This window comes from Pyxicephalus adspersus, chromosome 12, assembly GCF_032062135.1.
Source record: "Pyxicephalus adspersus chromosome 12, UCB_Pads_2.0, whole genome shotgun sequence".
Classification (NCBI taxonomy): Eukaryota; Metazoa; Chordata; class Amphibia; order Anura; family Pyxicephalidae; genus Pyxicephalus; species Pyxicephalus adspersus.
Window position 1 is genome coordinate 37,028,842 of NC_092869.1, and position 72,089 is coordinate 37,100,930.

The following is a 72,089-nucleotide window of genomic DNA, read 5'->3' on the forward strand; positions in this document are numbered from 1 at the left end:
CATCACTTGGTATAGTGTTATGGAATATTTCTATTATTATTATAGTGATTGGTGAATATCAGCTCAGATAGTGGATAGCATCTGGTAGCAAGCAAGTTAGAAACTTTCACCAAACATTTTCCATAATTGCTGGGCCAACAGGTAATTAATTTGCTGCTTTGGGGCAATCTGGTGAGGTATTTTCTCTTAATGCCCCCCCATGATGCCCTTTCTGTACTATTCCCCTTTTCAAATTAAGTTCAGATCAAGCGCTGGTCACGTATCTCATCTTAGTAAACCTGAACTCCAGAGTCTCATGATGCTATATGTAAAAAATAATGAGTCAAAACATGTAAATCCTTAATTTCATCTGCATATTGTTTTTTAATGCTTTTTAAAGCCCCAGGAATAGAGTTGCATATAAAGTGTAATTCGACAGTCCCTTTACACCATTGCAAAGAAGGATTTGAACTACATTTTATGACTTTTGTGAAGACTGGAAATTACATTGGGTTTCCCCAATTGGAACCTTCCTAGAAACTGTGTAAGCATAATGCCTAGGCACGTAGGTGCGAGACACTGAAATTGTCTGGCGCGGTCTCAGCTAATCCAACAGCTTCTATTAGAGAGTAAAGCCAAGGCTGCATATATTAACACATGGCTGCCGCAAGGAAGCTTCCCAGGAATAAATTGTCCATTCATTACTGAGTATAATCAATAGAGGCTGATTTATAGTATTGGTTGGTAAACTATAGCGAGAATACAATAGTGATAAAAGCCTTAGAACGAACAAAGTGCAACGGTCAAATGCTAATGAAATAGGATTAATAGTAAGGGGAATTTTTACTGTCTGAATATTAAAATGCTCCTTAGGGCAGAAACATCTGTCTGCTTTCTGTGTTTTATAATAAAACTAACAACCTTTCTTATTCCATTCCCACTGCAGGTTAACAAAAAATACTTTGCATGCTAATTTGCTTTATTCTATTAAAAACAGAATGTTTAGCTATTAATTTCTTTTTTTTGTTGCTAAAACTTTTTATTGTTAGATTTGTTTAATTAAGCAAATATTAAAGTGTCCAGAAAAAGGAAGTTTGTTTTACTTAGAGGCTTAAAATGTTATGGTATGTTTGCTGCCACTGGATAAATGCCATAACAATTCTAATTGGGTAATCTATAAATATTCCAAGGAATTTAGGCAGGTAGTTGATTTTTTGTAGTTTTAGAAAAATATGTTTGCTGCAAATAGGCTAAGGTGGTTGTAAGGTCCTTGTACAGCGTCAATACTTTATCAGACGCCAATCCCCTAATCCAGTACCATACTGATTTCCATAAGAAAGGTCATATCAGTTCCAGGAGGCAGGTTATGCCTTCTCTGCACTTAACTGGGGGATGCAAAGGATGGAGTCTGGGAGGACAATAAACTCCACAGAGCTGGAAAGGCTCAAGGAATGGCTGGAAACTTCAAGACAAAATGCACAGCAAGAACATATCAAAGGTCAGAGTTAAAGGTCATATATGAAAGTCAAAAAGTCAGGTATCCAGAAACAGAGAAAGTTTAAAGTTCCAGATCAGGTAAAGGCCAGGCCAAAGAGCAGGCAATGAGAGGTCAGAAAGAACAAGGTTGGTGATGCCAAAATCAAAGTAGAAAACTCAACTTCAGCAGATAATAAGCCAATTGTTGGGAAATGCTTATCTGTCCTGCGATTCTATGCTGTGCGCCATCACAGTATAAAACACTGTTTATTCTCTCCAGCGATGTCAATTGCAGCAGCCAGGAGAACTAAGATAGCAGCAGCCCCTGCTTCCCTTTAGCCGTTCAGCCTGATGGATTTTATGGCATCCCCAGCATCCATTGTTAGGCTATGCACAGCGGAAGGGGATTCCAGAGGCTGATCAGCTCTTGACTCAGTCTTGCACCGCTATTGGCTGCTGGGACTTTATAGCCTCTCTGCTGCCAGTCACCAATGCCTGTTGTAGTGTAAAGCTGGGCTAAACTGTGCTGAAGTGTGTTTTCGTCTGATTTGCTGTTGCTGACCTTTGCCTGTTCCTGACCTATTGTTTTTATGCAGCCTTGACCGACCTTTTGCCTGTGACCCAGACTCTGCTTGTGTTTTGCCCTTGTGTACTTCGTATGGCGGTCGGATACTCTGTGTTTGACCTGTGCTCTGTATTCTGGACTTGGCTCTGTTGGAATCTTGGTACTGCTTTATCTGTGGGCCCCTGGCTTGCTGCCAATCCTTTTCCAGACACCATCCCTTGCGCAGTAAGTCTTGGGGGCAACCGAGTGCTGGGAGACGCAACCAGTCTCCCGAGGCTCCTGAGCGGGGGCTTGCTATTGGTGTAGATTGCGGTGTTATATTTGGGGACTGGTGTCTGGAGAGGACTGGTGCTGACCAGGGCCTTAGACTACTGTTAACACATGCAAGGTGGTTTTGCAAGGGTTGGCCTCTGTCTTATCAGGGATGGCAGGGTCGGCCAGCCCAAACTCTAAAGGTGGTTCTTTGGTCACAGGGTAATGGGGGGGCAAATTGACTTGATCCACACAGCATCATTGGAGAACAAGAAGACACCCTGGAAGAATGGGGGGCTGCTGTGCTAATGCTGGCCAGCCTTATACCTGGATGATGGGCAGGAGACCAAGACAAGTTAGGTTTGTGCTGATAGTTGAGATCATATATGAAGATTTTGTACAGTCTGGTCAAAAATAAGGACTCTAATATACTGCATCAGTAATTCCTATTTTCTTTTTTCTCTTCCTTGGCAATTTGGGAACATGCCTGCTGGTGATGCTGGAACACTTATTAGTCCATCCTATACTTTTAACAGCAAAATGGCCGGCTCTCCTTAAGGTTCACCCATGACCATATTATAATAGCTAGTTTTTTTCAGATGCTTCTACCCACAGTTGCCAAACCTCCCGGGGCTTGTGAGCACAGGGCATCATGTAACGTTCTTCCAGATACAGTGCTTAGGCCCAGCAACCAAGGAGAGAGGTCATTGCTCTCTGCAAACCTCCAAACAAGCCTACCCCTGGTATTTTCAGGCTGTTGTAATAGAGGTGGTGCAGGAGTGATGTGAAGGTGAGGATGAGTATATCGGGGTATAGACTTAAAATAGACTTTGTCACTTTCCTCATGAAGACGGGCTGATTTAATAACTTGACAGATCAAACAAACCTAGAATGGATTTCTTAAAAGTATCTTGCTTTAAGTTGACAAATGTCTTCAGTCATCGATTAAGTCCATTCCAGGTTTGCTGGATCACCCAGGTTCTCCCATGGTAGTCTATCTTTAATGCTTTTAATGCATTTTGGGGGGTACAGGTACAGCAAAAGATTGAATTCTGGTCTGTGTCCAAATATTATGTTAATATAAAATTATGTGTTTATATAGTAAGTTAATTTTATAGATAATAAAAGAATATCTAAATGTTTGTATGCCATATGGGGGGATATTTACAGAACCGTGAATCTGACACTCACTTAGCAGGCAAAACTTTGTGTATGCATTTTATGTATTGTAAATGATCATGATTGATTCACCATTAGTAAATGGCCACTAAAGGCAACACCTAATGTTCCATAACGATTCCTTATCTATATTCAGTCTATATTTAAACATACAATTTCTGTAGTAAAATTATAATATACTATATAGTACGTGTTATATATATATATATATATATATATATATATATATATATATATATAATAAAACAAATCTAAAACCAAACTATTTAGAATCAATCTAACTATAAATATTTAAATATTAGCACAGACACACTTGGTTATTGCAAGAATAGTATTGCTGCAATATTGTATGATATTATACAATTTCCAATTTACCCCAGGCCACGAACATATTTTTGTAGAATTCTTTCTTCCCCATTCATACTATTTATTCCCCTGATCCCTCACCCCAGTCCAGACTTTAATCCTCTAGTATTCCAGGTCATTTCTTCTACACTTATTACAATGCTAATTGTTTTGATCAACAATATATATTTGTTCAATTTTTCTTGGCAGATTAGGTTTTGCTTTTAGACTGTTTTTATTGAACATTTTTATTCATACATCTTTATTTCTGTGTTTTATGTTACTTGGTATTTTGAACATGTGATCTTATACATTTATTCCTAATTATAGGTTTTTAGTGTGGAATTTCTAGGTTTTCTAGGTTTATGTATGGAACATATGAGGCATTTAACGTAAAAGAGTCTTAAAGCCACATGTTGAATTGAGGGCCATATAAGTCAAGCATTTTTTTTTTTAGCTTTTTTATCAAATCACATTTATTTTATATTTTAAAACAAACCCAACAACACACATGGACAAGTTTAAATTGCAGTATCCAAACACTCCAGTTACAAGTACTGTGCCATAACACTTCTTCACAGACACCAAATGTTTGGGTCACTACTAAAGCCCTGGACAGATGTCAGATAGACATTAGGTTTCTTTCCCTGGAAGTGACCTTTCATGGCTTTTTCCAGGGACAGAAGCTGCTCACAATACACAGTGCTATCCTGTTCTATGAAAAGGGGAAGGGAAAGGATGAGCTAGCTGAACCCCATTGTGCTCTCCTTTATAAGAGTTAACAGTAGTCATTCCTGATTGCTCGCTCATGAGCAGACCACTCTTTACATGTCAGATTTATTAGGAAAGTACAGGGGTCATTCCTGCTGCCAGATTAATGGCTACCCCAGTATTAAAACACCACCAGTCCCAAAAAAAAAAAAAAAAACAGAACCTTTGGGTGGTGGTGGCCATTCAATCACATCTACATAAGACATTCTGATGTTCCACTAGCTAGAGCAACCAGGGTTCCTTGAGACACTTGGGTTACTGTTGAGGTTTTTAAGGTTTATAGAGGTTTCTTGAGAGGACAGCAGTGGCAGACTGACCTCCTGCTAGCACTGACCACCAATGTAAGAAGTCACTATTTCAATGTCTGTGAATGTAAGGAGTTATTTCTACATTAACTGCCATAGTAAGGGGTCACTTCTTCCAAGACCATCACATAACAATGGCCACTAATGTATAAAATCACTTCTAAACCAAGCACCAATGTAAGGGCTCCATTATACAATAACCTATCCAATATAGGGCCTGATTTAATAAAGCTCTCCAAAGCCTGAGAGAATAGACTTTCAGCAAGGAAGCTGGGCGATCAAGCAAACCTGGAATGGATTTCTTAAAAGGCTTTTTGTTAGCAAATTTTTTAAATCCTGGATCAGATCCATTCCAGGTTTGTTGCATTACCCAGCTTAACTGCTGAAGGTGTATCTTCCCAGCCTTTACCTTAAATAAATTAGGCTCGTGTAGTGTCACTTCTACACTTACCATTAGTACAAAAAAATAATTTTATACTTTTTATACTGATCATCAATATAAGGCGTTACCTTTACACTGACCACCAATGTGAGAGATCGTTTCTACCATGGACACCAATGTAAGGGGTCACTTTTACTATGACTGCAAATGTAAGGGGTCACCCCTGCCTGTGGGATCATTTGACCTTCTTCTAGATACAATGGCCCTGATTTATTAAAGCTCTCCGAAGCTGGAGAGAATACACTTTCATCGGTGAAGCTGGGTGATCCAGCAAACCTGGAATAGATCTGGTTCAGTATTAAAAACATGACTTTGAGGAAATTCATTCCAGGTTTGCTGGATCACCCAGCTTCATTAGTGAAAGTGTATCCTATCCAGCCTTGGAGAGCTTTATTAAATCAGGCCCAATGCTCAGACCCAGCAACCAATTGCTAAGCATAACAAAAGGTGGAGATTATTGCTCTCCAAGCTCCCCCAAACTAACCCACACCTGGGTTTTGATTCCTGGCTCCCATTTATTAGGATCACTTCTACATTGACCATCAGTACAAAGTGTCATTTCCATACTGTCCACCAATATAAAGGATTTCTATAATTCCCAGTTTGTATTTCTTTTTCTAGCAACTATGATCATTATTATTCTACAAGAGTACATTATATGAAATACTTTTCCTAAGGTAGTTTACATGCTCATCACCTCCGGTCCTTATGCGATACCTGTTGTCATATATACTGTCACAATTGGTCTGTGGGGAAAGTGGGCGATGTGTTCCATATTTATACTGTTACCAGTATTGTCCTGCTGATCCCCTTGCATAAAACAAAAAGGACAGCTGGTAAGTGCTGTAAAATAGTCAGTGAAGGATTTATGTTCGTGTTTACTGAGGAAGAGGCTTTCCTTAAAGCAAATGATCTTCTGTCCTAATAAATATTTTACTTCTGAATTAATTTTCATTCATCTTAAAAAGATGAAAATAGAACTCTGGGCCATTGCAAAATTCAGGTCTTGAAAAAATTTGTACATTTGTTAAAAATATTTTGTTATAAATATATCTGTATTAAAATAAGTAAGCAGTATATTGCAATAAACATATATGGTTACTGCTTTGCAGAAAGCATGCTTTGATATTCTCTAATCATACTTTTTTTGTTTAATTGGGTATTGTTTTTTATGAAGATTAGTAGTAAAAAGAAATTTATGACGGCTAAAGGCAACTTCTTAACAGGAAGCAGGTAAAACTGTCCCATTTTGGTGTGTGGATAACAAATAGGTATTGTATGGAAGAAGGGTTATGCAAAGCATGTTGCAATAGACATGGTTGAGAAAAATTACTATTGCCTGAATAGGTATGGTGACAGCAGTCTAAATACATTTGGAAGGGTATCATAGAGACATAGGTTTTGGTTCCTAAACAGAGCTGAATATGGTTCCACTGACACTGATTATGGAAAACCCGCCGTAAGGAAAGCATGGAGGTTACCATACTGAATTGTTCCTTTAAATCTGCTAAAGGGGGTTTAAAAGTATTAGTATTAAAAACTTAAAACTAAAGTATTCAGAATAAAGTCTCTACAATCATTAGAACTAACTGTTTATTCTCAGTTTAACTAACTGTTTATTCTCTATGAAGGGGAAACCCCCATTGGATTGCAAAGCAGTTGGAGCTGAGCACCGAAGCAGTGAGGAAGAGGTATTGACATCTATTCATGAACAGTTACTGAATATTGTAGTTAAGGGGCACCAACTTTTTTGTGTACTAGGCCATTTTAGGAGGTCAAGCAGGCACACTTAGCCGGACTCTCTCTCTCGAGTCCCGTGCTGATGGCTCCCCCCCCCCACCAGGTACACCCCTGAAAGGAAATCCCTCTCCTCGGCAATGCCCCGGGGAATGTCCCCTTACCCTGGCGGCTGGCGCCGGCCGCGGTAAATAGGTAAGGGAGGCATAACAAGGAGGCTCCGGACCCGCGGGTTGCCGACCCCTGCCAGCCGGGATTAGGCCGGATCAACCAGGGGGGAGTTAGGCCAGAACGGACTACTGGCTAGGCCGTATCTGGCCTAAAGGCCAGAGTTTGCTGACCCCTGTTGTAGTAAAAAGATCTGCTATACATCAAAACTTTTAACCACATTGCAACTGCTTGCTAATAAGGATGGAAAGCATTCCAACACTAAATGCAGATTGTAAAAGAACACATACCAACTGCATGATCTTCAAATGTCTAATAACAAGGATTTCAACTGTTCAAATTCATTTCAATGATAATCAGGGTTTTGGGTCAGTTGAGTACTGGGAACAGCAGTGAACCACAGTAATGCCAGTCTGAACATGACTTTAGAATCTTGACTTTCAACTTCCAGGAGAGTCAGATGACTGCATTCCCACAAAGGAAGGTTGAGTCCAGATAACAACCTGAATGTATGCAGTAGGTGATGAATGTCTAGCTACCATTGGTAAATGTCTGGACTGAATAATCAAGGTCCTGAACAAAATATCTCTGCTTATATAGCAGTTCATTACTGTTACTGTTTGATAACAATTGATCAATACAGAAAACATTGCCATCAAAAAACCCTTTCTGATTCTCTTTCTTTTGCTCTATATGTTTATAATTAGGGTTGGCAATTATCCCATTGAAAGGAAATCTACACATCTGTCTATATAACAAATGCCTCTAGTACTAGCCTCAATTTTTTGTTTCAGCTGCATTTCCACCCCATGCTCTAGTTCCCATCAGCCTCTACAGAATACAATAGTGGGGCCATGGGCTACCAAAGAAGAAATAAGAATAGTTCTGATTTTCCAGAACTGCCTTTTGGACTTTTTGGTGATGGCAATATTGCTTTCATGTTTTGACTGGGCTATCATGTGATTCTAGGAAGCAGTATCATGTATGTATAGTTCTGTTTAGGACCATCAGCTTGTACTAAAGTAACACTCACCAGGTTTTGGCTGATTCTCTCTTCAGGTGGGGCAATACCAACACACAGGCTCAATCCAAGTTCAATTCTAGGGATTTTACTTGTGAAATGCAAATAGCAGGAGGGATGGTTAGGGGTGCAGACTGTAAAAACGAGCAGCTCACGAATTTGAAGCGCACTAGAACCTCAAAGCATAAAATGTAATGGCCTGGGACTTGCTGTGGCAGTTCTGTCTCCTAAAGCTTCATTCTCAGACTGTAGGAGGATTTTCTCCCTGAGAGTCTAAAACCTAGGAGCACGGGGTAGGCCAAGGGCCCAGGCCATCAGTCTTAGCTGACTCCCTAGAGCTAGAGCTCCCTAGGTTCCTCCTATTCTCCTACTCCCCCAGCATTTATCTTTTTACAAACCACCAGCCTTATTGGGCGCCAAACCCAGTGACTAGGTGCAAAAGAAAAACCTGTAGCTTATGGTTGGTTTTACCTCTTTATTTTAGCCAGGCAACCTACCCGTCAACAGTAGAGAGAAGCCAATCACTCAACTAGGTGAGCTAAACCAATCACCTAATAAAAAAGTTCTGGAGATTCAAGAAAGTTTAAGACTGGGAGCACCCCTTACATCCTCTTTAAGGGCACTGCGACCAAAGTAACCCTCTACTACAGGAGTGTCAAACTCAAATACACAGTGGGCCAAAAATAAAAACTTGGACAAAGTTGCGGGCCAAACTTGAAACTGAAATAGCACCACTACTACAATTCTCTTCATCAAGAAAACAGTCCAGTGTGGGGGCTTAATGTTATGTTCCAGTGGCTGGAACTCCCTCTTCACTGAAACAGCACCACTACTACAATTCCCTACTTCTATAAAACAGTCCAATGCGGGGCCACGCATAGGCAGAGAGGCCGCTAGTCTATAGTCGCTAGTGATGCCGGGAAGTGGGCCAGCTGCAATTCATGTTTAGGATTCCTTTGGGGGACAAAAAAAGGACCAGATTTTTTGATTGCGGGCCAGATTTGGCCCCCGGGCCAGAGTTTGACACCCCTGCTCTACTATGTCAGAGTGTATCCCATCTATCATATAGTGGAGAAGATAATGCCATGGAAAGTGGAAAGTGTGAAATATTTGGACCACCTATTTCATCAGCTCTTTTTTTAAATTGTGTTTGGCTTCCCCATTAGTCTAATGTTTGTTAATTCAAATGATAAATTGAATATAGGACATGGTGTACATGTGATGACAATGCATTCTGATCACACAGAGGTCGTGAACTGAGAAGGTAAAGGATATTTGAATTCTTCAGTACGATAAAACAAGGGATTTTTTTCAGTGCTGAGCTGAAACGCTTCACTTATCCTGAGGTTTAATAGGTCACATTGATAGGAGCTGAAGAAACTGATCTGCTCTTGCTGACTGTCAGTTTTGCAGCATGTGAAATGGTTTTCAGTATGCCTTTGATCTCTTATTACATTTGTTCCATAAAACATGATGTCATATATTTAGCTTCTGTCCTGCAATGGGCTTCAGCTTTGCTGTCTTGCAGAAATAAATAGACTGCTCTCTTTCACTTGTCAAAGAACCCTAATACAGGAGTAATGCAAAAAAAAAATGTATTTCGTGCAGAATATTTCATTATTCTAGTACTTTATATTACATTTCCCCTAAAAAGGAATGAAGAGAATAAAAGAGAAAAAAAAGGAAGTCAATTTAAGATTGTTTCCTTTGGGAAAAGAAAGAAATTGGAATGAAGAGTGTTGTTGTAAGTATCTAGTTTTTGCCAGACAGTTTTCCCTTTTTTTGAAGAGTATGATATAAGCTCAATTTTCTGCAGAATGACCCATCAAGTAGTGGACAGCATGCAATGCCATCAAAGCTTAAAACAGATTTTTTTTTGTTGCAGGAAAGTAGAGTATGATGGGATAGAAGAGAGGTGAGAGGAGAATATGGGAAAATGGCAGGGAATGGAAAGGAAAAGGGGAAAAAGAAAGGAGGAAGGAGAGAAAAGGAAAAGTAGAGAGGAGAGGGGAGCTAAAGACAAAAGAAGAGAGAAAGTGTGATTAGAGGAGAGAAGAGAAAATAAGAGGGCGTAGAGAGGAAAAGTGGGGGAAAAACAAGGGGAAGGGGGAGGAATAAAGAGGAGTAGGATGTGGGGGGCTTAGAAAAGGAGAGGAGAAAAGTAAGCAGTAGAGAGGGCAGATAAGAGAAGGGTGAAAAGAGAAATGGGTGGCAAAGATAGCTAAGAACAAGGATAGAAAAACAGAGGGAGGTAGAAGAAGATACGGGAATTGGGAACTGAAATAAAAGTAAAGGAAACAGGTAAGTTCAGAAAGGAAGAGGAAAGGGTAATGAAAATTGCAAAGGAAAGGAGCACAAACTAATGGAAAAGATAGGAAGGAGGATAGAAATATGAACAGTTAGGAATTGAATAGAAATAAGTAGAAAGGAAGCACATATCTGATTTAATGAAATCTGTAAGAATTATTTTATATTCCATTGTGCCTGTGTCCTAAATCCCAACCTGCACATAACTATATTTATATTTAATGCCTATGTACAACTCAGATAATAAGTTTATTATTACTTAATGACTCTGGTTCCACTTTTTGTTTAAAATCAAAGCAGTAAAGAATGTCATCATCTTGTTGGTGAGCATGTTAATTATTTACGATTTTATGCTTCAGCTGAAACAATGCAAGATGCCTACGACACATACAAGAATTCTATTCATGGCCAAACAAGCAAGCAAGCTCCCTGCTGGTGAGCGGAATGTACTATTGGTATGAGATGAATCTCAACAATACCTGATGCATTGTGGGTACAAACTGAATTAGAATCACCTTAACTGTAAATAATATATTTCCCAACTCATGATACTATTTTGTTTAAGGTTCAGGAAAAGAATATGAGAATGACACATTGTGGTCAGATTTGCATAAATTGTAAGTCATCCATTGAAATGGAAATGTTGGTTTATTAATTTTTTTTTTAAGTTTTGGAAAGGACAATAATGCAAACAATTAACACATTCACCTACTATATACATTGTACCACCATTGATAATGATGTTCCTGTCTCATCTGCTTAGATATTGTAAGGTTCACCAATATATGTTCTGATCACCAAGATCAGAGCTAGCTATGATCAAGAATAGTCTCTATTTTTATCAATGTCAGGAATGGATTAACACTGCCGTCTTTACAGGGGGATGGTGGTGGTTTAGTACACTTGCTTGATGTTGATGCTCTGTAAGGGGTGAACCTATGCAAATTCCTCTGGTAGGCCTGGCTTGGAGAAGAGCCTGGGGCCAGCCCTGAGAAGAAGCTCCCGGACGGCACCCTAATCCCACTGGTATGGATGGAGGACCAGATGTTCTTGCTACTAGGACTGAGAAGCGCTAAATCCCAGGAGGAGTTGTCCCTCTGTAATAGCAACCCACAGGTACTATAAATCACTGTGGGTTTGGACCTGCACTTTGATTTTGTGTACACCAGCACTTCTTGCAACTTGTCCCTCGCTTTCATTCTGTGCTAGATGGGCAATTTTTTTTATCTTTGCCCAGTGTACTATACACTGAGCACCTATAATTCGTCACACCACTGGTCTTTTATAGTTGTCATTTGTTTGATGGAGGGTGCCCGTATCCTTATGGGCCCGACCCTGACATCAGGAGGGCTCTCGGGCCTCATGGCCAAGAGCTCTCCATTAGTGGAAGCCTCTTTTCGGAATTTAAAAAAAAAATTGTTATGATGCCAAGTGTTGGAAATCCCCTACCTTGCACAGCCTTTTATTGACTTGCTGTTTGTGAGCAGTGAGAAAAATCTCCTGTAGGACCACAGGCAGTTAAAGAACCTTAACAGAGGTTCTAATTTTTACTAAATTGAAATGCTGATCTGTCAGGTTCCAAATATTGCTTAAAAAAACCTTTGCATGGGAGGTGTTGGAAGTCTCACTTCTTTGACAGAATATGTCTCCTACATCTCTTTTGCTGACATGGTTTGATTCACTCTATGCATATGCATTAAAAACAGAAAATCATCCAAAGCCAGAAGGTTCAAACATCGTTTTGTCAGGGATAGGAACATCCTTCGGAAATCCATTGGGAAACCCATAAACGGCAATAGGCAACCACAGATAAAGTTACCAACTTTAGGACCACAAAACTATCCAAGACCATTTATAAATATTCTGGTCCTCCGCTCAGGGTTCACTTACATATCTACTACATGAAATAGAATTAGCAAAGGGTCAGAACCACCTGAAAGACCATGAGATTGACCTGAAAGAATTCCATTTCTCCCGGAGTGTGAATTTATTCTAAAAGAGAAAAAAAAATCTTCCATTATCAAGTTTTTTTTTTCAAAGCTTTGAAGGGTATGTGAAGTTCATTCCCTTTTTGCTGTGTATGTTATTATTACCCAAAGGTAGCCTTTAAGTAACAACCAGGGAATTGAAGAAAATGCAGATAGACGCAGTCACTCTAGCAATGCCAGTTTCCCATAATGCTCACTGAACAGAAAAGGAGACCAGATCCCCAACGGGTATAATCTGAGATGTTCAGGACATCTGTGTGACTGCCATTACTGCATATGTTTCAGTTCTTAGAACTCATTCCTTTCAATGTAAATCCTTGGTATATACACCAGCTGCTGCTTGCTATGCTTTCTACTATATAGATACACACATGCATCTGCGCATATAGTGCCCTGGGCTTATAAAGATAAAATAAGACCGGAGTAAGCTGAAGAAGATCTTGTGTTTCAATCAGCTTTTGCAGTAATCCTTACTGGCTGGGAGTCAGACAGGTCTGCATTGTCTTTGCCATTATAGAAACATTTTCTGGAAGTATGCTGGGCTTTGAGATATTTTTGATATATATACATATCTTGTTCCTCATAGCAATCTTTTTTTAATATTTTCAATGAAGTCTCCAAATATAACAATACACATACATTTAGGAGTTTCAACCGATTGATTACAGATTGGAATGTTACAAAACAATGCTAATCTCTGTATAATATGTTGCTTTTTCATTTTTTTTCCTGATCAATGGGAAACCCAGAAAACAGTTTGCTTACAATCAGCCGTCTGTTATTTCCCATTATATTCAGTCTGGATCCAATATTTTTTTTTGATTGGGCAAGCGCATGCGCAAGGAATGATAAAAACTTTATTGGGTTTTTACTGCTATCTCAAGGTTTGTTCGAGAGATTTGCTCTCGTTGACTATCACGGTCTCAAAGGCTTGTGAAAAATCTGGAGACAAACACCAATATAAAGCTGGGAAGGATTTGCTAGGGGGTGAGATCTGTAAATGTTTCTGAATTACCAGGCTGTGTTGTTTGTCCCATGACTCTTGGGAAAGAACAGTAAGGGCAGGTAAAGAACTACTGTGAGATTAGGGGATCCCACGCAATTCCCAGCAACTACCTTGCCAGCTTGGTCACTCGTACCACAGCGCTGGTTCCTGAAGAACCTGCATCTGCCCATTTGGCAATTGGTGGCAGTACTGGTACAATTCACTGCTGTCCCCATTCATTCTCCATGGGGTTGCTGCGGGAGAAGATTGTAGCGTTTTCCCCGAGCGAGAGGATCACTGGCATAAGGAAACGATAACAACACCACAACCTCATGGCCAGTCTAAACATAGCCTTATACTGAACTACCCTATTGCAGGAAGCAATGGCAAATTAGGTAATAAAATATTTGGCTCCCTCGATGTACAGATATAAATACATAGTATACATAGAGACAAGGTTTTAGAACATTACCATATGTTATTTCAGTATTTACACCACGCTGGTCTTTGTGTGATTTTCTATAATAAATAAAATATATATTATTTAGTTTTTTCTATTTATGGCACCCACCTGTCACAACATATACCAAAAAAAAAAGCTAAATTAAATTGTAAACATTAACAGAAAAAAAGTATAAAAATAATACAGGATAGCACTGCAATAAAGAATATGGTAAAAATATATCAATGCATTTTTTGTAGTCTCATGATATATATTCTTTCCTTCTATCTCTTCCAATAATTTTGGCAATATTGTTGCTTTACCAAAAATTGAAACAAAACACAAATAAATATGAAGTGTGCTGGATTGAGGGACGGAAAAAAATTATTTTAAAGAATAATTTATTGCAGTCTACCCCCAATCAGATAAATATAATGGCATATTTGATTAAAGAATAATATTGCCAGAATACTGTAGAGTTCAGGCTTAATCCCATTGTGGATTCTGAAACCTGTTCCATGTTCATGTTTTATGCAGAGATGCAAAGAAACCTGTGGAGACAGCCCCGGGCATTAGTAATTAAAATATAACCAGGCGCCACTTGACCTCCAGGCATATTACTGATACAACCCTTCACCTTCCAAATTGTGAAAATATTGGCACTACTTTAAAAAACACCAAAAAAAAAGAAGAAAATATGTGTATAAAGAAAAAAAGAAAGATCTGATTGTGGCCAAAAAATGTATATCCTGTTGGTTGTTTTTGGTGTGTATGCAGAAAGAAGTAAACCTAAACCTAAAAAAGTAAACTGTGCATAGATTTTTAGGAGGCCACAGTACTTTTGTTGTTCAGCTTTTATTCTTTTGTTTTCCTAACCTTTATGATACAAATAAAGCTCTAGGTGATCATCAACCATATGAATATCCAGATTAGGTATTGCCTGCCAAATTGTATGCTGGGAGATTTAAAACAGCCCCGGCCGAAGGCAGCCCCACCCAGTCTTGTTCTCTATAGCTATAAATAAAGAAGTTGTTTTTTCACCAAAAAACTTTGACGTATCAAGGTGAACACTTATCAAACATTGTGTGCTTGACTTAGCACAGTATACATTGTATGTAACTACTGCTTATACCCTGAAAAATAAAAATATTATTAGTTGACAAGAAAACAGGACCATAGCTTAAAATGTATAATGTGGTTTTAAATAAAATCTAACACAATGGGCCTGATTTATTAAAGGCTGGAGAGGATACACTTTCATCATTGAAGCTGGGTAATCCTGCAAACCTGAAATGGATCTGGTTCAAAATTCAAAACATTTGCTAACAAATAGAAAATGACTAAAGAAATCTCATCCAGGATTGCTGGATCACCCAGTTTCACTGATGAAAGTGTATCCTCTCCAGCCTTGGATAGCTTTAATAAATCAAGCCCAATGATGGATGGGGTCACCGATGTTCTTTCCTGGGACTGCCAATGGATCAACTGTTATTAAAAACATCCTCTTAATGCAATAATGTGAATATTCATTTTTCATAATTCATAATTGACAATGTGCAGACTTTTAGTTTTAAATTGTGGAATCCCATGGCTGTTTACTATCACCACTGAGAGTCCCTGGTGAATTCACATGAGATTGTCCTTTTGGTCCATTACTACATGTACGCCAATATAAGCCAAAATTTTCCATCAAAATGCCATTACAAAAAATGATCTGTTTATACTTGATCATACCAGTAGATGGCACTTTATTCTCATGTAAAAGGTGTAACATATTTACCATCAAAGTCAAGAGTTTGTTACACAGTTTACGTGAGGGCAAAGTTCCATCTACTGGTGACCAAAAACATTTACAAAAGATTATTTAGCAGCAAATGCCTTATCACAACTAACCTAAAAGTACAAAAAAAAAACATTTTACCTGTATGGGGTACATTCAGACTGAGCATATGCGATGTTACTTTATTCCCTTTTTGAAAAAAATGTTTAAAAAAAACAGAACATGGATGTATTTACATTATTTTATTGATATTTCCATTAATTATTGTTTTGAATGTTAACATTGATGGCCGCATTTTGTGCCCAGGTTTATACTCAAACCATTTGTTGTATTTTCTGGTTAAAATAAAAACCTTGGTTTAGATTTTTTATTTGTATATATTCTAGTATAAACTAAAATAATAGGTTAGGTGGAAATCTAAATTAATCACAGTTCAAGGAACTGTGTGCTAACTCTAAATTTAGCATATCAAGAAAATATATTATAGTATACACAGTGCTAGTCCTGCACTAGCATCTTAATCAGATGGTCAGTTATATCAGTGCTCCTTGGACACGTCTTTCTCCTCCATAGCTGGCACTGATCGGACTGACCAGTAGAATGGTGATGTCACTTCCTGGTATCTGGCAGTACCTACAAATCTCAAAGTGCTTTATATTGTTGCTGGCTGATGAAGAAGGACTGACTGGCAATAGAGTTCTGGTAAGGGGAGTTTGGGGACTGAAGAAAGGCCCTCTACAAAGACACTGTTACTTTTTAATGCATATGCAAAGTGGCCTTTACCCTCCTGAGCGGTACATTGTTTTTCACAAATATTTATTTTACAGTATAATATAAAAGTATGATTATAAAAAAGTTTGAAACACAAAATCATGTCAAAATAATAAATTAAATGAATTTAAAAAAATAAAAAAAATGTTATTTTTAATTTTTTAAAATAAAAAAAAATAATATACTAATATAATAAATTGTAAAATAAATGTTCATGAAAGACAATGTACTGCTTGTACACATATAAATCCACGGTATTGCATTAAATACAGTTATTTTGTATTGAATGCAGTACAAATGGATTTGAATTTTCCACCCCGCCGGCAACGTGCTCACGCACCAAGTCACCGGGAGAAGACAGACATTGCGGAGACGGACGACACGGGACGCCGGCGGATCAGGTAAGACTTAATTTACTATTACTTCCCACAGGTTTACCACTTTTAGCATCTTTTATCTATCCTGAGTCACACTCAGGGTTACCGCTCAGGAGGTTAACACCCTACTCTCACTGACCTGTACAGCTGTGGGTATTTTTCAGAAACGTATCTTCAAACTGTACAACAATGGTGCTGAAATCACATTCTTTCTGCCTTTCTGCCAACCTTTTACTTTCCACAAAGAACAGGTGCTATAAGCTATTAGAATCGGACTAAAACCCAACTTTAATTTCTGCTGTGATATTTGAGGAATAATTTCTCCACATTAACTGCAGCTACTAAGGTCAGTAATGCTTGTTCTAAGGCTATTTTTATGTTTGTTAAGAATACGTAAATCATTACACAGGTGGACTTTAAAGCTGAAATTTAACCTACCTATCTTTTTCTTTCCCTGGAAAAATACATTTTTTTCTTTAAATGCCTTATTTCAAACCAAGTGATGTCTCTAATGAGCGAGAATGCCTCTGGCATTCTCACGAAAATTTCCTCGAACTTCCAATGATTCCGCTAACTTTTGGCGAACCGATTTATAGATAGGCTGCATTTTGACCCTGGCTTCCCTTGACAACTTCCATATGTGATGATAATTGAATAAAAGGGGTGGACCAAGGACAGTAAAGTTGGGAAGGAAAGAGCTAGACGATTCTGGATGTCCTTCAGCTGGGAAATGAAGCGGGTTCTTATAACTTACACCAGCAAGTGAGCAATATTAGCACAGGGGAGAAGCCTATACATCTGTGCAAGGCGGAAGGTTAGTCTGGTGTTTGGCGGTGGGTAAGGACATTTTTTAAAGTTTATGTTCTGTTAAACAAGGATATTCCTAGCATCACGCTTAAAAATAGACATTCAGGATACCAAGATACACAATAAATGTAAGATACACTGATGATGTTTTTTTATTCAGGGAAATCCAATTCTTCCTAGTGAACACACATATACCTTCCCACCAGCCCTGCCATGTCTCCGACTTGTACAAGGCTCATTGAAAATTGATTACAGTTAAACATTTAAGTACATGCAAACCGCTGGAAAAGTGAATATTTCTTTATAAACTTTAAGGTGGTGAAAAAGCAAAACAATATACCTTTAGGTAATCAATCTGAGCTTTAGCTAAAGCTAATACAGTTCTACTTTAGCTTCATGGAAACATAGGGCAGGTAGGGAATTCATACAAATGATGTGGAAAGTGGTTGACACCTGAACATAGGGGACTATTTAAATGGAAGTTTTGGCGATTAGATTTTCTTTTCTTTTTTCCTGTTAAGGACTAAAATAATAATAAAAAAATCATAAAAACATTATGTTTTTTCACAAATACATTTTTGCATATAAATATTTCCTAATAATATTCAGAATAAGTAATTGTAGCTCCAGGCTTCTTTTCAAATATTTACCAGGCTCAATGTGGAAAATTTTGCTGACATGCAGCTAAATGAGGCAAAAGAGGAACCGGACCACCCTGCTCTATCTTGCAGTAGAGAAGGACAATTGGAAGAAAAGCATCTTTTGCTGTGCTCAAAAGCTCAGTGCTTAAGAAAACCCAGAGTGCTTTGTAAATCCGGTATCATGAGTGCATTCTGTATTCAATGTTATTTATTCAATGCTATTCTTAGGGATCACCAGAGGTTCGAACTTGGGTCGCTCGACTTGAGTCTGACTTAAGTCACCTAATAAACGACTTGTGACTCGACTTTTTTTTTCCAGGAACTTGCAACTCAATTTGCAGCAACACTGCCTTCCTCCCTGTCTTCCTTGCATTCTTTGTACACAGCTTTCTCCCATGACGGAGGACGGAGGAGGGGAGGAAGGCGGTGTTACAGAAGCCTCTCTGCCTTCCTCCCCATCCCCTTAAACTGTGAATGCAAGGAATGCAGGGAAAAGGCAATATACCAGACTAAGTACTAAATGCAAACAACTTGACAATTGGGGCAAAGTGCAAAGTGACTTGACTTGGGACTCGACTTGGAAGAGTTCTTGTTGACTTTACATTTGACTTGGGACTTGGTGTCAATGACTTGGAACTTGACTTGGACTTGAAGGGGGATTTAGTCCAACCTCTGGGGATCACTTCATGCAATTGTCCAATCTATGCAACTGCCTTCTCTGATTTCACTGCACCCTGTAAGCAGGGATAGACAGATAGATAGATAGATAGATAGATAGATAGATAGATAGATAGATAAATAGATAGATAGATAGATAGATAGATAGATAGATAGATAGATAGATAGATAAATAGATAGATAGATAGATAGATCACATAGATGGATGGTCCTTTGCCTCTCTACCTGAACTGTCCTTGGCCCATACCTTTATTTTTGTGGGTTTTATTCCTATTTAAGCTGAAATCCAATTAATGAGTGCACGAAAATCGATCTTTGGGTTGGTAATGAGCATAGCTTCTAATGAACCTCTGAAGGAAGTAAAGTAAATAGGGATGTAGCTAACGAGGACCACCTATAGATACAAGCCATTGGTATGATTATGATTAGCATGAGCATTGGAGGACAGTGGGAGAAAAAACAAGGTTTTCCTGTATTACAATGAAGCTACGACTATAGTAGAGATACATGTAGTATCTATTGAGAAGGAATTCTCATATAAGGTAAATATTGAAATGCAAATTATATATTTGAGAACAACAAAATGTCCTGTTTCTATATACTTGTATATATTCTTCAATAAATATGTAAAAGTATAGTCAACCCAAAGCTAGTAATGCATGGCTGAAACAATTGACCACAGACATCTTATAAAGCTCTAGAACCCCAGTAGGTTCTGATTACCTGCTTAAGTAATTTTGATTCCACAGGCCGATTGAGAGACCATTGATGGAAGGGAAAGAGCAGGGTATTTCTCTGGGAAGGCTTTCAATTGATGCTCTTCAAGTGCAACCAACATCTATAATTTGAATGCCTTTTGGGTGCATTGAGTTGATTATGTTCTACATTTGAGCAATCAAATACTGGCATATATTATGTAAATTCAGTAATCAACAAACAATAAAATAAATAATCTGTACTACAACTTTACCTTCAGCTTTGCATGGTTGTACTGGCTCTTCTCATGTACTGCATTTGAATACTCTGATTTCACTGCAGACCTAAGCTTCTAACAAAGTGCATTAGAATTTGCAGCAAGTGAAATAGAGCTCACCCTATGGATTGACATCTAGCATTATCAGTCCTTTGCCTCCATAGCTGAAATCAGTCTTTGATGCAATTCTCCAAACTTTTTACTTTTTGGGTGCAGTGTGCACACAGAAATACTTTAGGCATAATTGTTTTACATTTTATAGCTTCTATCCTACAAATGGTTGTTCATGCCTTTACAGCCATATCAAGCTACCCACATGAAATTTCACGCCTACGGGACACCTCTGATCCCACCAGTTGGCCATTATTTAGGGGAACAGATGACTGAATAGAATAAAAATGTACTCCTTTAGCACCTTCTAAAATAGGTGGCACCTTTACCATCTGTTCCTACCCTCCTCCCTTTCTTCTGACACATTTATCCTAAATTTGAATAATAATTCCTATAGCTCAAAATACACCGACTACAAAAACTAAAAATGCTTTCAAGCCTTTCTATAAAAAAACAATACCTTGTTTTTATAGTAATCCAAAATATGATGATGTCAAATTATGAATTCAAAAACAAAATGGAAACAAGGAAAATGTTTAAATGATGGCCTATTTCTTACTGATTATTGGTTAGTTATCAGTTGTGCTTTTAAGGGTAAAACATAATATATATATTATATAGAACAAATAGCTAAAGAAACAATAAATGTACATATACCTACAGTCTAAATAAAAGACATATGACTTTATCCGAAATAGAATCAAAACATTAAAGAGAAACAAAACTCCCTAAATAAATAAATAATATAGGTATGGTAAAAGGCTCCCCAGAACACAGAATTGGCAACATGGCAGCAAAATTGTGACTATATTCAACCAAACATCGGAAACACGAGTGGTAAAATGGCAACCAACCAGGCCTCTAATAAAATTGAATTATGTGATACCCCCCAAAAAAGATAAAGAATAAAGAACGATTATTCATAAAAAAAAAGCAGGCAGTGATATGTAAGACAGACTAAGGGGGAAATACAGTAAAAAGAAAAACAGGAGGGTCTCGTAAGGCATGGAGCAGCCACCTGGTTGTCAATCCACCGCCTTAACAGGTGAGCAAGGCACCAGACCAATAAATGGCCAAGAAAGACCAGTCAAAGTCGTGGAGCAAGTTATGCAGTTACAAGTGTGGGCGGCTTCTGAGAACATCAATTCAAAAATCATATGTGAAAATCAATTGTGAGCTTTTCCTTGAGAAATTTATTGCCTGGTCCCCTCCATCAATGGTTTCTCGATGGCATTATATTGACTCCAGCAGGTAGGAAACCAGAATCCTAATGCTCTATAAGATCTCCAAAGTTGATTTGCTTTTTTCAAAGATACCATGTACACATCAATATTTTTCTTATACCTATTAGGAGTTACTTTGGTATCCCTACTTCAGTCTTAGCTCCATTGTAATACAGGGAAACCTTGTTTTCTACAACTGTCCTCCAATCTTCATGCAAATCATAATCATACCAATAGCTCGTATCTGTAGGTGGTCCTCGTTAGCTACATTCCTTTTTATATTACTTCCTTTAGAGGTTCGTTAGAAGCCTTGCTCGTTACCAGCCCAAGTAGAGACCGATAATCCTGCACTCATTAATTAGACCTTGACTCAAGTAGGCATCTTTGTCTCTGCCAATCCACTATGCAAATTGCCTTAAAATTGCATTATGGCATATTGATTCCTTAATAAGCTCTTTTTCACATATGAAAGCCTGGCAAGATCAGGTGAGGATGTTCCTGAGTGAAGTGTTAATCCATTAAAATGCAGATTTTTGCTTAGACTAATACAGTTTAAATTTGAGCTTACTAAATGTAAATGGTACACAAAATGTGTATTCAAAGCAATAAACTAGACCTAAACTCAACCACAAAAATTTAAATATCTTAATATTAATTATATTAAAAATCTTAAATATGGTAAAGAATTTTATCTGTTTGATAAATCCACAAAAAAACCTATTGATCCTGTAAACAATCTAGAAAGCTAATAAAATCACGTGCTTCTGCTATATTGTATTAGTTTTTACTGTTTATAGGTCTCTCCAGAGGACTACAGAGCACCCCTTGCCATAATGAGACGATAGGCTACAAAGATGGTCCACAGTCCCAACACACTTTCAGTCTCAAGGAAACTACATTTCTCCACCATGGATAGAGTTTGATAAGTAAGCATTGCCACCCTAGGACAAGGAGTGTGTAACACGCTCCTTCAATATAGATTATAAGCAGCCAAACCGATGCTCATTGACCAGGTGTGGTTTGCTGTTGTCACCATCAAGGTCCCATGTAAAAATGTTATGCAGCCATCACTAGAATACATGAATGTGGATATGTAGACTTGGATGCAAAACTAAAATTAAATGTCACCCAGTTAACGTTTATACCTGCAAGGACAGGCTTCATCCCTATTGTATTAGAAGAATAAAAAATATTTATATTTCTGCAGCTACCTACACTGGAACTGGCCACATTTGTTTCGAATTATTTGTAGAAGCATCAAAGGTCTATAAGACCCTCAATGTCCCTTACCACTAAGGCTCAGAGTACCCATGGTATGACAGCTCTGTACATCACAGGGGAGATTGGGAAATAATTGGCTACTTCTGGCCCCAATCCTCACTCTCCATCCTGATATCATTCATGGATTTTCTGGGCTCCCACAGGGCTTGGGTAACTCTAGAACACCTATGGAGTGGTCAGACAATTCCCGGTTTTACATCCACCCATAGTCCAAAGCTGGTAGAGTTTTCCTGCATCCCGATCCTTCCACACCATATCCTTAAGTCTTTTTTCGGACATGTGATCTAAAACTGAATGATTATCCGCTCTAGGGTACATAACAAATTTCTGTTTGCAAGGGTAGCCTTTTTTTTTTTTATTATTGTACGGTTCTTCCACCAGAGGAAAAAAAGCAACATGCGACCAAAAGCAACATGCTACTTTTAGGAACCATGCAACAACCCCACCAAAGGGTTTTTTTATTTGGTACAATGGGAGCGGTTAGGGGCGAGGTTGAGCATGCAGCATGTGAGTCTGAAAGAGGCCTTTAATTGGTAGAAGTGAAATGGTTAAGAAACCCTAATTCTCAAATATTAATTAAAATCTGGATAGCTTTAAGAAGCGTTAAACACCGAGACACAAAAAGAAAAAACAAAAAAAAAATCTCCTACCAGGTACCCAAGTATTTGTTTGCCTAAAAATGCATAAAACCAAATTGCAAGATCTCCCTGAACCTCAAAAAATTAAGGAACAAGCCATGTTGTTTATAATTTTGTGAAAGCACTTACTGACAATTGATCTTGGAATAAATCAGACTTTCACTTTGCAGTCAGCAAATATAATAATTTTTTCAACCTCGCGGAGAAGAGAGGAAATTGCTTTTTGTCTCTCTTTGGTTTTGACACAAATATAAGATCTGAGCCGTCTTTTATTCCTACAAACTCTATAATAATTTAATTTTGTTGGTAGAACAGAACAATTCACCAAAGCTCTGACAGAAGTAAAATTGGTGACAATGTCTGTTCTCCAGTACTTCCAAAGTGCTACAAATTGAAATTTGATGTGCACATCAGAGCAGACTCAAGCACTTGTCTGCTAGCTAAAAATCATGATCAAACATCTCTTAGATGTTCTTGGATAGCTAATATTAGGTTGCATTGTATTTGTTTGTAAAGATTACCGTGTTTGATCTCCATCTTTCTTTGGATTGTTAACTTTTAATTAGTCTCCTCCAACTGTTCAATCCACACGATACCAAAGTTACTATTTCAAGAAAAGGATAAACAAAAAATAAGTACACTGCAGGTTTGTGATAGAACATTATTCATCAAGATGTTGATGATGTTTTGGTGCGGCGGTCCAGATGCAGGTGGTCAAATATATTTATGCTTAGTGAGATTCAAAGGGAGACGTGGTTTATAAAAAAACAAAAAGACAACTTTTATGACTTTCTTACAATGAACAGAACTGACAAGAATCACACTGATGAAAGCTATTCTCTCTGGCCTTGGTGGAATTTACATATTTAACTATGCTTTCTAGAAAGACAAAGCATTGTCATGTCATGATTGATTCTCATTGATATTCTGTACAATGCTCATATAAAAGGAAAAGCAGCGAATCTGATAATACACTTGGGCAAGCATAAAGCCTATGGACCAAGTACCGGGACTGTGCACATCTGTGTGTTTTGCTTCAGTGTAACAAATAAGGTTTAGTGCGGGAGTAGAATAAAAGATAAACTTGTGATATTCTGTACATATGGCCATTCTACATACAGCATGGTAATCGAAATACAATTTAATTTCCTAATTTTTAGTGATAAACACTATGACTGCATAAACATAATGGATTCACATCAAACTGGATCCAGTTATGGATATTGTAAACAAAGCTAAACTCAATATGAAGGAAACACTGTGTTTGGGTCACTGCAGTTTCGGCGAATGTACAATACCGCAATTTATTGGGGACAAATCTTATGTTTCGGCAAGCTACTATCAAATAAAAGGCATGAGGGGCAGTGCACCTAAATTCAAATTGAAGAAGTTTAATATTTAAAATATTATTACACAGTATTTATATAGCGCCACCATATTACACAGTGTTTTACAAAGTCCATAGTCGTGTCACTAACTGTTCTTCAAAGGAGCTCACAATCTAATGTCCCTACCATAGTCATATGTCATTATTGTGGTCTAAGATCAATTTAGGGGGAATCCAAGTAACCTAACTACATGTTTTTTGGATGTGGGAGAAAACCGGAGTACCCAGAGGAAACCCACGCAGAGAGAGGGAGAACCTGCAAACTCCATGAGAGTCCTGGCTGAGATTTGAACCTGGGACCTAGCGCTGTAAAGGCTGGAGTGCTAACCCCTGAGCCACCTTGCTGCCCATCTACATAAGACTAGATTTCTAAGTATGCAGCTTGGATGGCTAAGAAAAAGGGGTGAGGCAGGGAGTATTTGCCCCTTTCTTCCTGTCAATACCGGGACACTTGCCTTTTGTTTAACTGGGAAGGGGTGAAAGTAAAAAGGTAAAGAACAGGGCCTCTTCTCTACAACCTGTCCCCCAAATGGTTCTGATGGTGGTGGAGGAGGCTTATGGGGATATCTACATGCCACATAAATAGGTGGGGCTCCAGATTTCAATGGGGACACAATGTGCCACTGACCGCTTCTGTTACAGATACTAAAGTAAAATGAACATGGGGATGCCTTACAGTTTTTATGCAACACCAGCCGGGAATCTGTCATTTATCCTTGTACGTTTGTCACGTTCACATCGTTGGTCATTCTTCATTGTGATTGAAGCTGAATTTACATTGCTGGATGGTGTGATTGATGTGGTTTTACTTCTGGGAACATAAATAAAGGTTTATTTTCAACACAATACATAAACTTTAATGGGTCAGTGAAAATGCCAGTCCACAGAATGCATCCGTTCTCCCAGGGCAGTGAATCATGTGTATGTCCTCTGCTGACTAAACCAATTTCATATAAATCCTGAATTGTACTGGACTGGAAATTAAACCGCACATTTTGTAAAGTAGTATTAGCAGTAGTGTATCAAAGGCCCTGATTCATTAAATCTCTCTAAGACGACAAGATAGACTTCCACAGGAGAACCTGGATGATCCAAAAAACCTGAAATGGATTTGGTCCAGGACTGAAAACATTTGCCAAATAATAGCAAATTATTTTTAAGAAATAAATTCAAAGTTTGTTGGATCACCAAGGTTCATCCACGATAGTCTATCTTCTCGGGGCTTGGAGAGCTTGAATAAATCAGGGCCAACGTGTTCTTACAAAAACCACTGGAGTTGCTTTTTAATCATCCACCAATCAGCATTACACTTATTCTGAAAGTGTAAACCTGATTGGTTGTTGTAGAGAAACCTTAAGTGTATGAAAAGTTGGAGCTTTTATTTCTTTCTAGTGACCCTCCAAAGCTGAGACACAAACAGCAACCAACTCTTAACCTTTACCTACATGTTACAGCAATGTTTATTACACTTTTTAACATGGGGGAACCCTTGAAATATATTCAGTCTTCAGGGAACCCCTGCTATAATTAACCCAACCACAGTTTACAGTATATTATTAGTTGTGGTTAATAGGAAGAATGCCTCTTACATTGCTGGCTAATGGGAAGATTGCCACTCTACAGCAAAAAGGATCACTGATGTCACTTAAACTGATCTGAGAGTCACAAAGTGCTCAAGGAACCCCTAGCAAAGTCTGCGGGAACCTTAGGGTTCTACAGAACTCTGGTTGAGAAACACTGTGTTATTGCATATTTTTTGTGCTGTATGGATGAACTTTAAAACTGACAATATATACTGTATATATTGTACTCTCTCTGGCTGACAGCAACCAATATGGCGCCTTTGGCCAACAAGCAACATTATGAAATCCATTTAGATGTTCACCCTGAAGAAAAGGCAGGGTCACTTTAATGACAAAAGCCTAAGCTAAAAATAATTCACTTAATGATCATAATTAATGTCTGCAGTCAGTTCAGTTTATTTTTTTCTCATGTTTCTGCAAGAAAATATAATTTGTTAAAGGGAGTAAATCCCCCTGAGACAACTTAATAGCCTTACCCAGCCTTGCGTTTGCTATGAGATTGTAATATTAATAAACTATTGACCAGCAACAGATGAAATAATGTATGTTCCCGTGTTATGACTTCAGAGGGTCAACTTAATGCGCTACGCACTTTTAGATGCAATGTATAAAATATTCTACTTTTACTTGGAAAATTATTAGTTGCCTTAATTAATCCAATAAAACTTGCTTTGTAGCTAAAGTGGAGAGCATTTTATGGAAATAAATGCCGTGATTTCATTTTGATTTGACATGCTTGTTTAGCGAGATGTCAGCAATAAAATAACCAAGCCATGACTTTATCATAAGGGAAAAAGCAAATGCAACATAGAAACTGCTAATGTTTAAAATAATGTGATCTGGAGGTACAATGATAACCCACAGAATGCAAATACTGAGGTTTAAAGGGACCTTTGAGTGGTTATAGGACATTTCACACAGGCGGTTGCACACGTGTCAACTGCTGATCAACGCTTCCTATGCACAATGAAAGCCTGACTAAAGCCAAAATGGATCAAGGCAATAATTCTCAAGGCAATCATATTGATTAGAGTAAATTATAAATATTACTGAACTTTTCAAATTTAGAAACCCAGTTTTTGTGTCTTTTAGTTTCAGAGGTCTCACAGTTGGTCACCTCCTAATTCCTGTAGCTACAGCCCCTGCCTATTCATTTAGGTTTCTAATGTACATCTTTTTAATATTGACATTGCAATTAAAAAATTATATAAAAACCTTATATATGCTATATATACAAAAAAGGAAAATAAATATTAGGCTTCAAGACAAAACAAGACAAGACAAAAGACAAAACTTATTTTCCAAAAACTTCTATCTAAACAAAACCATGCAAGGCTGTGAGGAACAAACCCTTCTCTGTTAATGTAACCCTTTTTAGAAAATCAATTGGGATTTCAAAATCTATGAAGTGTATAAAGTGTAGACTAAGAAAGCCACTCACCCTGAGAGGGGAAATACAGTAAAGGAAGACCTAATGTTCCTCCATGCCCTTATCTAGGGCTCCTCTGACATTGCCGCACTCTCCAGACCATAAATATAATTTACCACCTCCTCAGCAGAAGGGATTTTTTACGAAGGGATAATAAAACACATTCCATGTGTAGTATCTGAGTCCTGCACTAACTACAAAAAGTGTTTTAGAATTGAAGTCCTAGTGAGTCTCAGCACTTGCCATAACCACTCATATAATTCATGCGACCAAGTTAGGGAGTTCCTAGAACCATTCCCACCCTTCTGTAAATGTCTACATTGAAGGGGCTCTATAACAGAAAGTGATTCATGGTCTCTTCTATTCCACTACATTCCAGTCTCAAGCATTCAGAGTCAGTTGGAGAATGGTGCTGCCTGATCCTGGAAAGCCAACATGGCAATCCTTTCTTTTAATAATCGCAACCCCTCCCTAAGGCCAATGACCCATCCAATAAGGAGGGAAAATTCTGCAGAGTTTTTAAAGTCCTCTGCTGTAATCTATCATTGCCTTAGTGCTTTCAGACCTAGGATAACATGGTTTCTGTTGTAATAAAGAAATATTGGCAGTACATGCAAAGATGAGAGGAATAGAGTTTCAGTGCAGTGTGCAAAAACCTTTGGCTTGTAACATTGTTGTTATGTCCACCAATTATATACATTGTTTTTTTTTATGTATCAACCTGATTGCTGTAAGAATTTGCTTTTTGGACAAAGTTGGACTTTAACATAGAAACAGCCACTCCCATTTGTTTCAATGATAAGAGCATATAGATTGGTGGTTGGCAGATATTCAAGTATCCTATATTGGCACGTGCAACAGCCCATGTGATTTACCCACATGGGTGTCAATCAGTAAGTTTTTAGGCTTACCCTGCATTTTTTTTATTCATTATTAGACCTTGCAGAATGGAGGAATAGACAATTTATCGACTATGCCGAGTGTCCTAATGTACTCAACTACCCAACTGTGCAATGCATAGTAGCATTTAGATGAAAATATCAGTATGGTAGTTTTTGAAAAAAGATTTAGTTATTTTTGGCTTAATATTTTCATACATTTATTCTCTTACAGATAAGGTTGCATTGGAAGAAAGATAAAGCTCCATTGCCTATTTTCTGGGCAATGAAGTGGGCAAAGATTTTTACTGTTCATTGGGTTGTTCCAACTAGAGAACTGGCATATGTTTCTTATGTTTCTCAGTCTAGTACAACTGAGACATTTTTTGCGTATGAAATACTAATAAACATATTTAACCACACAACTTTATACCAGGTGTGATAGGACATATTGATCCAGCTAGATAGGTAGATATTGAATGACTTCACAGGTGCCATTAATGAAGCATGAAGAGCCATCTGAACAGGATGAATGTTATTTTTCCAGGGTGAATGCGAAGTTCAAATGTTATCAGCGCCTCAAAGCTGAAGAGCTGTAATTAGGAACTCAGACATAATTGTATTTGATTGAAGTAGAAAATCTTTGATGTGTTGAAGCAGTTCAGAAAAAAAATTGCCTTTCAAATGTGAAATGGGATGAACTAATGATGGCAGTGGGCTATAAATTAAATGAGATCAGCTCAATAGGAAATGGGGTGCAAAGTGCTTATCAGCTCCTAATAATGACATCACACACATACACAATGAATGTGACCAGCTAGGGAAACCCATTGTATAACTTATAGGGAGCGTTATTCATTAGGCAAATAATTAGCCATTTCTGCTGACACATATCAACTGGATAAAGAGTGTGGACACCAACCTTGCATTCATGAGCCATTCAGGACAAAAAAAGAATTATATGCATTTTGAGTTCAGGAAAAATCGAATCTATTTGGTAGTCGTAAAGCAATAGAATATGAAGGGTAACAGAGAAACATTTGTATAGGATGTGTGCTGTTGTACACTTGGAGTAATATTGGGTTTGGATTGCCTTGGCATTTACAAATTAGTTGGACTTCATGCAAGTATTTTTAATAAATGTATAAAAAGAAAAATATGGCATCCCTAAATTTGTATAATGTTTTAGGATGCAAGATGACCAAAGAGTAACAGAAACATGATATGTGATCCTCCACAAGGTATATAAAATAAATATTAAAAAATTAAAAGCCCTTACCCCAGCTTCATGCACATATTTAAAAATCACCCTCCTTTATGCATGCATATAAATGACAACTGCATAATGCATACACACATGCACACAGTAATGATGAACTGTAAAGTTAATATTGGGTATTGACAACAGAATAAATGACGTATAAAATGAATAAAATGACATTAACATGCTAGGTTATAATGAAGTGTCACTCATGCAAAATGCTGATGTGCATTTTGTCTAAGGGTTTAATAATTATTCCATGAGTGGCTATTAGGTTACTGACAGGTTATTAAAGCAGACCTATTATTACATTTTTACATTATATAAAAGGGTCTATTTTTTCAACTAGAAGAGTAGGACCCCTCCCCTCACATCTTTACTGTTTCAGCATACATATGTGATATAGATTACATATCCCAGGTGGCTTTGGGATGCTTCAATGGGCTGCTCTGAGATAGGGAATGCGCAGAAAGGGCTTTCTCCGCATTGTAAAAGAAAAAGTGCCAAACTCATGCATGCGTAATAAGACTGGCAGTTTTTTTTAGGAGGAAGGGTCACCCGATCTCGTGCCCGCATCAGAAGCAGGAAGAAGACAGATAAAGACGGTGGCGTCCCCTGTAAAATTATGTATTATTTACCTATAAAATAAATGTACACAATATATAGGTATAAGAGAGTTTCCCTTCCCACTTTCTTATATTTATGAAAGTGTATGTATTAGCCACCCCTATTGAATTTGACATATATAAAAAAGTGAAAAGAAAAGGGCTTCAAGGCTAATTTTAGATCATTTGTATTTCGTCTATATTGATTATACCAAATGCACCCTAATACCAAAGACCATATTACTAACTTAATTTTCTCTTCAACTAATTCAGTATATACGTTTGTAACATACCCCTGAGGAAGCCCTTTTTTGGCGTCGGGTAACAATACGTTTTTGTGCTTATTCACAATATAGGATACGCAATCTTCTTAGAATAGAATATATATGTTTAGTTTAGCTATCTCAACCCCATGATCATACAATGGGCGATGGCTTTATATATACCAATGTACTGATCTATGAATAAGCATTCTAATTATTCTTTTTTGAAATACAAATGATCAAAAATTAGCCTTAAATTCCCCCTTCTTTCTTTTCACATTTTTATATATATAGAAAATAAATGTTTTTTTTACACTAAACCTTTTATGAAACCTCTAAATATTATATGTGTTATTCTGAAAACTGATAAAATGGAGAAAAAGGTTGTGAAAAAGCTGCGTTAGTTTAATATTTTCAATTTTTGGGTTGTCATTCTTTATTGCCTACAAAATAGGGAAGGAGATGTAAAAATAGTTCCTATCTCCAAAAGTTGGGGGATATATATGTGTCATTCTATAGATGACATATAATGTGATCAATAATGGGTGTGTGAGCTAACTATTGGTAATATATATATATATATATATATATGTATATATAAATATATAATATATATTCATAAGTGAAATCTGCTGATCAGATCAATATAAGGTCCCTAAATAGGTCCATTGTTATGGTGAACTCAGGATTGTAGAGATCCGACCGTCATATATACACAAAAATAAGGGACATCCTGCATTTTAATGTCATTACTTGATTAATAAATCCTCCTCTTAAATTGCAACCTGAATGTTAGAAATAAACGAAAACAAAATGATTGTGTTATTGTAATGTATATTGTAATTGTTTTTAATAGTGTCCATTTGTTGTCTTGCATTCCCCAATTCTTCCTCAAAATATCAATTGATTTGTTTGAATTGGTTGATTTTAATCAATTTAAAATAAATAAATATATGAATTGATATAAAATTTAAATATAAAGTGAAACCACATTTTTTGAAAAGCTCTTTGTCTAATGGAACATTCTATATTCTGTGAACAAGCTGCTTATTTTACAGCTGTTATAGGGAAAGGGCCGTGCTTTTGTCTTCTGCTCAGGTGTTTACAGACCTTGGGATTGAACATCTGTTATAGTGCGAAACACCTCGCAGAAGGTCCCCCACAGCCTTCATTGTCACATTATGCAGTGTGCGAGGTGACAAGACAAGCCAGACGCAAGCTGAAGTAAAGCTGAAATAAAGCTGACCTGTGTCATTAGTTGACTGGGCCGTACACAACATATGCAATCTGGCGACATTCTAATTTACTGATACCATCTAGGAAAATGGAAACACAGTGTGATCAGCAAGCAAATGATTTGCAATGGAAGCAAACAATAGACAACAATTTTATCCTGCTGCCAAAGTGATGTTTATCAGCTATGTATAACTGCATAACATCATAATAACAGCAATAATACAATATATATATATATATTAGCAGATTTGCAATTACTCATTTACCAACCAAATGGCTGAGAATTGGAAAGAAAAAAACACACTTAGTCAGAAATACATTACAGTGTTTCTGTTGTTAAATCCCAACTAAAATGTTATTTTTAAATCTTCTGATTAAATTGTATAGCAGTATAGCAGCAATATAGCACAGGGGGGGCTGATTTTTCCTGGGTAACCTTTAGGTAGGCTTGGTCCATCTTTGGTTTAGGGGTGTAAATTGTTTAACTTAAAGCGTACCTAAACTCAGAAATTTCACTTTACATAAAAGGTTAGACAACCCTTTTATGTAGGATAAATATATCTGTTTGTTTGTTTTTTAAGTGCAACACCCTTTTTTAAAAAAAAAAAAAAGTGCAGCACCGCTTCCTAATTCTCCATCGGCTAGGCAATCATGAAAGAATGGGAGAGCAAAGCCAGCCTGGATACCTACGTCACTCATCCAGGGAGGCTCTTGGGTGCTCCTTCTGGGCATGCCCGAGATGCTCAAAAAAGGAGCCTTTTCGTGAGAAGAGAAAAATGTTGCTGATCTCACGCATGCCCAGTGAGATTGGCAAGTTTTTTCCAACCTACGTCACCCGATCTTGCACCTGGGTTGGGTGACGTAGGAAGAAGAACCCCGGAAGAAGAGCCAAAGATGGCAGCACCTGGGGCGTCGGGACGACCTGGTACCCGATGGAAGAAACCTCAGGACCAGTCGACTGCACTGCGGGATTGAAGGTAAGTGGATTTTTTTGGTTTTAGGCATTTTTGAGTTTAGTTTTTCTTTAAGTTATAGTAAAGGGTAAGAGGTGCAACTCCCAATATGTAAGACTTCTGTGATCCGCATCCGCATCCCATCTGCATCAAGAACAGATTGAAGGTCTCAGTAGCCAGCCATTGGCTGTACCCTGATATTTGTTAACAATCTCTCTCTAATGAAGTGGGGTTCCATCACTGTGATAGTCCTCATAACAAGCACACATGGGCTCCTGTCAACTAACTTACATCCAATGGGCCTCATTGCTCATCTTCTTTAGCATAGAGAGTGCCTTGGACTCGGATAGGCTTCTTGTTTCCTTTCTCAGCAGTCAAAAATCTAGGCTTGCAGCTAAACCAGGCCAAGGGCCCAAGTCAGTTCTGTCCCTTTAGTTAAATATGTAATACTCCATGATGGGAACCCCTCAAATATATTTTATTCTCTGCATATCTATCCACTTTTGAATATCCATCAATGGGCACCAAATCTAGCAATCAAATACACAGGGCTTGATTTAATAAAGCTCTCCAAGACATGAGGGGAACCTGGGTGATCCAGCAAATCTGCAATGGATATAGTACAGGATTGAAAACATTTGCCAAATAATACAAAATTAATTTTGGAAATCTATTGAAGGTTTTCTGGGTTCCGCCATGATTTTATTTTCTGCCTAGTAATAGGAGACTTCCAACCAAACGATCCCAGGGGCAAACCAGAGCCCAGAACATTCTAGTAAGTTCTGGACCTATGTCCACCCTCCTCCTAAAGGCACATATCACTAAAGGGTGCCACAAAAACAAAAGGTATTTTGATATCTTATAGTATGTTTTTTTTTCCAAAGCAGCTGTGGCTAAAGTAGAAAAGCCTGTTGACTGCTGGTTTGCTGCAGAGAAGAACCCTGTGTACCCAGACTGGCATAGACACACAACCTGGGGGTGCCTTGTCATCAACCTATCACCACATTAGACCCTCCCCTCCTGTTTCTACTGTCATGACGGTACAGACTGAAGGTAAAACCTGCAGCCTCTTGAAATACTTGCATCACATATCCCAGATGCTGTGTGTCACAAATGGCCGCAGGACCAGGGGCTCTGTGTCCCTTCAGCATCACCCACCTTGCACTCCTCTGCTGCCAGCACCAGCTCTGCTTGGGGATCACCTCCCCGGCTCACTTCCTGGTCCAGGTCATGTGACTCCCAGTCAGCTGCTCCATTACCTCAGAGAACTAGAGTGTTCTGCAGACTCTCTCCCCCTGCTGGTGGAGTTGTGAACTCCACCAACCTCTTGTCTCCAACAACCCTTCCGGTGGTAGGATAGGATGCCAGCAGGTCACATAGCTCCTATCCATCACCTGACTTTCCCTTTAAAAGGAAGTGACTGGCAACAGGAAGTTGCCTGAACAGGGATTTTCTTTGGCTCTGCTCCCAGGTTTTTGTTGTTCCAGTAAATGTCTCCTGTTCGTGATTTGTCTATTTGTCTAGAGGCGTTGTTTTGGATTTATCATGATAGATCCATGAACGACCAATGGTGAAAAACCCTGGATTGAGCTTTGACTATCCCTGATCACCAGCCGTCTCTCATTCTGGCACCAAGCTTTGTTCCTGCCTGTCAGCAGTCACGTGCCTCTGCAATGCACGGGGGCCGCAACCTGGCAGTTGCCTGCAGCATAACATCCTCACCTCTAGAGGCTCTGGTGAAGACCGGGCAGCTGCTTGGACTCTGCGCCCTGTGCAAGTCTCTGCCAATTGAGCAAGTCACGCAGGTGGTCCACTATCCTGCCCTGCATCACCGTGACACTATGAACTGCTTCTTCTGCACGTCCCAAAATTGGAAATGTGTCATCAAGGGCTTTATTTGTTATAAAAATAAATGTTCAATCTCATGGATGTTCAGTGAGATCAGCCCGTTTTTTAACATTTTCAGAAAGACAAGCCACCCAATCTTTTGCCCATGCAGTGCATGTTCGGGTGACGTGACAAAGAACTTGGAAGAAAGTAGAAAGGAGATTGCGGTGCTGGAGGAACAGTGAGAGCTGGAAACAAAGAGGGAATACAAGCTGTGCGGGACTCACTTGACTTGATCTGTTAGTCATCACTAAAGGTAGGTGAATTTTTTTTTTTTACAAAAGTTCAGCTTTAACCTCCCTAGAGGTAACCCAGGGTGTGACTCGGGGTAGAAAAAAGTTGCTAAAGTGGTAACCCCGAGTCACACTCGGGGTATGTAAACCTATGGAGGTAATAGTAAATAGAGCGCTTACCTGATCCGCCAGCGTCCCGCGCCGTCCAGTGCCGCAATCTAAGTCTTCTTTCTTCTTCCTGCTTCTGCATCGGATGAGTCACCGGGGAGTTCCCGGTGACGTCGGTGCGTGTGTACGTTGCTGGCAGGGCGGGAAATTCAAAATCCATTCGTATTGCATTCAATACAAAATAACTGTATTTAATGCAATACATTGGATTTTTATGTGTAAAAGCAGTACATTGTTTTCAAGAACATTTATTTTTCAGTATATATAATAGTATGAGTATAATATGTGTTTTTTTTTTTTAAATATATAGATTTTTTTAATTTATTCAATTTATTGTTTTTACATGATTTTGTGTTTCAAACTTTATTATACTCATACTATTATATTATACTGTAAAATAAATTTTCATGAAAAACAATGTACCGCTTTTAGACATATAAAACCGGAAAGAAATGAACCGCTAGGGAGGTTAAAGACCATCCAACCACTGCCACAGGGATGAGTGAAAGCATCTGTCCATGTTCCTTTTAGCAACCATCCTAGTTCTTTTGTTGACTTTCTGCCTTAAGCCACACACGTGGGATGATTCTCGCTCGATACAAACAATTGGGCTTGTCTTGGGGGAGAACTTGCCATGTATACAGCAGCCGCCCATCGTTGTTTATGGATCCATCCTGATGGATCCATGAACGACCAATGGTGAAAAAGCCAATGGAGAAGAACTCATCACAGAGGAGAACGGTGCCGTGTGTACAGTGCTCGTTCGTTTATTTATCACTTTATCACTTTTTAAATTAAATGTGTGTACACTACCCTAGAAGCATGGAGGATCTAATTATCTACAATAAGGAACTTCCTTATAGCTTTACCCAAAGAGGCCTCCATCATTAAACTACTCAGCAGCTTTTATATTTTACCGTCCTCCATCTTGTCTGTACAATACGACGTACAAAGTGATTTGGCATCCCCAAGGTTAGGCCTCCTGTCATCCATTGCACCTCATTAACAATTATGTTTTCCTCAGACGGGGAAGCCAGTCATGGCCCCATGCTGTGACGAGAATGAGGGACGCAGATTTGAGAAGAAATAAGAGAGAAATTTCAGGCCACATTTATTTTACAGGTGTAGTCTGCCAAACACTTCACAAAATGTAATTTTCCTAATAAGTCTCCCAGGAGATAAATGTCTGATTTGTCTGTGTGAAGTGTGAGTTAACTAGTCTGTGCTGAGAAAAAAGAAGAGATATTGGGTTCCATGCTACCAACATGCTGTTTGCAACCTAACTGCACATTTTGTTGTAATAAATGACTCTTTTAATTATTATTGTTCAATGTCATATAATGTCATTTAAATACTGAATAACTAACTACAGGCAATGCTGTTTGATATATGGTATACCATTTGATACATGACATCACAGAATACATTTACAATCTAATGTAATATACCATAATGTAATATTATAATACTATTGGCATTATATAATATCACATAAATGAGGCAATAAATCAAAATACAGCTTCTTTAGTAAGCAAGTTTAAACCTCCTTGTTATTTATATCTGTATGAACAAAACATTTCATGACCCCTCCCATTAACCCATTGGGGCTGGTTTATCAAAGCTAGATAAAGATAGACTTTCATGGGAGAATCTAGGTGATTCAGTGAGCCTAGAATAGACCTGGCTCATAGTAGCAAATATTTTCATTCTAGGTTTGCTGGATCATCCAGGTTCTCCCATGACAGCCTATCTCAGGGGTCCCCAACCCACTAGTGGGCCACAGGTGTCTGACAGGTGGGCCGCGAGAGCAAGGAGACCAGCAGTGGTCTGTGGCTCTGGCCAGTGCACCCCCAGCAGAGACAGGAGAAGGAACCCGTTTGGGGGGGGTGCACCGGCCAGAGCTGCAGACCACGTCTCCTGTACAGATAGCAGGCTCAGGGAGGTGGGCGGGTTGTGTCCCTGCAAAAGGTTGGGGACCACTGGCCTATCTTCTCCAGTCTTGGAGAGGCAGATACTTGACCACCCCAGCCCCTGCGCCGGTTTCTTTTGAACCAGTATTTCATCATTTTAGTGGGTGGTAGCAGGCGGTATTGATCTGGTCATGACTCCCTTTAATTCATTCCCTATTGCTGGTCACAGATGAGGAGCTAACTGTTATTGGGTGTTAGGAAGCAAGAACCGCACCCCAAACTCACCTTCAAAATGAAGCAGCCCTAAAATTATTTTTTTTTATTTTCTGTTCAGTAACAATGGACACATCAGCATTTGATATTCCCTTAAACATTCATTTGTGGGAATATTCCAGATCCATATGTTTCAATTACAGCAATTGATTCCCACCCGGGAATGCTTGAGGGAATGTCAGATTCCCTGTTTTATAAATAGAACCCATAGAAGCTAATTTATCATAGAGAATAGATATTGCTAAGAACTCCATAGTGTGCATCACTGCACTATGCATAGCCTGTCCTATAAAAAGTCCCATAAACGTCTGGGTTGCAGTATGTGGCCTTATAGAGTTTTTTGTGCTTAGTAGAGCAAAGATGGCAAAGGAATTAGGGAACTGGGAATATTATCTTGATATTGGCCATTTGTACCTCTTAGAACTGTTAATTGCCCTAATTATGCTTTGAAAGCAAAAAAAGTACAAACCAAATTAATTTATTATATATAAATATATATATATATAAAACCCCTCAAAGTGACTCTGACTTGAAAGGCTTCATGTAAAAAAAATGTTTATACTTACCTGTCTTCTTGGCCTTTATTTTCCTGAAGAGCAAGGCTTACAGAGAAATAATCTTCATACAAAATTTCTAGATTTGTCAGATGTCTGGTCCCCTGCTGAGCACTGACATTTGGTACATTGGCTCCTACAATAGTGGTCCTGTAATGATGGAGTGCCAACCTTTCCAGTCATTTCTTTTCCAAACACAGAGCTCAGAAGTGGAACAGTCATCTACTACTCCTAGAAGCAGGGGTGGACATAGGGAGGTGCAAAGTGTGCCACTGCATGGGGGCCCCAGACCCTTCTTAGCCAACAGGATCCCCAAGCCAATTGACCAGGGGGTCAACTTAAGTAAGTTTTGCACAGTGGATGCAGAAACGATTCATTATTTTCTTTACAGGAAGCCCTTAGGGCCTGATTTATTAAAGCTCTCCAAGGCTGGAGAGGATACATTTTCATCAGTGAAGCTGGGTGATCTAGCAAACCTGGAATGGATTTCTACAAAGTCGTTTTCTATTTGATAGCGAATGTTTTAAATCGTGGACCAGATCCATTCCAGGTTTTCTGGGTCACCCAGCTTCACTGATGAGAGTGTATATTCTACAGCCTTTGGAGAACTTTACTAAATCATGCCCTTAGTTTCAAGTTTATTCTGTCCCTCACGGGTGGGTGCTCAGTCCAGCAGAGTCTCCTTTGGTGCAGCATGACGATGACACTAAAACAGATCAGTTTAACCATTTCAGGTACTTGGTAATATCGGGGTGGTAAATCTTTTGGAACATCGGAACACTTTTTGATTCCACATTGAAGTTCTGGATACATAGCAGCCTCCTAAAGATTGATTCTATCAAAAAATGATTCTATCAAAAAATGTTTTCAAATGACATTTTGGCGTCCTTCATAGCTGCCTTTGCGTGGAAACATTCAGTAGATACCAAAAGCACTAAAATGAGCTAATTAACTATCTGCAAAGCGACTCTATAAAAGCACAATAAAATTCAGATCTCATTTGTTCCAGTTCAGTTTTTTCTTTGCCATAAAACCGAAAATAAAAAAATGGAATTCTGTGTCCACGTTGAAGTATAAATGTCACACAGGTGTCAGTGTTTCTCAGGCTCTGCACAAATCTTCTTTGTTTACAGTTTTTTTTACCTGTTGATTTTATATCCTTTTAATTGAGTATAACGCAAGGAAAGCACGGAGAAAGCCAAGTGCAAGGCCACAATCCTTAGTGCAGTAATGAGATTGGCAGGAAGACTGACGGAACATGTCCATGTCAATTTGAATAGCAGCCAAATGTGATGCTTGATAACAGCATATTTAAGTATTTGGTCCAGTGAGAAATTGTATTCATACAGAGAGAGTTATGGAGATAAGAATTTAAATATCTGAATGCAGCATGCATCCAACTGAGAGGAATGCTAATCCTCTTTTAAGATGGTAATTTAGCGGTCAGTCAACCGCTATGCAAAAAAACAAGAATTCCATTGATTTACAATGTAGAAAAGCAACCTCAGCCTATGAAATGTTATGGAACTATGGAAGTCCTGCTATGGAACTATGGAAGTCCTGGCAGGTATAGTTCATGCCAGGGATACTGGGGTCATTTTATTATGCCTATAAGAATAATGATCTGTAATATATATATATATATATATATATATAAATATATATATGTGTGTGTGTGTGTATATATTAAGAAAGTTGAGCTTCAAATGCACTCACTGCAGGTAGGTATTCAAGCTTCTTTTTAACATCAGGGCGCTCTGACCACTTTTATTCACGGAAACATCAACAAAATACAATCTTCAGGGTTTTCCTTAGCAGGGGATTTCAGTAATCACAGCTCTCTATTGGTCTCATAGACCTCAGTTTTGGAACACCTTCTAGCTAAGCACATTCTGTTCACCTGAGCCACCTGTCCTCAGGCTGAAACTCCCCCTAGTCTAAAAGACCTGGTCCTTTTATTATCATTGGCCAGGTACTCAAGAGTCATCCTCAATTTCAGGCCTGGAAGTGTGATAGCGTGCCCGGCCCACCCATTATTTCCCAGACACTCCGGGCCTGGATCCCAAATAAAGGGCTGCAAATCTGCCACAACGCTAATAATAACTCATAGCCCTATCCAGGTGTTTTTTCTTTTGGTTCAGCCAATCCTAAGTACCCATGTGCAGGCAAACTACCTAATTGGCTCTTAAAGCTAAAACAAATAATACATATCTGGGAAGGTTCCATCATGACAGCTAGAATGTCATTATAGAATTATCTACCAAGAGTGATATACATGGATGAAAGTCTATTTCAGAAAAAAAAACTAAGGTGTTAAAAAAACAGGGTTGAATTTATCCTAAAAATGTCCAATGGTTTGCAAAAAAATGTTCCTGTTTGTACATCTGGACATTTTTAGGATTTTTTGGTACAGAGTGTTATGCTTTAAGATCATGGCAGTTATAAAACAGAACAACAATCTGTACAGAATATTTTGGGTTATACTGTATATAGAGGACATTGGTATACAACAACAATATCAACATTCTCCTTTGAAAGTGGATATTTTTTGAATAATTATTGGCTGATAATATACCATACTGGTTTTATTTTAAAGTGTGGTCTATTGTCTAGCCCCATTGAGAGGACAGAGCATAGGACTCCTAGGTAGAAACCTCATTTGTGCTATTACTATTTTTTTTTGTTAATTTATGCCCATCTTAAGGCATACATTACCCCCTCCTATAATCCATTTAGCGAGTTTACTTTCATTTTTTACCTTGCAATATTTACCTTAATTCATTTTCCAGGTCCCTTGCTGGTGGAATGCCTAAGAGTTGGGGGTGGCCTTACACTGACTCCTATAAGGACCGGACACTGGGCAACCATTAGGAAACATCCACATAATGTAGAAATAATGGGACTAGATGAACTGAATCCTTAGATCAGTAAAATAGCCCCTGTTAATGTATTTATGTGCATTTATGCTGTTTGCCTGAGGTCAGCTTCAACCTGGAGATCTCCTTTGGATCCATTAAAAAAAAAACCACACACTCATGGCAGTTATAAAACAGAACAACAATCTGTACAGAATATTTTGGGTTATACTGTATATAGAGGACATTGGTATACAACAACAATATCAACATTCTCCTTTGAAAGTGGATATTTTTTGAATAATTATTGGCTGATAATATACCATACTGGTTTTATTTTAAAGTGTGGTCTATTGTCTAGCCCCATTGAGAGGACAGAGCATAGGACTCCTAGGTAGAAACCTCATTTGTGCTATTACTATTTTTTTTTGTTAATTTATGCCCATCTTAAGGCATACATTACCCCCTCCTATAATCCATTTAGCGAGTTTACTTTCATTTTTTACCTTGCAATATTTACCTTAATTCATTTTCCAGGTCCCTTGCTGGTGAAATGCCTAAGAGTTGGGGGTGGCCTTACACTGACTCCTATAAGGACCGGACACTGGGCAACCATTAGGAAACATCCACATAATGTACAAATAATGGGACTAGATGAACTGAATCCTTAGATCAGTAAAATAGCCCCTGTTAATGTATTTATGTGCATTTATGCTGTTTGCCTGAGGTCAGCTTCAACCTGGAGATCTCCTTTGGATCCATTAAAAAAAAAACACACACATTTATAGATGGTTTTGACAAACAAAGGAAATTCAGTAATCTCTATTTTACTTTTACATGCATTGTATGTGATAGCCATCACATGTCTCTGAATCTTGTAGTATAACCTTAAATGTTTGGAAGATAGGATCAGAGAAAATCACTAGGCAGTTCTTAATCCGCTCTCCTGAGATGTGATGGGAGTATGTGATAGCTGTGCAACTTTTCCTGGAGGTTTGGCAGTCTCCGTCTCACCATGGGACTATTTAGCTCAATGACATCTTCAGGAGATGGCCAATAATGAGCAGAGGCAGTGTGCCAATCTTTCTAAAGCTGCGGGTAAGGATAAAACACCAGCCTAATAGGCAGTACTGCGCTTCCAGGACCCAATATCTGAGAAAAATAAACAGCTCAAATGGAATTTTTTTTAAACCTGCCTCTTTGTGATTGTGGTAGCTTACGAATGAGCTGCAAACTTTATTTAATAAAGGATCTCAAGAGCTGATTTTTAGGAGACTCCTATGAACAATTTGCCAGTTTCCAGTACCAATGGCTGGGGACAATGTTGTGTTCTGCTGATAATAAACCAACAGACATATTTAAAGTTGAACTCCAGGAATTAGGGAAAAAAACCTTCTTGCAATCTGGGAGGAGTAAGTGTTTCTTTTGCTTAGGGTATAAAAAATAAGAACTTTACTTACTTCTTCCATTGCTCTACTGGGACCCATCACTCCCCCTTGGGTCGAACTCTCTGGGTTGTGGGCAAGCCAGTTACAATGCAAGGCTACTCGCCCTTAATATAGAGAATGACATCAGGACTGCAACCACACCTCAAAACATATTTGAGAAAGGGGAGTAGTTCTGTTGGCCCATTGTAAGGAGTCAACAATGTTCTTCCATAGATTCAGTATATCGAATAGGCAGAATTTGTGTTACAAGCAATGGGTGAAAATAAAGAAAAGTTAGGAAAAGGAAACATCATAATGTCTCCACATATTAAGACTGGTAATCTTTTGTATATCAAATTGTTGTCCATGATTTACTGTATATATACTGTATGATAACAACATTATATAAATTCCTAAAAGTGGTGCCTACTGGCTGTGTTGGTTTTCTTTCTTGGTCCTGTACCCTACACATGCTGGATGTCATTTGAATTACATATAAATGTCTAGCGTTAGATGACTGTTTATTCCAAAAGTGTAGATATATGGCAAAAGATGAGGATCTACAACGGTGGGGAACATATCTACCTAGATGCCCTATCTCCAAATTAACTTAGGATTTCAGTGGGGTCCACTTTTGGCTGAGGATGATCCAGGGCCATAGTTCAGTGGCACCTCTCCACTTCTGCCCTGATTTATGATTGTTCTCAGCAGAATATTCTTGCAGATTCCTTTGGAGACTTACATGTAATGCTCTGGGATGTTTACAGATGTTGTTCATCTATATACAGCACCGTATTCATGCACCGGCAAAAAGAGCAAGAAGAGGTCCCAGACTTCATAAATCTCTGTAAAAAAAGTAAAGTCCATACCTTGGTCTGCTGCGCTCTCCAGGCAAAAAAAATCAAATCTGTCTATATGAAATTGTATGTTTGGCATTTACCCACTGGGAACATTTGTTTATCATTAGTCATTATTTGCAGCATCTTTTATTTGACATCCATATGAGAAATATTTCTCTCATCAGCCATGAACACTGCTGGCAACCAGTCCAACTCCAAATGTCCTTTGCTCTTCTTACATAACTAAAGAAAATCAATACAAATCAGGGAATTCCTGCCTGGGAGAAAACAAGACAAAGTATGCATTCTGCAAATACAAAATGGTATTTACTTAGTGTAAATGGCAATAAATAGCCCAGTGTGCATATAATGTTAGGTAAGTGAAGGCAGCTATTAGCCAAGGATTAGATCACCGGATTATGTACTGAGCTTCACGCCTGGTGTGTTGCTTACATCTGTGTGCTAATACTTTAACATCTCCAGGTATTATTATTTAGAGACAAAAATGGGGGATAATAGTCTACAGAACAATCTAAAGTATCTGCTGCATTATCTGTGGCTTATTTATGCCATGGCATAGGTCACATATAAAGGTTTCCCTAAAATAAAAAACATATATATGTGTTATTATGTTTGTATTCTGCATTACATTTTAGGCACGAAGCATTGATATGTACACAATGCAATTATATTGACCGTTACAATTGTAAACCTTGTACAAATGCTAGATTTACAGCAACATGATCTCCTGGGGTGAAAATCTAGATTCAGTGGTGTTCCACAATGTTATTTAGTGATCTGCTGGCCAGATCGCCAAATGATCTATAATTGATGGCCATTGATGTTTATGGTAGTTCCTGCAGTGGGTGCCTCCCATAGTTCTGTCCTTCTCCCTAGAGAAAAAAACAGGCTGATCAATCAAAACCAATCAGTCCTCCCATACAGTGATTGTTAGTAAAGCTGTTACCTAAAATAATAATCACTATTGATCATTTTGAGGCTACAGTTATTAGGCATTGGTTGGGAGCTGTACATGTAAAGAAATAATTATGTAAGCATTACCTTTAGTGCGATGGACAATCAAGAAAAGAAAGATCCAATGCACAAAACCAGATATTATGTAAATCTGCATTCATTCAAATCTAAGTTCTCCTTAATGCACCATATCTGTGTCATTGGTTGTATTTGTTGCACTCCTAATACACACAGGATCTGATTTATTAAAGCTCTCCAAGATTGGAGAATATACACTATCATGGGTGAACCTGGGTAATCTAGCACACTGGAATGGATTTACAGGTCCACAAATATTTGCCAACTGGTAGAAATTAAAAAACTTCCAGGTTTTCAGGATACCCTAAGTTCTCTCATAATAATTTATCGTCTCCAGTCTTGGAGAGCTTTATTAAATCAAATCCACTGTATAGTGTAAGACAGATCTAGAGCTTTGTATATAGGAGGTCTTCTTTCCAACAGATCCTTACCAGGGTTACTAAGACAGAATGATGGGACTTGGTGGCACTGGCAATCCATTTTACGGTGTTCAGGTAATACCAGGAGATAGAAGGCAGACTCAGCTTCTTTTGGACCCCATCTCCAAAAAGCCATTAGAAACCCAAACCCCCAAAATAACACTACAATTCAGATCTGGCGAATCTTTGAAATTTAATATCATCTTAAATCACATATTAGGCATTGTCACCTGAAATCACATATTGGGCATTGTATGTCAGCTAAATAGAGATAACTGTGTGCCAATGTCTTATATTTTAAAGTCAAATCAAAGTCTGCCAACAGATGTGGATTTTATGCACAATTGTACGGCAATCATTTGAAATGTGTAGCAGTATGAGTCTGTCTACATTTACCAATTTTTTGGCAGATGCCTGTAAATCTAAATCAGAATTCACACGTTAAAAAGTGCAGATTATCCCATTCTCTGTTCCCATGCTGTCTTCTTTTGCTGATCAGATGATATTGTCAGCAGGCTACTAAATACACACCGTCGTTAGCATAACATCACAGTGTTGGCACAACACTCATTTAAGTCCTATTCATCACTTTGTGCCAACACCCTGCTAAGATGGTCCCAAATCACTCTCCACTCCTAATACGCTATTCTGGAGCTTTCAAAAGAATGGCTTATTGAGAGTGACAATACCAGACTATTGATCACCAGTATAATACTTTTCTTTACTCTTGTAATTAAACCTTTCATTATTGTGTGTTGATTTGCATTTGATTTTGAATGCCTGTTTGTTTTTCCATATAGCATTTAAAATACAGCTGTCAGTAATTGAAACATTCTAAACCGGCTGCAGGAATAAGATGCTGGTATTATGTACTGGCAATAAAAGTAGATGCTAACCCAATCAATAAAATATAATTTTTTTTAATTTTAGTATTTTAAAATGTGTTGCTTTCATTAAAAAACAAAATATCTAAATGGTCCTTGTTCAGGCACTTCTTGTTATAAAGTAGCAACACTCTTTCACTGTTTCTCATTTGGGCTCTTGTGTTGCCACCCTGTCACAAGGGGTTCTAATGAAGGGTCCAGGCAGCTTTTAGCACACCTTACATAGGCACGGATGACTGTTACCCACATTAGAAAATTCACCCAGAAAAAAAAAATGCAACTACTGATGGAGTGCACATAGACAGTTGGTGGCTCCTAGGCAGGTATAGAAGATCAGCAGCAAAAAGCATGAAAAAAGATAATATAATATGTTTTATTTAAAGACATTCATTTAATTGTGATTTAAAGTTTTAAATTTACTAAGCTCTGCTACCAACACACAATGTGCCACCGTGGTCCAACATCACAACAAATGGCAATGTGCAGCTGACAGTGGATGGAGTGCATATGGACAGGAAGTGGCCAAAGAAGCAAGGCTTAGATGCAAAAGGGATGAAATAAATGAAAACTGCATGTTATGTAAAAACAAAATGTAAGTGAATAAAAAAAAAAGCAAGAGAAGGCTTTTTTGGCAGTAACAAAACGAAAACAAACTTTTACTGAGTATGGATAATCCACTCTATACTAAACAGAAATTCGACTACTTCCTTGAAGAATTCATAAAGTACAATTCATACATACAAATTATAACATTAGTTCATATTATGGATGTCTCAATTTCCCAATGCGTTTCGCCTAATGGCTTCCTCAGGGGTCTCAGAGATTTAATTGGAATTGTTGTGCATTAGTAAATGATTGGTAAATTCCAATGATCATTGTATATAAGGTGATTGAGTGTGCAGCTGTCAATAATATAAACTTTTATTCAGGGTTCTATTATTTCCCTTCTTAAAATGGATGATTGGCTGTGGTTCTGGTTATCGAGCCAGGTCCTTTTAATCCTACTATTATAGATAGAATAGCAAGTATTTTTCTTGAGAAGAAGGGAAAAGTCCATTCCACTCTCAATGAGTTTTATATTTAAAGTGATATATTCACTCACCGGCTTGAAGGTTGTTGTTAAGGTACGTGATGGAGTGCCAGCTGCTGGGCTTTGAGCCTCAAGTGATGAGTTAGTTGATATTAGTGGATCACCACTTTTATTATTAAGGCAATTAGTGAAAATAACACCAAATTCTGGGCAATCATAACAGCACTTTTTAAAACAATTAGAACTATTTTATAATATATCTGTCAGTAATAGAATTTATTTTTAACATTGGCATCAAGTATTATCTTCATATACTCTGAATAGGGGTTAGATAGATATCTAGCCTTTCATAAGCACAGCTTACTTTGCAAGTACATAGCAATATACTTTTACCCGATCCCATATTTAACCGCCTGCAAAGACGTGATAAAACATAATCAGATCTGAGAGTTTGTTAGCTAGAGAAAAAAAAATACCCAAACCCCCACACACATATATACACATGTCAGCCATTGTGGTATGGTCAATTAAGTAATGCAGGTCCCTTTCACCAATGCCTGTAAATCTTCCAGCTTGCCACTACAGCTGTAAGCGATGCCGCAGTATTGATCATTTGCATCTTTGTTCCTTGACGAAAATTTACTGCAATCAGCGTGGGGGTTTGTAAAAAAAAAAACTTGCTGTTATAAATTTAAAGATTATGGGGTCTCTATCTGTCACTTGCAATCAGGTCTTGTAGAAAATGAGAAATAAGAATTACTGCCTTGAAGTGAATCTGTAGTGAATTATTTAAGTTCCAAATTTATGGTGTTAAAAAAAAGGTTGATTATACTAAAGTGTAAACCGCCAGTAATCAAATAAGACTTCTTCGGTCTGCAGAGGTAAAAAGATGATAAAGTCACAATAGTAAACTGTAAGCCATAAGGTGTTATAGTAATTACAAATGTTGATAACATGTTAAAAGCTACAATTAAACTACAATTTGCACCAAGAGTTTATGGACACTTGACCATCATACATACTTTATGGTCTAAATTCCCCATTATTTGGGATCCCCTTCCAAATTATTGAGTTCAGGTGTTTTTATTGAAGGGCTTTGGTAATGCTACAGTATACAAAGACATTTTAATGAATGCGCCCTTTCTTCCCTAAGGTAACAAGAAAGGATAATGTACCCTGGGATGATTCTGCCATTGTGGACAAAGCCAGATTTGTTAAAATATGGTTTGATAAGTTGTAAGTGGAGAAACAAAGGTGGCCCTGATCTCGACCTTAATGAACACTTCTGGATGAACTATAACACTAAATGTACGCCAGTTCTTCTCATTTACCAATATGTGACCTTTTGTTAGAACCCATAAACATTCCCACAATACATTCCAAACTTTTGAGGAAAGCTTTTCTAGAGGTGTGAAGGTTATCCATGGCCATGGTTTTGGTATGGAATGTCCACAAACCTTTGGCTATTGAGTCTATACGACATTTTTATTCTTACTAATCTGTAATTATGTTTGGGGTTCAAGACTACCATGAGTTCGAATAAAAATTGAGTGAGGCTCTGGTGTAAACCCAACTTTAAGTGAATTGTGGCAGGAAGGACCCATAGTGCTATGTCTGACTTCAATGGCCGATAATGATAATGAGAACCATAAAATCGGCCAACCTAATATCTATAAAAAGGGGGGAGCGCAAAGAGCACAGTCTGTCACAGTACCATATTGCGGGATGGTGGACCCTCCGTGTCACTAGCTGAGTTGGCTGAGATGTGCATGGGGCACAGAGCCTCAAGAGGTGAGGATGTTATAATGCGGGATGTTGCCAGGTTGCGGCCCCCGTGCACACAGAGGCTGATGGCTGCTGATAAATAGGGATAAAGCATGATACAGGAATGTGAGGCTGAAGTGTGGTCACACAAGCCAAAGGTCAAGGCTGGCAGTCGTCAGGAGTAGTCAATATTCAAATCCAGGGTCAGTACACAAGAGTATGAGTATCAGAAAACACAGACAGGAACACCCGGAACTTAGGAACAGAACCAAGAAGGACCCCTGTGATGGATGCAAGCTATGTGATCTGCAGACACCCTAACTCACCGGTAGAGGGAGTGCTAGAGAAGAGGCAGTTCAGGTGGTGTTCACATGTCTGCCAGCAGGTGGAGTGCATCTGTGGATTACTCTAGTTCTCCGAGTTATAGAGGCAGCTAACAGAGAGTCATATGACCTAAACCAGGAAGTGAGCAGGGACTGGGATCCCCAAGCAGAGTTGGGGCTGGCAGCAGGGGAGTACAAGTTGGATGACACTGAAAAGGGCACAGACCCCCTGGTTCTGCAGGTAACTGTGACATACTCTTTTTGTCAGTGTGTGTTGGAGCATTGTAGAGACTGAAAAAAATGCATAGGAAGAAGTTAAGGGCATTTGGGAATCAGGACTTTGTGATTGCTTGCTCTTTGGGCAAATAACTCACATAACTTTAAAGCCTTTGACATTTTTGCTTGCTATTCAGTCTATAGCTTTCCCTTAAATTCCAACCAGATCCAAGCAGCAGGAATGCTGCGCCTTATTCCTGCACCATACCAGATCACATGTTTTTTTAACAATGACTGGACCTTGCATAGAGGAAGGGGTGCACAGTAAAGTCTGTCCTTTTTAAAAATTCTCTTTCCCACATCCTGTTTCCCAAATTTAATCCATGACATGATGACATACCTGTGATTTCTGGAACTATTCCTGAAGCCACAGAGATTAGTCATTTATAGGCACATGTCACAATGGCGGCACTTGGCTCTCTGAGTCCTCCCAAGCAGTTTCGCTCATCCCTAAAAACAATGAATATTTGTGCGAGCCACTCTTTATAAGCTCCCATTTTTTTGTATATGTGCCACAAGGAAGTGGGTAAAATCTCCATAATAGGGTCAAAGAGGAAAGGTTTTTTTTACACATGACACCATCTGAATGCTTCCTAAATCAATTTGTGACTGGTGCTCTTTGAAGATGATTAAATTCAGATGATTCTTGGCCAAACACTGTGTGGATTTTTCAGTTGTAATGAATGCAGAATAATGCATTTAGCAGGGTTATTTAATGAAGACCTATACTGGCATATCACGTTCCCATAAGCTGGAGATCACTAGCAGGGAAATAAGGATTTGTATCTCATTCATTTCATTTTGATGCATTTACAAAGTCTGACAGAGCTTTACTGAGCATACAATTACCCATATCAGTCCCTGAGCCAATGGTATTAAAATCTTTCTATTAATACACAGATACATATAAGAATGCTAAGGTAATTTATGTATCAACCATATAAATTACTAGCATGTTTAGGGGTCATGGGCATGGCTGACGCTAGACTTTTTGCTGCCCAAGGCAAACAATGAAAAGACATTACCCCCAAGAAAACAGTGTGTGATACAATAGTGTTTATCAGCATGTGTACAAAGTATTTCTGTATACACAATGTATCTCTGAACTTCTTTCCAGTGACTCTTATTCCATTCTTGGTATCTCACCATTACATCAATGCCCCCTGCCATATATTAAAAGCTCTCACATACATCAGAATCCCCCCTTACATATCAGGGTCCCTCCTATGGAGGAAAAAGCCCCCACACACATTAGAGTCCACCCTTTTACATCAAAATCCTTCCTCCTCTTTAGAGTCCTCCAATTTTACATCAGAGGTCCTACTATACATCAGTGCCCTTCAGGGGCACCACACCTACCATCAAAGTCATCTACCATATACTCATATACTGGGGCTAATGTTACATGTAGTATTCTTCACTGTAATTTCTACCACATTAGACAAATCGTCCCCCTAGAAAGACACCAACACTCAAAAAACCACACCCTGCATCCCACATATAGTACCATAGTCTTCTCTCTCATATTAGACCAACCTCCACACACCTCACTATTTTCTACCTTCCTTATTTGCATAATATAAACAATTTTAGTCCTCCAACTTAGCTTACACTCCCCAAAACATAGCCACAAATACTTTGTGATGTGCAGTCTTAGCTTGGCCCCAAGAAAGAGCTGTGTGACTTCTCCTCTACAGTTCCACCACCTATCCTATATCCATTAAATGTCCATTAACCACCAACTGCTTTGATTCCTTCTATGATAAAGTAAATGAGCAGGTGGTAGATAGGTGGTAGATGGGCAGCTGGAAGGTGTTCATCCATCTATAACCACCCATTACCTGGTGGTGAATCACCCATCTTGATATGGGTCCATATCAAGAGTAGTGCCGGCACTATTTATGCAGCAGTGTCCCCAAGCCCCTCCCCATAAGGAATCAGGGAGTATATTGTATTGTATAATGTCAATGGATCCTAGTTGAGCTGCATCATTTGGGCCGAGATAGACCGAAGGGAGGAAAAAAGATAATACATAAACATTATTCACAACTAGACTACAGCTTCAGCAGCCCTAGCCACAGGTATTTCTTTCTTAATCATCCACACCTCTAAATACTGAAAGACCTTGCAAGATAGGATATCAAAAATGACCTGAAAAAAAGTCTGGATCAAAACACCCCCACACTGCTTGCTAGAAAATTTAGTGAATCTTACAATAAGGCCTTGCTAGATATCAAAAGTGATGGATATCAAAAATGACCTGAAAAATAGTCTGGATCAAAAAACCTGCACACTGCTTGCCAAAAATTTAGTGAATCTTACAATAAGGGAGAGGTCTAGGGTAGCATAATATACCTTGTCACAGGTCCATATGGGCCCTCCTAGACCTAATGGCCAAAAGCAATCACTATGGGATGGTGACAGGCCTGAGGAGAGGGAGGTTCAGCCAGTACATCGCTCCGGGGCCTATGAAGCTCAAGGGGGCCCATGAAGCCCAACGTTTAGTTTTAAAATTAAAAAGACACGTGGGTCACAGGGTATCAATGTAATCTACAATTGTTAGAAATAAATAATAATATACACACATGTATGTGTGAAAAAGTTTGTATAAAGCCCCACATACCTTCTTTGTACCGGGGCCCGGATAGTGATCTCTACACCACTGCCACCCAATGAATTCAGATCACTTCATTTTAAAAGTTATTTTCTGAGAACTGAAATTTATTGAAAAGGTTCCTCGGAGGCTGGATTAGAAGCTTTTTTTGTGTTCCTTTGTCCTGTTAACAATCACATCTTTAATTTTTTGTTTTGACATTAACAAAAGTGAGCAACAAATCTGCTCAATGGGGTTACAGACAGAAATAACTGAAATCTAACTCTCCCTCGCTCCATACTTTGGCTGGTTTTAGACTTTAAAGATGCTTTTACTTAAAGCAGACTTATCCCCGGCATTTTTACTTCACATCAAATGGTAGACAAAATGATAAAAATTACCTTCTTTTTTTGAGGGCGCGGGTGACACAGCAGTCTATGTCACCCGATATTGTGCCTGCACAGTGCATGTTCGGGTGACGTAGGCAAAAGCCAGAAGACAAGGGAGAGGATGGTGGTTCCCAGCGCTTCTTCTACGTCTAGACCAGGGGTATCAAACTCTGGCCCGTGGGCCAAATCTGGCCGTCAAGGTCCTTTTTTTTTTTTGGCCCCTCCAAAGAATTTCGAAAATGAACTACGTCTGGCCCGCCCGCGTTACCACCTCACATCATCATTTTCATAACATGCAATACATAGACATTATTCCTGTATACCCATCATGTGACACAAAACCTCAGCAATGATCACATGGTGCCTGACTACCAGGGGCATTGTGTTTGTTTCAATCCATTAGAGACTGCATAGTGTAATATAATGTGTCAGACAAACTTGTGATACGAGAGGATGAAAATACAAAAAAAAGAACACACAGTCTGCATAGATAGTTAGAAACTAGTCTTTTCAACCCTAAAGTGTGTGTAGAGGGTTTTTTTTGTTAGTTATGGATGAAGTAGTAAACTTTCTCAATTTTTTCAATAAATTTCAAGTTTGGCCCTTGACTTGGTCGGTTTTTAATTTCGGCCCTCTGTGTATCTGAGTTTGACACCCCTAAACTAGGCAAAGACAGATAACTGGATGATGCGGGACCTGATCCAGAAATCCTCAGCTCGTATCAGCCAGCCCTGAAGAAGGTCCACTAGTGCCGAGCTCCTAGTTCTGTTCAGCTAATTCCTGTACACCTGTTGGGTAATTCAGTGTTTCGCCTGTCCAACTCCTGTGTTAACTCCTTGTTGCCCAGTCAGTTGTTTCCAGACCATTCCCTTGTGCTGTTCCAGTGTTCCTCTCTGTCTGTTGTTATCCCCGTATCACCTGTGCCTTCTGTTGCTTCCAGTGTCCCCTGTGGCCCCTGTGTCACTGATGTATGTCTCCTGGATCCCTGGTATTGACCCCTGGCTTGTGACCTGACCTCTCTTGCTTGCTGCCTGCCTTGACCCCGGCCTTCCTTTACCCAGGCCTTCCTTGACCCAGGCCTTTCTTGACAATTCTTCTGCTTGGTGATTTGGTACGTGTGTCCTCCTGCCCACCCTGGTGTGCCCAAGGACCGCAACCTTGCAGTAACAAGCGGCGCAACATAGTTACCACTGGAGGCTCTGGAGAAGGCCTGGTTACTGCTTAGACTCTGCGCCTTGGCCCTTCTTAGGGCTCACACCACTTCCGTGCAAGCCATAGCGCTGTAAATGTCTTTAAATGGCTTCAATGGGAAATGACCAGTAAAAGGCACATTAGCACCATATGAGAAGATTTGGGATAGAGCCATGATGTCGGGTGGATCCAAGGTGCTTTATGTGTGGTGTTTCATGCACACAATAGATTTTTGGAGTCTCAAAAGGTTCATTTTTGAAATTTGGTTCCCATTAAAGGTAGCTCTGTCTTGGGTATGAATAGGGTGATAATTATTTACCCTTAGGTATTCGTGGCCACAACATATACCGGGTGTTGCCTTAATAGCAGAAAACTGCTCAACATCCGTATTACATTGGGTAAAACCATTTCTTATGGTCTAATAATTTCTTTCAGTCACACATGCACCTCAAATGGGCTTGTACAATTTTTTTACAACAAAGTTCACCACAATGTACAATAGTGCAATGCAAACACCTTGAGATTCTCAGCCTTAGTGCATAGGTGTGCCATTAGAATGAATGTCACCAAAACATGTTAAATCATCTAACATATGTTAATTTCAATTTATATTTTATCACAACACGCCCCAGGCAAGTATGAATGAGCCCTTAGAGTGGAAGCAAATGATTAAAAAATTAGAATCATGGTTGGATTTTTAAATGCACCTAAAGAGGCCATCTGCCCTGCTAGAACAGTGTAAATCTCAGAACTATAAAGGCAGAAATACAAATACTTCGAAAGGTGGAAATGCTCCCTTATATTTATTTTAACTGTGTGTTTAGCCCATTGCCTGGAGTTCAGCATTTATTATCTAATGAAAAAAACAAAGTATGAAATCAAAGTACATCTTGGTCTTGAAGGATTTTGAACATCCTCCTGGCTCTTCCTGTGTAAAAGTCACCATTGCTTTAAATCTCTCAAAAAATCCTTTACCAGGACAGATTAATACCAAACCATTATGTCCCGGCACAGTATAATAGTGACAAATTGCAAGATGCGTTCCAATTGCTCACCGCACATCACTTTCAACGGCAGCTGGAATGATACAGCATGATTCATCTTTGATGGATTCAGAAGCACTTTAACTTGTTCCTGGGCTGTATGGTAGCAATACCAAACAATAGGGTTTTCCCCATCTGTATGTAAATCCCAGCATGAGCCTAACTAATATTATTACCAAAGTTATCAAAGAGCTATTTGCAGCATCTTCCACAATACGGGACAATCCCCCTTCATTATTAAATCCCATTCAGCGCACTTTGTGTCATTTTATATGAAAGCAAGAAAAGGGCTTCTTAACCTCTTAACTGGGGTGTCTTGAATGTGCTAGTAAATTAAAGTGAATTAAAGCATCTACACCAATTCTGCTACATTTATGCAAGTGAATCAGACCGTAATCTGGAAGGTAATGATAAGTTTTAAGGACAAGATTTTGCATTTTATTCATCTGGCGGGTTGTGGGATAATTGGGCATGTGATTTTGGGAAACTTGGAAGCTGGCTGAAAAAATTTGATGCAGTCTTTACATTAAGCAGATCTTTTGTTCTCAGTAGTTCCAAAGCACACAACTCAGGCAATAAACCAGAAGCAATATAAAGTTCAATGTAAACTTTAATGTTTGATGAATCCTAAACATTTATAAAAAAGGCCCCTATAAAAGAATTACAGATTAGTCAAAACAGTATAGTGTCTCTGCCATAGGGCTGCATAGAGACTTTGATCTTATGATAGAGCCATGAAGATGATTAGGGGGTGGCTGGTGCTAGCTAACACATGAGATTGGCATGTGATATGGCCGGAAATAGTAAATAATACAGTTATCCAAATTCTAATGCAAATCTGTATACCGCTTCTTTCACTTTTTGTCCTGAAGAGACATCTATTAACAATTTCTATACAAGTCTATATGAGTGCCAAACCTACCCAATGCAGGTCAAATGCAAGACAGAAGGAGGCTAACTGCAGGTCAAATGCACCTGTCAATGAATTTTGAACGGTTTTAGAAGCATCACACCTTGATGTCTAATGAATACCATGGACATGCGCCCAAAGCCTATGGACATGAACCCTTTTACAGTTATTAACAGAACGTGTGTCCCTAAATTAAGATTTCACCCCACCTATTATGGTGGTGACAATCATAAAGTTTTAGGTTTTCAATTACTTCCGGTCTTGGTAGTGAGGGTCAAAATCTGCACATTGGGGAGACAGTGATAAAAACCTATAAAATGGTGTATCTGGGGTGCTTGATTAAAATCACCAAAAAATGTTGAAAGAATGGAGGGCTGAGCAAGTTTTCAAGCAGTGAATATTGGGTTTGGTCAAAGAAAGGCCAAGGCTTCACCCATTTTTGTAACGGCCAAGAAGAAATTTACAAAAAAAATCTTCAAGGGTCACCAGAAAAAGTATTAAGTCCAACAATCTTTAGCAGATAATATTTCTTTTTAACTGGCAACACGTTTCGGGTGCAAGGTGGCTCACCTTTCATCAGGGCTTAAAGCAGAACTAAACCCGGTGATACCAGCCTGTCCCTGTTACGTTGAAGAGGGCTGCGATTTTTAGCCATGTTTATTTGGCCAGACTGGAATGACGTAACTCCCATACGGCGCACAGTTGTTCATTGGTTGCTGGCAACCACAAGGGAAGCCAGGATATGCCAGGAATGTGTACCCTAGTCATTTTGACAACTCCATAGAGTGATTAGGCAGCTATAAATACTTATTACAAAAGGGACTTTGCCTAAACTTTTCTTCAATAAGGTCCTGATGCCAAATTTTTAAGGTGGGACATTCCACTTTAATGTTGCAATGGTGAAAAGCACTCAAAATACCAGCAGTAAATCTGGAGACTATTCTTGTTGTTTATAAAATCCCCAAATAAACTGTATATTAAATCAAGTATGGCAGCAGAGTTCAAAGATTTGCTGGACTCCATCCTCTTGCACTTAAGAAAAAAAAAGTTATGGTAGTAAATACACTTAAATTTGGGCACATTATATTCAGCTTCATTTATACATTTAATTAAATGAAACATATATCATAGATGAAGAACATGTTTTACTATAGACAATAAAGTCATTTGAGTTTATTATGTTTTTAGAGTTTTTATTATGTTAAAGGGCAATAACCCAATAAGAACCAATCAGATTTTTAGAAGATAGCTGGATAAAAAAATGATGACAGCTGTGGCACATTGGATTTTACATGGTGCTTAAAGTTTTATGGGTTCAGCTAAATTGCATTGACTGCAATGATGTCATCGCATAGCACTTGGCTTACCTCTGGTATCAAGCAGAAGGGAAAGTTATGTCTCACTGTAAATAAAAAAGTATATTTTATATTATACAAAATTAATGACAAATGATTACTTTGCATTCATTTATTCAAGTGTATCTCTTTCTTTAATAGAAGTGAGCGCCAATAAAACTGATAGCGTTAGTCTAGACGTTATTGAGGCATCGTCTGTACTTTATGATTGATGGATGGCATGAATTCATGCTAACTGCATTATATGCAGCACAGGTATCCCCAAGGGCTATGGAAACAGATTTAATTATGGGCATTTGGAGAGGCAGTTTTGATTGGTGTGACTGATGACCCTCTGGACTAGAATAAAGTGGATTAGGTAACGCTAAGGGAAAAATCTTAAGATTTGAAAGTGCAATTCACCTTGATAATGTAAATATGGCATGATTACAGGATCATTTTTATCTATATGTTTACCTTCCTTTGTACTTTTTTTCAAAGCCTTCTGTATATTAGATACAGCAGACAGACTTATTATGCTTATGTTAAAATATGCCTAATGTTATGCTAAAAGTAGCCTTGAGTTAAAGCTGAACCTCAGGCAAACAATTAATTACACATACCGTAAAAATGATTTGCATTTCTGACTATCCAGTCTTGTGATTTACACAGCAGTGCTATCTGGCAGGCAGGAAACCTATGCTTTAGCTCAGTAACCCTTACAGGTCTCCCCCCTCCAACCTTTGATTGGACAGTGATGGTAGAAGTAACAGAGCTCATTCCTCTGTCTCTTTTCTCCTTTCGTTTACCAGCATGTTTCTTGTTTGGATGTGAGCATGTGATTGTCTCCTGGCATTGTTTCTCTCTCCGCCAACTATCTGGATAAACTTTTTCAAATGTCTAGTGAAAACTTTGTGGTTACAGTCTTGGGGGTAAAATGAGACAATACAATTGGACTGTCATGACATTAAGGTTCTAGGAGGTACAGAAGAAGATTGCAGTATTGGAAGCAATGGTGAGCACTGGAAAAAAAAAAAAAGGAAGGAAGCTGAGCCAACTCGGGACTCACTGGGTTCAGTTTACAGTATGTATACATTGAGGGCCTGTCATCGGTAAAAATAAGTTATTTTTTTTCACTAAACTTCTACTTTCAGTTTATAGGTGACCTAACATGGTTCATAGAGAATTAAAGGTTCTTGGATGTAAACTCTTTTGCACTGATTTATGAAAGCTCTCCAAGGCTAGAGAGAATACACTTTCAGCAGTGAAGCTGGGTGATCCAGCAAACCTGGAATGGACCTGGTCCAGGGTTCAAAACATTTGCTAGCAAATAGCAAATGATTTTCAAAAATCCATTTCATGTTTTCTGGATCACCCAGCTTCACTTCTGAAAGTGTATTCTCTCCAGCCTTGGAGAGCTTTCATAAATCATGCCCTTTATATGGCAAGGTGCCTCCAGTTATCAGCTGGAAGGGAAGAATTGAGGTTCTAAAGGTACTTCTGGGATTCTATAAAGGCCAGTGGATGTTTCAGTGAAGTGGGAATGGATAATAACCCCTGAAAAGGTTTTAATGGCTGCTTGGGTTCTGTTAGAAAAATTTCCTCCCACGTTGGTAAGGCCCTGGTCATCCCCAGTACTCAACAGACACCAGTCCTCCAATCTAACAATGTCTTCTGCTTTAATAAGCCCCTGTTCAGCCTCGTGGGACTGGTTGCATCTCCCAGCCCTAGGTTGCCCCTAGGACCTATTGAGCAAGGTGTGGCATCTGGGGATGGACTGGCAGAAGACAAGGGGCCCACAGATTATGCAGTACAAGTACTACAAAGTAAGTCCAGAGTATAAAGCCAAGGTCATACACAGGCAATCAGTCCACCAGACGAGGTACAAAGGGAGTAGCATTTGAAAAGTTAGGGTCGGTCCAGGCACAAGGCTGCGTACAATCGATAGGTCAGGAACAGGCAATGGTCAGCAACAGTAAATAACACAAAACACACTCCAGCACAAATCAGCCCAGCTACAACAGGCACAGATCAGTGGGAGCAGAGAGGCTATAAAGCCCCAGCAGTTCAGGACTGAAATCAGGAACTAGCCTGTTCATTAGTCTCAGCACAATCCCCTTCAACTGCACAGTCCCAGAGCAAGGGATGCCAAGATACTATTCACATCTAAAAGGAAACCGGGGATGCCACAGGCTGCAGAGCAGAGGACTGACAGCTATTTGCCTGATCTTCCCTGCTGCTGAAAGCGATACTGATGAAGAGACTAAGCAGGGCCCTTGGCGACCTTCAGCACGGGATATACGGCTAGTCATTTGTCTCTAAACACAAAAACTTTCACAGTAAAAGTCCTTTCAGGAAGTAAGGAAAATCTGAATTAGGAACCCAGACAGCCAAAAGAAGTTCCTCTTCCCTGTATCCGAAAGCCACGTTCGGATATCCCACACAGGCGAAAGTGCCCGCGCTCACAGTCATACAATGACAGGTGACCATATTGGCAGAAGCCAATGACGTCAGCACAGCCCAGCTGGATTGGTTGAGCCATATGGACAACCCACCATTTGTTGACAGTTGGCACTGGCCACCAGATGGATGGACTGAGCTGTGTGTAAAGGCTTCTTGACACTGTTACAGACGAGCACCATACCATACCTACAGCATAAAGCCATTCCAATCTAATTAAAAGCAAATAATAAACTTCAATGCTCGGTCATATAAACTATTAAAAAATATGAATTTTGATGGAATTTCTGATTTTAGTAGGATTTCTCAACCGATTTATTGTTTGTTTCACTTAGCTAAAGTAAGAATACATCTGTAGAGGAAGGGTGAATTAGGTCTGGGGATGTAAGGAAAATGGGATAAGTGCACTCTGTATTAAAGTGCACATATCCTTTATAATTTTCAGAACAAGAATAAATGAGTCCTTGTAACAACACGATATACTTGATATAATCCTGAAAGAGCGAATTCTTCACCAACTATTTTTCTGCAGAAATTTGAAGCTGCCGTTGTTGTGCTAGTATCCCAAAACCCCCTAAAAGCAGCTGCAGAATCCCCTGGAAATGCTATAATTATTTAAAAACAATCTGAGCCGTTTGGGAGGTAACAATTTGTTTGCAACTGGCAGTGCAAACATCCATTGGCTTTTAGATTAATGTACCATCTCTGTGATTATATGCAAATGCGTCTTCATCCAGAGCTGTTTAATTTTCCATTTACAAATTGGATGTGTGTTTTAAAGAAGGAGGAGCCAGCTTTCTATTAAGATGCATACGGAATAACCATCCGCTGAATGAAAGAAATAAAAATGTTCTCAAACAAGGAATTACAGTCAGACAATTAATTGAGCATGTATGTGCATAATTAAGCATGCAAACATTGTTCCTGGTACACATAAATTATCATATAAATGCTTTCATTTCAACATTCTGGCTTTTCGGCAGAGGTAAAACTGCGCAACCGTTCGCTCGTGACATCTGCCAAAACATGTGCAGAATCCGCCTGAAATATTTTATTTAACATTTAATTAAATGTGGCGACCGCCTGGTGCCATGCAATCTGCTTAGAGAACACTCTTGCTTTCCTTACAACTTTTTGATGCCATTCATTCGCTAAAAATCTGCAATGGGCCAAGTTTTGTATTCATATCTTAGACATTTGTTTTAAAATAAATTCTTTGTATTTGGTGTTCAGCGCTTACCAGGGGAATTGTAGAATTACAAGGAGATTGCAAGACACATGGAAATATTGAGATTGGGATTAGGATTTCTTTATGTATTTATTAATAACTTTGTTCACCTCCTGGGCGGTTACCCCGAGCCTAGTTCGGGGTAAAAAAACTTGCTGAAAGTGTTTCCCCTGAACTAGGCTCGGGGTAGCTAAAAAAAAAACAAGCGTTGTTCTTGCTTACCTGGTGCCGCTGGCATCCTCCAGTGTGCTGTCATCAGATACTGTCCTCCGGCAGAGTTCTCCAGCGTCAGATGCCTGTCTTCTCGGTCAGATCCCCGTCTTCTCCTTCCCTCGGCGTTCGCGTCCCTCAGGGATTCCTGATGATGTTGGTGCGTGCGCCCATTGACGTGGCGGGAAATTTAAATATTTTGTATTGGATTCAAGACAAAGTCCTGTGTCCAATCCAATACAAAATAATACAAAGTAAACACAAAGTAATTGAAATGATTTTTTTTTTTTTTTTTTATATTGTAGACTTGTAACTCACCAAAATATGTCCAAACAAAGGTCTAGTGGATATCCTGAATATATTAAAGTTTGAAACACAAATCATGTAAAAAAAAAAAATCATTCAATTTATTAATAAAATAAATAAAAAACAAAAAAATCAGCTTAAACAGCTTTGCTCCAAGAAAGGGGAGGACTGGAAAAAAATCCGGAAGGAAACCCGGCTCCACTGTCCCGAATGTGACAATGGACTCTGTGCTGCCCCGTTTTAAAATTTACTACACTAGGGAGGTGTTTCAAAAAATATAGTACTCTACAGTATACAGAATTATTGCATTTTCAGTAATTTCAGTATTTTTGATTTATTTATGCATGCTTGTTTAAGCTGATTTTTGTGTTTTTTTAATTATTTTAAAATTGCATTTAACTTTGTTTTTTTACATGATTGTGTGTTTCAAACTTTATTATATTCAGGATATCTACTAGACCCTTGTTTGGATATTTTTCGGTAAGTTACAGGTCTACAATATAAAAAAAAAAAAAATTTCATGAAAAACAATGTACTGCTTTTGGTACAGAAATCCAGATATCAGTAAAACGTCCAGGAGGTTAATGTATTATTAAGAGCTTGATAAGGTTTGTGAATTATGAATTGTTGATTCTTGTGTAGCAACTAATTGAAGTTCAGCTGTACTGACATTAAAAAAAAATGGGTTTAGCTCCACATTTAAAAAAAAGCCTCTCTTGTAAAGCCCAAATGCTGTTGTTTTACGTCACTTTCGTGGATGTGATGTCAGGTGTATGATTAACCAGTTATGCAAAACAGGTGCTAGAGATCATAATTTTCATATTTAACACAGTGTATGGGAGGCTAAGAACTGGGTGAGGAACAGCCAAACTCTGCTACCAAGGAGAGGTTGTGGAATTGCATGTCACCAGTTACACACCATGACGAGTCTGAGCGCAAGAACAAGATACCAGGTAGACATATTCTATCATCCATTATCTAATTATATCATCCAGGTCTCCAGGTCATCCAGGCCCAGGCAACAATTTCGAAGCAGAATGGGGGTCAAAAGCTCTTTTAAAGGAGTACAAAAAAAAGTCAATGCTAAGGTTTGTAGACGCAAGGGCCAGCCAAGGAAACTTTGTTGAGTAAATGAAAACACATCAGGCTTACGTCCCTTCAAAATCAGAAGATGTCCTGAGCCGTCAGTGAGACCCAGGTACACCCATTTACTGTATGGGGAACTCTGGCCAGAGGAGGTCTTCATGGAAGAATAGCTGAAGAAAAGCTTTACCTCCAACATAGAAACATGGCCAAAAAACTCAACTATGCATAAATCACAAGAACTATGATGTACAGAGGTATGGCCGCAGGTGCTCTGGACTGATGAGTCGAAATTTGAAATATTTAGGTATAGCACAAGGCAGTGTATATTCGCCAAAGGTTTGAAGAGTGGTACAATAATGAGTGTTTGTGGGCAGTGACACATACCGGAGGTTCGTTAAAAGTTTAGGACTGCATTTCTGTAAACAGAGTTGAATTTGGTTTTGGTTAGGATTTATAGTGTCCTTAATCCTGAAAAATACAAGCAAATAGTCATTCATCATGCATTAGGAAGGCATCTAATTGGTCCCAAATAATTTCAGCAACAGGACAATGATCCCAAACATACAACCAACATCATTAAGAACTATCTTCAGCGTAAGAAAGAGGGAGTCTTGGAAGTGATGGTATGGCCGAGTCTCATATCAATATCATGGAGTGTATCTGCGATTAAAAGAAGAGACAGAAATATCTGAGGCAGCCTACACCCACAGAAGATCTGTAGTTAGTTCTCCAAGATGTTTGGAGCAACCTACCTGCAGAATTTCTTCAAACACCGTGTGCAAGTTTACTTGGAGTAGTTTATGCTGTTTTAAAAAGGCAAAGGATGGTCACACCAAATAATATTTTGATTTAGATTTTTAAACAAAATTATTTCACATCGTATTGGTAATTTATCAAAACTATTAAAATAGGTTATTGTTTTATTATCATTCTTTATTAATATTCAATATTATTTTTTAAGCACCAACATATTACACGGCGCTGTACAATAAATAGGGGTTCTAAATGACAGATGATACAGACAGTGACACAGGAGGAGGAGAGGGCCCTGCCCGGGGAGCTTACAAGAGGTGAAGAGGTGGGGGAAGCACCATACACTAGGAGGGGGATATGGAATGGTGGGTAAGTAGTGAGGGTTTCAGAGAGAGATGACGGGTAGAAAAGTTTGAAAAGATGGGTTGTCGGTGCTCTTTTTAAAGATAGGAGCAAGTCAAATGGAATGCGGAAGGGAGTTTCAGAGAGTTCCAGGGAGTTCCAGAGAGTTGGGGGCAGCTCTAGAAAAGTCTTGGAGCTATTCGTAAAAAAGATAGAATGGTGTTTGTGAAAACATTCATAGTTTACAGCACTTTACCAGTTGCATAAAACTTTTGCACAGTTATATATATTGATATACCCATTATATATAATATGCCCTTTGTTTGGAAGTAAATGTCACCATGTTATTTATTAAACACATCCTTTGCCTCCCTCCCCTATGCAAAGATTGTTCATTTCTCGAGTCAGGAGCTGCCCGAGGCAGCGTCATCGTTGCTATACAAGCCTTGCTATCGTCTTATGGAAATAAGGTGCCTGCATTTCACCTTTCTGTTTGTACAAACATCCTGACTTTCGGTGGACTAGGTTGTCTGGCTATTTCCAAGGCTGTGTGCTATATATAAAAAAATAAAAATCTTCACTTTGCTTTATTGTCGCCTGAGCAGAGTGAGATCAAAGAGTTTCAAAGATGCCTCATGCAAAATGGGAAGAAAAAAATTGTTTTGGAGATTAAATAGTGTAGTGTCCCTATTTACATGTTAACAAGCTGGCCTTACCAGATGGAAGTCTTATCTTTGTGCGGTTTTATCTACGTTGCTGTTTGTATGTGAGCAGTGTAGTGGAAGTGATTGGACCAGGCATTATCTTTTAAGTGGCGCCAAGATGTATTGAAGTATATTTTTTTTTGTTCTTCCTAACTCACTCAGGGGATACAACCTGCCTACAGAATGACTCTCATTTTTAACTTGTATTTTTTCTTCCTATGCCCTAAACCTGAATACATAAAAATCAGTTGGTTCCAAAACCAAATATTTAATTTTTAGGGGGAATACTGTAGCCAGCTCAATGGCCACATTATAGAAGAGGGGGGCCAAACCCTGGATTGGGGTGCACTTCAATGGGCTGGCACAATGCAAAGTATGCAAGGGGCTGCACAGGGCACTGCAGGTTGCTAGAGGCACAGCAGCATATTGTGGGGGTGCAGTAGTTTGGAAGTTGGGGCACTACAGTGGGTAAAAAAGGTGCTTGCCATGCAAATAGAGTTCCCATTTTTTGTCTCTGCATTTATGTGATAGATAATAGAAAGAAAGAGCAGCACTTGACTCCTTGGCAGAAGAGAGGACTGTCTGTAGCCTACTCTGTTTGGATTAAAGGGAGACATTGATTTCCAGTGCCTTCCTCTGATGCCAGCTGGGCAGAACATTGAAGCACAGGGCACCTGTTACCATTGTGTGGGTCTAGGACCCTGCAGGATAGCCAGGCAGTAAAGCACACCATTAACAGTATTGATGGCTTACCCCATGATCTATCATGTCATACCTTAAAATCTGTCCTTTTTCTCTGTAACTTCACTGCAATATCCCTAATTCACACTGTAGCAATAGAGGAAAGCTGCTTAGCACAGAATCATATGACGAGAAGGTTACGGGTGTCAAGTCTTGGTATTCATAAAACTCAGATAATCATGTAAATATAACCCGAACTGGGCTCACTAGTACTAAATTGCATTTACCAAAACTGACATAACACATAATGTGCACATTGCCTACAAGTGAAAAAATATTCTTTATTGGTTTAAAATATTCCAAGAAAGTGGTAAAGGCAGAAAACAAAGCAGAAACAAGTGTCTTACTCTGGAGCATTTCTAATAAAAAATGCAACTGACTGAGAGCTCATGTGTGGCCTGATTCTTTGTAAGTGAAATCCTCATGGGCGTGTCCCTGATAGGAAAGAGGAAGGGGTGTGTCCTCTGATTTATCAGCTTGTGTATAAAAAAATAGATGATTTAGTCTTTATTAGGAAAGCACTGATTACTACTATGTGAGTAAATGTGAGTCTGCAGTTAGTGTAAAGCAGGGGTCTTCAACTTCACTCTTTAAGGGCCACATACAGGCAAGATTTCACGTATTTTATGACATTTTGTAAACTGCACTGTTCTTTTATTTACTGATGGCTTTTACTGAAATACTACAAATGCATGTGGTTCCTGTCCCTCGAAGGCTGGTGTAAACAATTTTTTCATCTGCCCAGGTCAATTTACTACACAGATGGTATGTCAGCCTCCAGGAAGTTGGTGGTTTTGCCTTGAGCCACCTCCTTTGCTGGATTTACGTGATAAGTGTAAAAAAGTCATATAAAACATTATTTTACACGAAAAAAACACCTACAAGTGTGTTACCAATTTTTCTTTTTGATCCTCAACAAAAAAAAAATATATATATAATGTACATTATTGGTACAATATAATATTATTTTAGTGTAATGCTTTATTTTCAGTTACAGACAGTTATAAATAGGTCTATATAGCAAGGTTGAATAATGTTTATTGGTTGGAATAAGTGCTACAAAAACCAGATCATTCAAACATTTTACAAAAATGATGTTTTTATTGGCCTACCTGAAATATTATATCACAAATATCACAAAGTACTGATATATGAATTAACTAGCAGAAGGTATAGAATCTTAAATTGGGAAAGGTTATTTAAACATTTTGAAGGTCACAGTCCAGGTCAATTCTGCTGGCCAAGTCATGACAAGGGTAAGACCTGTATGGAAAATAGAATGCAATGGTTTCAACATGGGATTTACCACTGCTGTTATCAAATGTTTCTGCACAGCCTTAAAGGCAGTTGTGATAGTTGGGGGATTAAAGATAGATTTGTAGTGGGGTGAAAAATTAAAAATTATTCTGATCCTTTTACAGATGGAAATAAATCTGAGCAAATAGATGTCTGGTAGTTGTATATTGATCCATAAACCAACTGCCTTGTGCAGCCAGTCTACTGTAACTACATGCCGTAATGAAATGTAAATCCTAATCCTATTTCCTGTCTCCTGCCATATTTTGCCTCTACGCAGTAATATCCTTTCATACACAAGAAACAACATAGGGCTGAAATAGACATGTGAATAGCCAGGGAATCAATTGTGATTTTATTTTCCTCCTTTACTCACTAATTTTATCCACTCCTGCCTTTCATGACTTCCCAGTTCATTTTCTTTAATTTAACTTTTTCTTTCTCACTTTCCTTTTTCCTTCTTTTTTTCTCTCTTGTATTGTTTGGCACGCATATTTTACCTTTAATCCCTTCCCTTAACTTCAGTTTCTTTCTCCTTTTGCTTATGCATTTTCTTTCCCTTCACATCCATTGCCATTTCCTTTACCCATCATTTCATTTCTGTTCACACCATTCATCTCTTTCTTGCTCTCCAGTTTCTTTCTTCTATTTCTTATTATTTTTTTCCCTTTTTTTCTTACCCACCATTTATTTTTCCTGCACACCCTGTTGCACCCTTCATCCCTGTTTTTTCCTTCTCTCATCCCTTCCATTATTCTCCACTTAGTTTCTTCTTTTTCCTGTGATTTTTTACTCCTTTCTTTTTTCCTTACCCACCATTTCATTTTCCTGTGCATTCTTGTTGCACTCTATAAACCTTCCCTTACTCTCAACATCCTTTGCCTAGGCTTTTTTTTTTGTTTTTCACTTCTTCTCTTTCTTCCTCACCCACTGTTCAGTTATCCTTCACATTCACTTGCATCCTTCACCCCTTCCTGTACCCTCCACTTCCTTTCTTCCTTTGCCTATGCTTTCCTTTTCTTTGAGTTCCTTCCTTTTCTTAACCACCATTTAATTTCATTTCACATCCAATCTCATCCTCTATTCTTTCCTGTACCCTCCACTTTTCTCTCCCTTACTGTTGTCTCTTTTCCTACCTTTCGTTTATTTGATAAGGGTGACCATAATCATTCCAATATTTTAGTAGTTAGGCAGATTGGTGCACTACCTGTAAAGCCGGTTAGGTTAGTTCACAGGTTAGCATTCAAGAATTAATAACTAGTTCCATTAAGTAACATAAGTGTACATTATCACACATCCAAACTTCTCCATCATGCTAGAATATTTCTGAGATTAAGGATCGAGGATCCATGGAGATGGGGTTGGTCCATTCTTTATAATCTATAATAAATCAGTTTGGTCACCTGAAGGTCCTCAAATGAAAAGAAACACCCACCCACGTTTGGCACCATAAATTATTCTTATGATAGAGATTCACGGGCCCCCAGTGATAGAGCCAGACAACAATGGTACTGTGACAACCTGATCCCATAGATACAGCGGAAACATTTTACATGAAACATTTTTTTTTCCAGAGGTCAACATTACAGTCAGGTATTCGTCCTTCATATCTAAAGTCCCCATGGCAACATTATTTTCATGTGGAGGTATAGATTGAAAAAAATCCCAGGAAGGTATTTTCATTAAAACTGTAACATCCCTTGCATTGACATATTCAGTGCGGAGTACCTAGAGATTTAATGGAATATATGTAGGGTATCATAACAGGTAAGGCTATGTAGTATCACAAATAAAATAAATACATAAGGTTAAAGAATCTTTCTCAAGCAACAGCAAAATTCCTAAACATAATCATATTAATGTGTTTCCTACACATATACTCATACCAACAAAAGGAAAAAAAAATAAAACCCCCACAAAAAAATAAAAATAAAAAAATAACGAGCTAGCATGCGCTGTTTGTTCTTCTTTGCTCTAAATCAACACCCCTGAGCACAATTCTGAAATGAGCCCCCATATTCCAGCTGCACACATACCTCTCCTAGGCAGGTACATCTCATCCCATCTAGGCAGGTACATCCCATCCCACCTAGGCAGGTACATCTCATTCCACCTAGACAGGTACATCTCATCTTACCTTCCAAGGTAAATCTATGTTTGCAGCCTTCCAACCAAGTACTTACCCCAGCACCCCTTGCACAGTAAGCAGCCACAGAGTTAAATAGGACCAACTCCCAAGGCACTTGACACTTTGAAGAGTTCATTTATGAATAGGAGAGCTAAGCTGAAAACAATTGTTGTGAAATAGCTTAGAAATGTAAGTAATAATTACGACCTGTAAGACTAGTTACTAGGTTACTGCAAACATCTCAACATACCGTACACCAAAGACAATGAGTAGAAGCTAAACACTAGATGTGTTTTACAAATTTATTTCCTGTTCACTGTGTTCTTTGTTCTTGAGAAAACATGTTATTGTTGGCAGTGCTGGAATATCCAATTTGTTGGGATATCCAATCTGCAATTTATCAATTCTACTGCACAATAATGGAGACACAGAAGGAAAAAGTACTCACAGTAATTATTTCACATTAATATGTAATCAATAATAAGAATTGATTGTGAAATTATAATTACAACTGAACAGCAGTTGATATTGCGCTTTTAATGTTTTAATGTTTAATTTACTCCTAATTTACTTGATCCTAGGGTCCCTTTTTATCTACTGTGGGAAACTGCATGGTTAGCCACTCCCGGGCACACATGGATGTTGCAAGCACTATTCTCCCCTTGCCTTGGAGTCATCCTGCCCATTTTGGTTCAGTGCTGTGATAGCAAAGATAAAAACTTTTGACTTTTCTCTAGAATTGCAGGTCTGTCATTTGAAAAGTTTTAAAGGGTTAGCATTAGTGCCAAGCAACTTGAATCAGCAATATCCTTGCATTCAGTTTACTTTTAAGCAGCCTTTTTTTCTTGTGCATTTTAACATGGGGTCCCCTGAAACAATTTTTAGGTCTTAGAGATCCCCTGTTCTAATTACTATATCCACAGCTCAGAATTCATTAGCTTGATGGTCATTAGGAAGATTGCATCTTATATTACTGGCCATTGCGATAAATGTCACCCTTTCCGATAGCCGAAAAGATCATTTGTATAAGAGGTAACTAACCTGAGAGATCCGAATTGTTCATGGCTCAATAATTCCCCATCAACCTATGGAGAAACCCCAGGATTCCACAGAACCCTGGTTGAGAAACACTTCTTTAAAATGTACCTGTAATGTAACCAGCATCCCCTTCTACACACAGCAGTTCTGTGTTTTCTAAGGTTTCGAACTGGCAGCAAATTTATATAGGAGCCATAACTTGATAGTTACCAGCTTGAAACTTTACCAATAGTGATGATGGATATTATAAGGGGAGTCAAAATCTGATACTTGCCTGCTTGAGTCTTACCTGTAGCCATGGTTGGATGCTGATAGGCTTCCCTTATGGAAAGCTTGTCTAGTTGATTGTGATGCTTGCTTTCTCCATTGTCCTCTTTACTTGTCTTCTTGCCGATATATATGAGGGAAGACTTCTCATGATTTTGGATAAACAAATTGCTCCTGAAGAAGTGGACCGGATCCATGAAACTCGTAGTGGCTAATTAGTTCATATGTGTTTTGTGTGTCCTGCTGTGGTATTACTTGTTTTTAATATTAATATTAAAAGAATTTCAATGTTATTGGTATTGTTAAATTCTAAACCTGTTATTTACTTGGTAACAGAATCATATACGTATATATACTCCCTCATCTTTCCTATTTCCATTATTTGTTAATCTTGGGATGTGACAGGTGTACTTTTGCTGAACTGTGGGAGATTCCAGGTTTGTTTCTTCTGAGTGTACCTGTAATGAGTTCACTGATAAAGGGAAAACTCCAGGTGTCTCAATACATTTCCTGTTTCCTTTTAGAGCTACCAAAAATTCAAGGCTTGGTAATACCTCTCCTAAATACTGCACGATGTCATTGGCTTTAAATTATCATGGTTGATATCACTATCCGTTTATAAGGTGCATATGACACAATGGGTTGGACCAAAGCAACGAGCTTCCTAGATGAGTTTGGAATTTGCATAATACAGCACCCCAAGGGCAAATATCAGAGTGTGCTCTAGACAAAAACTGGTGATAGAGTTAAAACCTACCTGTTTCATACTTTTCTCTTAAGATGGAAAGTGGTAATACACTGTGACTCCATCACAGAAAAGATTTCCAATACATGTCTAGATAGTTTAGCCATTCAATTCCAGTAATTGCTGTCATCAACAACATGCTGATTACTGGTAGGTGGGAAAAATGTGTTCTAATTATTATTTGTCCTCTTGTGTATCCTGTTCTTCACCACAAGTCTATTTCCTTACACTGTGTGTTGTATAGTAATAACATATTGATTGTAAACACTGTCAGGATATGAGAGGTGTATTATTTTCTCTGCAAGTGAAGTGTAGCTGAAGATATATCAGATATATCAGCTCTTCTCCGATACTGTACCAGGAGGTGGTGGACCCCCAACTGCTCTGACTCCTGTGCAGGAAAAGATGAGCGAGCTCTATCGGACAGATGGAGATTCAAGCAAGATGGCTTTGATTTGCATGCTTACAAATCAGGAGCGATGTCCTGGGGAATGTTTATGAAAATTTGACTTATTTCCGTGATAAAAAGCGGTGAGAGGCATGATTACAACAGACTACATCAGATTACATGGGAATGACAGGTGGTGTGAAAGGCCCTCATTGCCCATTCCGAATAGAAAAGGTTGTTCCAATACATCTTGTATTTCAAGTTTCTTGCAGTATAGAAGTCTAGAATTCCTCTGCTTTTCTGGACCAACACAATTTGTGTTGAAAAATCCGGTTGTTGTCATAATCTGAACAAGAATTAAAACCTGGATGAGTTATAAGCTTGCTGACAACCAGGGGTGTAGTCGTGAAAAAAGAAGGGCGGTCCTGTACTATCCATACGAAGTGTGAATAATTGTTAGATAAACATGCCCGTCCCACTACACCCATGCCTAAGTGTCACTCACACGGGAAGAAACTTCCCCCATAGTGAAGTCATGATACCAGAACATGCCCACTTGTTTGGCTGCTAGAGTTCAGAGAGTCAAGCAGGTTGACTTGTAATCCCATACTGGAGAAATGGTCCGCGGCTCTGGCCGGTGTGCCCCCAAGCGGAGCCCTTCTCCTGACCCCACGAGGGGGGGAGCGGACCAGCCAGGCCCACAGACCACCAAAGAGTTCTTTGGAAAATAAGAGTGGGCACGTGCGCCCCACTACACCCCTGCTGACAACTGTAGTATGTGCTGTTTGATCCATCAAATTGTCTTGAAGAATCTCTTGGTTCCTTCTAGCTTTATTGAGAATTTGTAAATAACTAATACACAAAGTAAATGATATAATATCACCCCAGCCAGGCATTACTGTATCCACATGTAGTGGGTCGTTGTTCCATTCATAAGAGTCATTACATGCATACGTTTTGTCCGGTTTTGTTTTTCTAGGCATTTTTCTACGATTCTGCAGCTTTATTGTAACTTTTGACTGTTGAAAATGGACAAATAGGTTGGAATCTATATCATTTGTCTACAATCCACAATTTTTGTAATTAATATATGTTTTTTTATTAATGTAGATGTTTTTACTATAGATCCAATAATGCCTTGGTATTACTATATATTTATGTGTTTAACATTTGGTGAGAATGAGCATTGGACCAACACTAAAACAGGATGCCCACTTTTGGTTACCTATATCACGTTTTCCCTCAATTTTTTTATAACACACAAAGTAACACCTCACTTGTGTCTACATATACGGACATTGGTCAGCCATGACAGGGGAGCCTGAAAAATAACTGATGGCATTTTCAAAATTGACCTAATGATCCGGAAAACCATAGCCATGCTACCTTCCATGTCAGTAGCCAAGCAGAGTCAAATGAGTTATTGATTAGGTTACATACAAATAGATCAACATTTAATGACCTACTCACAATCCAATTTGAGATGTATATACATTTATATGCTATATATAGTAAAGTTTTGGCAATGCTGCTTGACCCTTGCCAGCAATATCAGACGATCTACAACCCTTAACAATGGAGGTAAATATTAATAAACTGCACAGATCAACCTCTTTACAATATCACCGTCTTGTATTATGACACTCCCCTTTGGACATGCCAAGCCACAACTGTAAAGTATAATTAGATGATAATTAATGAACATTGTGAACTATCATTAATATTTTATTGCCCTCAGCACTTTTCCAGGCTATCTGGGGATCGATAGAGGTTTTATGTGTCTTGCAGCCACGCTTATTGATTAGGTTGCATAAAAGTGAGTTATCTTTGACAGCTTTTCTTTTTTTTTACATACAAATGCAATAATGATCTGCAATGACTTGTTTATCTGAGGTCCCTCTGGAACTTTGGTCCTTATTTTAGGTTTTATTAAAAAATCAAAGCAAGAAATAAACTTGTACTTAGTTATTTGGTTTGCAGGACAGAGAGTTTTCCTTTTCGAAGAGACCCCATAAACTAGGATTTAAAATACACGTGAAGCTTAAGTGAATGACATTTAGCTTGCTGTAGCACTGAGGTTGATTTACTAATGCAGTTATTCATTAAGTTAAGTGAATTATTGCTGTTTAATGGAGAATTCACTTCGTTTAAGAAGATTAGCTTAGCAAAAATATACAATTATGTGCATAGAAATCTAAAAATAGG